Genomic DNA, 62,195 nt, shown 5'->3' on the forward strand with positions numbered 1-62,195 from the left:
CATTCAATAAAGACTTTAAAAAGAGTTCACAGCAAAATATTAAAAAAAAAAAAAAGATTTTCAAGAGGAATATGTCTCTATTCCTTTCCAGCCCCCAGTCCCCTTGTACGTACAATAGTAGCCAGTCATCCACACAGCAAGGATTCCATTACATACACACTGGCCACCAAGTCTGAAATGCATCATTGAGCATCATTCCTTCGGGCCAGGAACCTCAGGTACCTCTTAAAATGCCAACCCCCTGTGACAGAGGCAAAGATGATTTCATCTGTCCCACCTTAGTGTTGGTTTTAGTTCACGTAGCCATCGTTTTCCCCCTTGGAATTCCTGGGCTGCTCGGGAGCACCGACTCCCGTGAGGGAGAAGGAGGAGGCCAGGGCAGCACAGAGGGCCGGCCTGTCTGTCCCAGAGAGAATGGGGTCCCCAGCCGCCTGGGGAAGCTGCATGCGAAGCTGCAGGTGCAGCTGGGACATTGACTGGAGGTATGAATAAACACTGCTGGGAAGTTTGGGTCCAGCAGATGGCAACCCCGTGACCTCTGAGCTGACTTTACCTCCCTCTCTCTCCCCACCCACGCTTCTCAGCCCAAAGACCAAAATTCTGGCTTTCCTGTAATTTGTCTTGACACTATCTCAGGGAAGAACGCCGCAAGTAAGAGGCCAACACTGAGGCCAACAGGAACCCTCCGTCAAAATGACAGATAATGATGTGCCCATTTCTTGCTGCATAGGACATTCACCTCGCTGGGCGTTCCGCGGAGACATGGTTAACCCAGATCAGAGAGACACTCTGGCAGGCCTCTGCAGGGCCACCCTCAGACCCGGGCAAAAGAGGTCCCTGCTCTGGACTCCCCACATTATGGGAATTCCCCTCCGCCTGCTATATCCCTTCTCACGGGGCCAAGTCCTGAGGACAGAAGGGACATGCCTACCCAGAGCCCTCTGTCCCTTTAGACCATGCTCCATATTCCCAGCACGTTGGAATCCCCTGTCAGTGCCCCTAGCTGTCTTCCAGCAGCTGAAACCTTCTTCCCCGGATAACTCTTCACCAGAGTAGGTCAGACCCTGGTAGGTGCACCCCTGGACCTGAAGGAGTGGCCCGGGGATGGCTTCTGTGGAGGAGGGGTGTGGGTGGACCGGTCTTGTAGGCTGGTTATATCCACCGACATCCACATGAGGCCTCTGTGGAGGAGCCGGAGGAGAGACGAGAAGAGATCAGGTTGCAGTCGCAGGGCTGTTTCTCCCTGTGCTGCCTTGTGCTAATACAAGTTTCTGAAGCATCGAAGGACTTTATATTCAAACCCCACCTCCCAGGTTGTGAGAAAGGTCTATTTATCAAGGCAAGAGAAAAGAGCATATTTCGTCTAACACGGTTAACATATTTTATGTTTGATACGGGTATTTAGCCATAGGGTGCGTGGCCTCTGCGTGTATGCTTGCTGCAAGCCCTGCAGATATGAGAGGCAAACCTCCTCCACACACACATTTTGTTTGGTCTGCAGAGGGTTTTAAAAACTGGGGGAATTCATGTAGAAATTCTGGTTTGGGGCTTTTCTTGGAAAATTGGAGGCCCTGGCCACACTGGTCCTGAATTCCAGGGCAGCGTGGAATAGAACCTAGGGGCAGCGGTTTGCTTTCAGCAGGTAAGTGCTCATTGTTCAATTTGCCACATTCCCAGCCACTCCCAACTGTCCAGTGTCCAGTGAGGTTCATGTATTTACAGTGCCTCCCTGGGCCCTGGAGGGATTTATGTGTGACTGGTCCACCCACCTGAGGGACTATCTCTGTCATGGGTAGGAGGCTGAGACAGAGCCTGGATGGTGGGACATCTGAAGTGAAGGCACTGGAAGTTAAGACCTCTCTGTAGCTGCCCCTCCAATTTCCCTGTGTGGCAATGAAGTCAGCTTTGACACTCAGCCTAGCCTTTTGCGATCTCTGTCAGACTGATCAGAAAGGAGAAGTGGAACTTCCCAGGTTCATTAGAAAGTAGCGAATGAAAGGGGAAGAGAAGTCCTTGCTGAGAGACAGGAGGGGCACACGTGAGCCCTGCATTTCTGGTTATGGCTCTGAGTATCATTCGGAAGGTGCCCGGCACTGGTCATGTGCCTTCTGCAGGGGGTTTCTGGGGGGAAATCACAGAGCTAGAGCAGGGGTGGGGACAACATCTCTGATTGGAGGGAAGCCCAAGAGAGGTCTGGTCCAGGAAGGGCTAACTGGAAAGTTCTGCTTCCTGAGACTGAGAGAGAAAAATTGAATTCTAGTCAACGCAGGCCATATCTCAAGTGGCCATCAGCGACTTTGCTTTGCCTGTTAACACAGGTGTGGGAAGGAGCTACCCAGAGCATCAGCTACCAGAAACCAGGCCCTGAAGGAAATGGAGGGAGAGCTCCTTCTTGCCATAGACCCTCATCCCAGGCTACACCGAGTTCGTGCACTGGAAGGGAAGTCTCATTTACCAAGTTCTGTTGGGACACCAAAGGTTAAAACACAGGATTCTGCAAGCAATGCTGATCCTTGGGAGAGGTCTTCTGGCCTGTCTCCAACAAGCTCCAAGCCCCCTTCCCACATGCTGGGCTTCCGTGTGGAATCGACTTCGGGGGTGAGAGCTTGATGGTGGCAATGCGCCTTCAGAGGCCCTTGGGCTGCACATCTCCCATAGTTAGGCCACAAGGAGGTCAGGTGGCCACGTGCTAGGAGGCAGCACTTGCAGGCCTCTGCAGAGTTTAGTAGTCACACTAGTCCAGCACTGGCATAATCCCAGGGGGTAGGAGAGACTTGGGCAGGGGAGGTCCTTGAAACCTTGCCTTAAGTCAACCAGAGCCATCAGCGGGCAGGCCCAAGAGATGCTGGCACAGGGGAGCAAGCTTGTTCCTCCCTTTCCCCCTTGCTCGCCGCATCCCAAGACGGCCACCAGCAGGGGGGCCACAGGTAATGGCTCTGAAGGACCCCAGGGTGAGCTTCAGAGGCTGCCAAGGGGCTGCATCTGACACCTTCCACGCCAGTCCCTGGCACTTTAGGCCCCAGCTGGCTCATCAGGGCCCATGTGTGTGTCTGTGGAGACAAGGGGACAGGCCCTGCCGTGGCTCTTGGGCAGTGGTGTGGGTAAGGCCAGAGGGGCGCTTGGCATGGGGATTTCTGAGGAGCAGGTGGACATACGAGCAGGGAAACCAGAGCATGCTGGTTTCAGCTCTGCCCAGACTTGTGGGTTGGAAGCCCTGAAGCTAATCCTATGTTATCTGAGCCACATAACAGGACTGATGCTGAAGCTAATAGTTTGGCCACCTGATGCAAAGAACCAACTCATTAGAAAAGACCCTGATGCTGGGAAAGATTGAAGGCAGGAGGAGAAGGGGATGACAGAGGATGAGATGGTTGGATGGCATCACCGACTCAATGGACATGAGTTTGAGCGAGCTCCGGGAGTTGGTGATGGACAGGGAAGCCTGGCGTGCTGCAGTCCATGGGGCCGCAAACAGTTGGACACGACTGAGCGACTGAACTGATCTGAGCCACTGCAGCCCTCGGACTGTGGAGCCTTGCGGAGATGACAAAGCTGTGTGTGCTTTATCCCAGCTTCCCAGGGGAGGCGGAGTCCTCAGCAGGATACTAGTGCCTGTGTCTCTGAACCACAGGTTGCCCCCCCCCCCCAGAGAGGAAAGGCTTGCCTTCACGTGAGGGGCTCCTTGAGTTACTAGTGCTCCTGGCGTGGGGCCAGGCATGCAGCAGCCCCCAGGGCTGGCCATCTGGATGGGGCTGAGTCAGCGCAGTCCTGTGAGAGGTGAGTCCCAGCCTGAATGACCACCCCACTCCACCGCACCTGGCACCAATCCTTCTCTCATGCAGAGAATGACCCTAGAACCGTCTAGAGCTGACAACCTAGAAAGCATCATGCAATGAGGCATGGAAAGTGTGAGGTCACAGCAAGGTGATTTGGGGAGGGAAACGATGGAGATGCCTAGAGGGAAAATTGAAGATACTTTGAGAAAACCCAGCTTCCCAAGTAGATGAAGAAGCGGTCGGAAACAGCCCTATGAGCAGAGTCTCCAGACCTTTAAGGGCTCCTAAGCCCAAGGACCAAAAAAATGACCCCAACCCCACAAAACTTTAGGTTTCAAGCCCTTGCCAGATTGGTTTCTCTCAAGACATTTATTTAGAAAAATAGCCCTGCCTTACCCTCCTTCCTCTGAGTCACCGGACTTGGGCGTCATGCTTAACCTAGCTCTGGGTCGGGTATCCCACCCAGTTGAAGGTCCAGGCCACCCAGCCCCCGGCGGCGGGCGGCCACGCTGCGGGTGGCCGCACACACTTCCAGCTGCCTCGAGTTCCCGTCCCCGGGTTCTCGATCCTGGGGTCCGGCCTCAGCCTCCGGCTTTCTGGGTGGAGAGAGGGCGCTGAGGGAGGAGGGCTACCTGGTTACAGTCTGTGCGCCCCTCCCGAGGCCCCGGGAGCAGCTGGAGATCGAGGCTCTATTCTCTGTTCGCCCTCCTTCGGGCGAGCTCAGGGCTGGAAGCGCGGGGAGCTGACGTGAGGCTGGTGGAAGGGGTGGGGGCTGTACACCACCTCGGGGGGCGAGGGGGTGCTGGGCACCAGCACGGAGCACAGGGGCTCGTGGCTGCTCAGCACCGACGTGAAGTACTTCATCTCTTCTGTGAGTTGCTTGATCTCCTTCCGCAGAGCCGCGTTCTGCTTCTCCAAGTCTTCACTCTCCTGTGAGCGGAAAGGATGGACATTCAGGTTACTCTCAGGGCGCAGGGGAAGACTGGGGGGCGTGGAGGAGGCAGTGGGAGTTCCGCATTAGTTTCCGACTAGCATGGCCAGGCAGGGCATCGGTGACTTTTTCTGCACATTCGAGTGTGTGCACGCGTGCGTGTGTATTTGTACGTGTCATGTGTGTGGATGGGTGCGGTGCTGTGTGCTGTGCTCAGTCGCGCCCGACTCTTGGCGACCCTTGGACTGCAGCCCGCCAAGCTCCTCTGTCCATGGAGATTCTCCAGGTGAGAATACTGGAGTGGGTTACCATGCCCTGCTCCAGGGGATCTTCCCAACCCAGGCATCGAACCCAGGTCTCCCGCGTTGCAGGCAGATTCTTTACCATCTGGGCCACCAGGGGAGCCCGTGCATCTGCATAAACAAATGTATATTTGTACATGTATATGCATAGCTTCTTAGATCAAACCATATGAAATTGCTGATATTTATCTTGACCTAGAAAAATGGCAGTTGCATCCGGTCCCAACTAACAGATATGCGTGTGTGTGAAGGCATGTGTGAATTGCATGAGTGTGCTCTTTTGCATGCAGGTACATGCATAGGTCTCCATAAGTGTATATGAGAGTTGAGAGTGGCAAGTGCATGTCCAGGCCAGTGCATGACCAGCTAGAGCCGGAAAAATAGAAAAGAGTTTGTGAGACTGATTTATACTAATTTCACTCTTTTCTGCTCTGTTACACTGGTGTGTTCGCCTAACGTTCCCAGCATTTGCATTTAGTCTTATGAATGGAGTCCTTGGTTAACTGTCTACTTCACCCAAATTCTAGAACGTTTAGGGTCTTCTAAATGATAAATGGTCAAATTCCAGCAGAATGCTGTCTCCCAGCAGCTTGTCCTGTAGAACTCTGGGTGTGGCCCAGCACCTGTGCTTTCTTTCAGAAACACCTTTACCCCTTGCTTCAGGGAACCATCAGATACATGCTAATCAGAAAAACTCAGGACATCCCTGGTGGTCCAGTGGTTAAGAATCCGCCTTCCAATACAGGGGATGTAAATTCAATCCCTGGTTGGAAAACTAAGATGCTGCAGAATCCCTAAGTCTGCATGCCACAACCAGAGAAGCCTGTGCACTGCAACTAGAGAGAAGCCCACATGTGCTGAAATAAAGACTCAGTGCAGACAAAGAAATTTTAAAAAGAAAGAAAGACTCAGGGTAAAGAGGGATGATTACCAATCACATCATTATTAATCAACAATTACACCCTGGTAATTAGCATTTGGCTCCCCAGGTGGCTCAGAGGTTAAAGCGTCTGCCTCCAATGTGGGAGACCCGGGTTCGATCCCTGGGTCGGGAAGATCCCCTGGAGAAGGAAATGGCAATCCACTCCAGTATTCTTGCCTGGAGAATCCCATGGATGGAGGAGCCTAGTAGGCTACAGTCCATGGGGGCGCAAAGAGTTGGACACGACTGATTGACTTCACTTTCAGCTAGCATATACTGGAAAACAATCCCACCTTCAGAAAACCAAGGGAAATGCATTTCCAATGTGATTTTAATGTTCACATTCCTTGACTCAGATAGATCATCTTTGCTAATCATTGGTACCCACAGAGGAAGGAAAAATGGCACTGGAGATGCAAATAAATTACATTTCTGTTCAAAAAGTGACCTAATATTTGGACTCCAGGTCTTATTTTTCCTGTTCTGTTTCGCTTAGGTTAGTGTTTTCCAAGCTTGCCGTGACATTAGAACTAATCTGAGGGCCTGGTAAAAACATAGTTCCAGGCACTTCCTGAAATCTAGAGGTTTGAACTCAGTGAGTTTGGGATTTGGGATTTGAATTCTGGGAATCTGAATTTTTAACAAGTGCCCCAGATTATTCTAATCACCAGACAAGTTTGAAAACAATAGCTAGTAATGTTAAATGTGATAATAAATGTGTTCTAACTATACAAGCACTTAAGTTCCTGGCATGGAGTATGAACTCAAGTGCTTGTTGATTGGCCACCTGATGACATCGACTGATGGATCAGAAGTTGACTCAGAATTACAGTAGGCAGTGAGCAGATGTGTGATAACTTGACATTTAAAATTTGCTTTAGAAAACCAGCTTCAGGTTAATGAGAGAGTTAGTTACACTGCCGACTGCCCTAACCCCTGCAAATGGGAGTTCTTTTGAAGTGGTAAGGAGAACGTGGCCTTATCCATCAAGGCAGCTTCCGTCGGTTTGTACAGGACAGACGCTCGCGTGCTCAACCTCAGCCCGGCATTTCCTGTGTGTGGCCGGGGGCTAGAAAATATGTCCAGGTCGATACAAAGGAAAACCCTATCTCTGAAACAGGGTGGGGAGTTGGGATACCAAGAGCCACGATGGTAGAGACAGGGGCACTGGCTGCTGCTTCTGCAAGGTGTGACCAGCTCATTCATCTCACCATTCGGTTGTTTCCGGGCACATCCCAGAGAGAGGGCATCCCCTCTCTTTACCAAAAGGTAAGATAAAGCAACACATGAGACTGGGGGGTGTTGGCAAGACGGGAACTGGGGGCCGGGAGTCCTGGCCCCTTCCTCTAGCCCTTTTCCTCGCCCCCTCTGAGAGTTTCCACTGGTGACAACATTTACTGTAAGTTCTGTGCTCCGAAGAGCCTGGGCAAACCCCGAGGCAGAAGGGAGGGGCGGGGTAGGCGGGCCGCAGGGACCAACCGCTCTGACCTTCTCTCCGCCCGGAGACCGGCGGCTTTCGGGAAGTGACAGCGGGCTCTTCCTCCCTAAGCCAGCCCTGCTGAGCTCCGGCTTTGTCCTCTCCCTCTGCCTGCCCGCTGGGAGATCCCAGAGCTCTAGGACAGCGTTCAAAACCACCATGGCCTCTAACTAGAAAACAACCAGCTGCGACAAGAAACTTGTCTTTACCTTGGGAAGCAAGACTGCTTCCTGCCAGGGCCCCAGAGAAACCAGCACCGCCAGCCCAGGGGCCCTGCAGCCAGCCAGACGTTTTGCAGAGGAAGAGCCTGACTTCCCTCGCAGAAGGAAGCAGCCGATCTAGGGCTGTCATCCCCACCTGCCCCTGCCCGGCCCAGGTCCATTCTGACCCTCCCTGGGGTCCGGCATGCCCTGCAAAGGGTTCACACAGGGACACCTGGCTTAGGGCCACCTGGGAGCAGCTCTCTACCCAGAGGTGCCATGATCACAGCCCCCCTAACTTCCCCCTGAATTCCCAATAGGGCCTGGAAACTGAGAACTCAGGAGGGGAAAGGGAAAGTAACATTTAGAAAGTAAATTTTGGCTTCTAACGTGTGTGTCTTCTCTTAAGGTCGGGGTGGGGTAGCCTGCCCTTGGGCTTCCATGTAACCTGCTTTTTACTTTTTGGAATTCCTTTAGATCCTTCAAGCTCCTTGCAATAACCCTCTGAGGTGGCTATGTAAGGCCAGCCCTTATCATTGTCTCCATTTTACAGATGAGGCCAACTGAGACCCTGGGACAAACCTATTGTGCAAACCCCTCACTCCCATCCCTAAAGGATTACAGGCTGGCGGCAGCAGCTGCTGAAACAAAGGGCTATAGACTCACCTAGAGACACTTATTTTCTAACTATCCCTTCCCCCACCCCATCCCCGACCCCTCCACATTCATAAATTCGTTCTCTGTGAATCTGTTTCTGTTTTGTAAATAAGTTCATTCATATCATCAACATGTACACACTGCTGTATTTAAAATGGATAACCAACAAGGCCCTACCATATAGCACAAGGAACTCTCAGTGTGATGAGGCAGTCTGGATGGGAGGAGAGTCTGGGGGAGAATGGATCCATGTATACCTATGTCTGAGTCCCTCTGCTGTCCACCTGAAGCTATCAACTAGACAATATTTATCAGCTCTAATCCAGTGCAAAATAAAAAGTGAAAAAAAAAAAAAAGACACATTTTCTCGGGGGCCCAGAAATTCGGAGTGGGTGACTGATCCAAAGCCCCAGAACCAGTTAGATACAGAGCAGGGCTGGGCTCTCGGCTTCTCCATCTTCAGTCCTGAGCTCCTTTTAGCCCACCCACTGCTTCTCTTGAGAGACTTGACGACTCAGGGTCTCTGGAGTCACTAAGATCACTAGCCTTCTAAGAGAAAACTGAGTCTTGGTTTGGTGATCCTTTAAGACAATACAAGAACCCTGAGTCGGTCACACTCTTCCAAACACAGAGCTAATCATCACCTCCTGCCCTGAGTTGGGAGGGAGTCTAATGTGCAGCTACTCTGTGAGAGGGCTGACTTGGGGCCAGACCATCCCCAGACCACAGCATGGTCTGGAATCCATGGCACCAGGGGTGGGGGATGGGGGGGCTCCCTCAGGTAACAGTGGACAGGGGTCTTGGTCCTGGCTCTGGCTGGGTGACCCTCGGTGACATCCTTTTCCTCTCTGAGCCGCCGTTGCCTCACTTTAAACCAGGAAGACTGGGCCAACACAGTGATTCTCAACCTTGATCACACACTAGGATCAGTGGGATCCCTGGAAAGTTTTACTGATGCCTGATTCTGATTTAATCAGGCTGGGGTGCACCTGGGCATTGAGTTGTTAAGGGCTCCCCAGGGGGAGTCTAATGTGCAGTGAATGTTGAAAACCACAGGATTAGAAGTCCAAGCCCTCTCTAACTCTCAAATATTTTCGATTTTAAATTGACTACCTGTGTGTATTAGCCAACTAGAACCTCTAACTGTTTGGAAAGGGTAGTTGTGTGTTGGAAGCAGAGGTATGTAGACTCAATGTATATGAGATAGATAGTAGAAACCAAAAATTTAAAAGAGTAATCTCATTTGAATTAATAATGACTAACATTTCTTGGGTGATACAATGTGTCAAGTACATTGCAATTACCATTACATTTAATCTTTGCAACAACCCTATGTGGTAGATAATATTACTAGCCACCTTGTACGGAAGAGGAAAATCTAAGGTAGAGAGAAGTTAAGTAACTTGCTCAAGGTCACATAGCTTGTCAGTTGTAGCACCAGTCCTTGAACTGAGACTGTCTGCCTTCAGAGCCCGTGCCCACCATCCTTTCTTGCCTTTGAAGTCTGTTTAAATCTTATAATATCTGGTAATTATCTCCTGTGAGGTCTCAACCTGGCTGACTTTCCTATTTCATCTTCCCTCTCTTCCCGCCTCATGCAAATTGAGATGCTAATGTTCACAATTCACCCTTACCTGTGAGGTTACTTGATGCCAGCCTTACCATGAACCACAAGCAGCTTGGGGGTGGCTAAGGAGGAGGCTTCTCGGGGGTGTGGGAACATTCTGGGAAATTCCCTAGTGGAGGGGCCAAGCAGGGGGTCACTGTAGAGCGCTTGAATGATGGGGAATCCCCAGGCAGGTCCCTTCCCCACAGGGAAGCCAGTTGGGACCAAGGCTGAGGACAAACTCTAACCCAAGGCTCTAGCAGGGACTCTCCAGGCCTCCTGAGTAGGGCTTGGAGCATCTTCCTGCCAGTTCTAGTTTAGTGCCTTGACCTTCTCCTTGAGTTTTCTAATCACACTTTCCAGAAGGGTGAAAATAGTCCCTGTGTTTTTCTCCTCAACAGAACCTGCAGTTATTGGTAGGGTGACCTTTCAGCTCCCACCCACACTTCAATACGAGAGTACTGTGTGAAGCTCACACCCAGCTCTTGGTTCAATCCCCAGCAGTCTGCAACCCACTCCCTCCCCGGCCCTCCCCAGGCAGGACTAGGGTGGAGCCCACCATTCCCCGAGAAGTCTGTGAACCGAGAGTAGGGCACGTCCCAAGCCATCGTGGGATCTGTGCTATGTCTCCCACCAATCCTGGGAAAATCGCCCCCACTCCTGTTCCTCACCTGAGGAGGAGAGAAGAACCACCAAACCACAGGTCTTTGCACTGAATTCTGGAGAAATCTACACTTTTGAGCCTTAAAGCTGAAGGTCCAGGACTATCAGCAGCTGGTCATCCACTGATATTTAACCACATCAGCCACGCCCCTCAGGGCCCTACCTGGGGCCCTTTCTTCTGTTCCTTGGCTTTCAGGACCATGACTTCATTGGCCTCATATATGAGAAACACTATAAGATGGCTCACTCAACGTCTATCCCAAACTCCTTACGCCTGCTTTCCTCTAGAGAAGCTACGAAAAGAATTCCTCAATTACCCAGCTTCCCCTGCAGCTAGATAAGGACCATGTAACAGATTCTGACCAATGAGACATAAGCAGAAATACACGGAGGGAGAGAATGAAGCTTAGCTTCTCTGGGGGAAAAAGGGAAAGCCTCACCAGACAAAGGCTACCCTCTCTGGACACAGATTGATGCCTGGAGATTCAGCAGCCATCTTGCAGCCTTGAGGATTAAAACCCCATCCTGAGAATGGCTGCCCAAGAGAGAGAAGGAGCTTGGTTCTTTGTTGACATTCTTGTACTATCTCTGGTCTGTCTACTTCTGAACTTCTTATTTGAGAAAAATCTAAAATACAAATGGTGACTTGTTGATGCCTCTGTTGGATAGTTTTTCTATAACTCCTGACTGATACCTCAAGTTATAAAGGATATCACCCAGTTTTGAAAAACAAACTAATAATTTCCATCAACATCAAGGTCTGAACTGTTTTCTTTGGTTTTGTTTTAAGCTGCAGGTCTTTGGGACAGAGTGTCTTGGTATATACCCGAAAAATTGCCCCAGATTCACTCCACACATTCTACCACATGCATCGGACAGGCTTCTAAATGTCATCACTCCCCGCTTCTCAGTCCTAGCTACACACTGCAGTTTCCTGGAGAGTTTTTTTGTTTTTTTTTTTAATTTTGATTCCTGGATTTTACCACTGAGAGGTTCCAATTTAATTGTTCCAGACTGGGTTCAGGCATGAAGATTAAAAAAGTACTTCCTAGGTGAGCTTAATGAACAATGAGCTTGAGAAGTATGTTCATAGTAGATTCCTCTTGAAAATAATAAAACAATATAAATATATACAGTTTGATTTTGTTAAATTTATGGTATCATATTTATATATTTATTTATATTTTGCTTTATTAAATGTATTTATTGTGTAACATAGCATAAATAATACAAATATAAAGAACTTTAAAGAAGGAAGAGGACATTTCTAAATCAAAACTTTTTTCTGAAAGCAAATGGCTATTTAAGGCAAAGAGTCTTACAATTGGTGAAAATTTCAAGTGGCCCAGAATAGTTCACTCTCATAGAAAGGCAAGAGGTAGAGGACTTATCAGAATCTCATTAATGATAACTTCATCAAATTATTTGTCCTATGGATTGTTAAGCTCTATGAGGACAGGAGCTATCCTTGTCTTCACTGTTTTCGTCCTCAGTGAAGGACAAAACACTGTCTGGAGTGAAAGACAAAAAAGAGTTTTGTCCTGGGACTGTGCCTGGCACACAGTGAAGTGACCAGTAAAATCATGTTTCTTGACTGCCAACTTGGAGTCTGTAATAATTTACCAAAATCTGAGACCTGCATTTGAAGAGTCTGCTAAATTTGTGATATCCATGAAATTTCCCAGGGAGTGTTTAACCAAGCATTTAAGTACTTTTATTGCTTCTACTTTTAACTCTAGAAGAGTTACAAATGAGTGTTTGGTGGTGGTTTAGTCGCTAAGTTACTTCTGACTCTTGTGACCCCATGGACTATAGCCCACCTGACTCCTCTGTCCATTGGATTTCCCAGGCAAGAATGCTGGAGTGGGTTGCCATTTCCTTCTCCAGGGAATCTTTCCGACCCAGGGATCGAACTTGGGCATCCTGCATTACAAGCAGATTCTTTACCAACTGAGCCATCAGGGAAGCCCACAAATGAGTATAAGAGATTCTTTTTTTTTTTTTTTAAAGACCTGCTTAGCAACACTTTTGTTTCCCAGACTGAAGCTGTGGAGTGGAAGAGCTGAATTACAGCACTGTCAGAACCCTGCATGCAATTTCCCTGGCCTCAACTTGACCTGTCCCAACCAAACAAAGCAAAGGAGACCTGACCAGCTGTAGTGAAAAACCCAGCCAGGGAAACAGTGTTCTTAAAGTTTGTATGAACAACTGGAAAGAAGGGCATACATTTTCATATATGATAATACTTCTGATATCGTCATGTGATTGACTTATAGGAAAATGCTGGCCTCTCTGCATTAAACAAATAAAATCTCTCCAATGCAAAACTGACAAATGCCCTATTGTTTCTTTTGACATTTGCTCTCGCATTATTTCACAAACAGCCCAGTGAGGTGTAATTGCTTTACATTTTGTAGATCAGAATTTAGGTTCAGATATATCTGCCCTCTCCCTGTCCCCACTGGATTTGAATTCATTTTACTGAGGCCGCCACCCCCACCCCATCTGGTTCCTGCTCCCTGGGGCACAATGGCCTTTTTTCCTGAGTTCCTCTTCTTGAGCTCACAGTCCTGGGCCCCACAAGGCATCTTTCTGACCCTTGACAGAGTTTGGCCTGAAGGCTCTGCAGACAGCACCCTCTCCTGGGATCTTCCCAGGCTCCTTCCCATGACTCATTTTGATTTCAGATGTCAGGGCCTCAGAAGGGCCTTCCTTGATCACCATTCCCAGCCCTGTCCTCAAGTCACTGTTAACATTGCACCATTTGGTTTCCTTTGAAGCCCTCCTCACTTTGTGTAATTAGTGAAATAGTAAATAACAATTGGTCAGTTGATTTTCCAGTGTGACTTCTGATTGAATGTAAGGTCCCTGAAATCAGAGACTTAGCCTGTCTTGTCCCTGCTGAACTCTCAGCACCTAAAAAAAGAAAAAAAAAAAGCCCATAGGAGGCATTTCATATATACTTGTACGGCAGAAAGAATCATTTCTGTTGACATGAGCTCTAGTACTAGGAATATGGCCTTTGCTTTTGTCATTTTCTGGACTACCACACCCTCTTAGCAAAAGGCATACTTTTGCGCCAGCTGAGTAACTGGAAAATATTTTAGTAACAGGGTCATCTCGTGCAGGAAATTGCCTTCTAGCACCAGGAATCTAGCCCCCTCTAGTTGGCTCTGAACTTAATATTTACTCGTGAATTTCCTAAGAGCCTTATGTCATCCTCCTTGGTTCCCCTCAATCTAGTGTGACCAGATGTTTACTGGGACACTCCCAGTTCATAGTATTGTCCTCGTGTAATTTTTTACCATTGCCTCTTTTCACTCTCAAAAATGTCCCTGTTTGGAGGATAAATGATAAGATCTTCTACCAAAGCCTTTCTCCTAAATTCTAACTCAGGGATGCCCTCAACTGTTCTCATCCTCAGTTTCTACCAGAATTCACTCAGGGTCAATTTGATCATTTTCTTATGTTTTTTAATAAAAAACATACAATATAAATACATTAAAGATATTTTTTAAAAAGTATACCCACCCATGATTCTAGTCCTCTAAACACAACCCTTTTCATTTATACGTGTTGCCATCTTGTCCTTTTTAACAAATAATAGCAGCCAAAATGTCCAGCATTAGAAAGCCATGTAAGGCAAACAGTTGATCATCTGTTTGTTGTTACAACCATTAAAATAATAATTATGGTGATTTTTGTAAGTGTGACAAAATTATGACAGAAAAGAAAACACAAATTTGTATATATACTTAGAGTACACCTACAAAATCACCATAATTATTATTTTAACGGCTACATCAACAAACAGATGATCCACAGTTTACCTTATGTGGCTTTCTAATGCTAGACATTTTGGTTGCTGTTATAAGCAACGGTGTAGTGAACATCTTCCAGTCCTTGGTTAGTATTTTTATAAAAGGTTGTGTAAGATATACAGAGTCATCAGCCATGAATGTATACATTAATTATCACAACAACCTTGTTGGGATTTAGGTGTTGTAATTTTAGGTGATTTTTCTTTTTTTTTGGCCTTGCTGCGTGGCACTGGGGATCTTAGTTCCCCAATCAGCGATCAAACCCATGCCCCCTGCAGTGAAAGCTCAGACTCTTAACCACTGGACTACCAAGAAAGTCCCAGGTGTTGTCATTTTAAATAATTTATTTTGCTAACAAACGTTTGGGATGTTTCTTCATTTCATTTTAATGTTACAAGTTATTGATTACTAAGAAGAAATACATTTCTATATATGTATTTCCTAGTACAGCATTCTCAACCAGGGACAATTTTGACCTCCCAGGGAACATTTGGGAAGATTCAGAAATATTTCTGATTTTCATAACCAGAGGGATGAGGTGGTGCTACTGGCATCTAAGTGGGTAGATTTTAGATTTTACAATGCTGGAGACCAACCCCCTCCCACACACACAACAAAGAATTGTCCAACTCAAAATGTCAATATTGCCGAGGCTGGGAAACCCATGGTGTGTATTGTTTTCACAATCAGAATAGAAAATTGGGTTATGTTCATTTCAGTAGGAAAAAATGTTACGTAAGCTTTTTGTTCATAGCCTTTGCCCACTTACCTATTGGCATCTTGAGGTTTTTCTTAAAAAGGCTGTTCTTACTATAAGTATTAAACATGAATTTATTTAATTTGACAGAAATATTTCCCCTAATATGTCATTGTCCTTTTGATTTCGGATTACACCTTTAAGATCTTTTTTAAAATAAAGGAACTTTGACTTCCCTTGTGGTCGAGTGGCTAAGACTCTGAGCTCCCAATGCAGGAGACCCGGGTCCATTCCCTGGTCTGGGAACTAGATCCCTAAGACCTAGCACAGCCAAATAGATAAATAAAATAAAGGAACTTCTAAATTTAGCCCCTTTCAACCTGGGACTCTCTGCCTTTCTGGTCTCTTACTATATGCTTGGGCTCTGTTTCTGAACAGTGTCTGGACGGTTCACATGTCCTGGTTAATGGCCTACTTCTTAACTCACCCTTTGCAAAGGGCGTGTGAGGGCAACACCATCTGCAGGGCAAAGTCCTGCTCAGCAAAATGGCACAGAAACAAAAGCAAGTGGTGGGAAGGCAAGAGGTTTCGTTTCTTGGGTGTCCTGGAGGAAGACAGCAGTGTCCTCACCAGTAATACATACAGCAGGGTGGCCTGGAGCATCTCTGAGTTTCTTCTTAATTCTGCGATTCCATCAAGAAGGGGGCATGACCAGTTATGGTTATTCCCTCTGCGAACTCCCGTATGGACCCATGGCAGGGTCCCCTACAGGTGCTCCGCAGTCTGGAGGGGACTTGGTCCTGTGGAACCAATCTATGGAATCTCCCTAGGACTCGGGGGGCCTGACCAAGTCCTACAGAGGAAACTGAGAAAACCCCAGAGCAGCTTGGGGTTTGGTGAGACTCCCTCATCCTTTCCAAGAGAAAGTAGGCTGGTAGCCGCTGAAAACAGCTTCATGAAGACTTCAGCTGAGTAGGTGCCGCCAATTTCTGGCCTCGACAAGTAATCACATTCAGACAGAAATTCCTTACAGTGCTGAATACGCCTGCTGACCATAAACCACACTGACCCCTCATTAGTAAGACAAGCAGTTAGGGGTGGTGAATTCCTCAGTGTATTTTTCCTTTCCAAATGAGAATTGTCAAATTTTTATTCTGATTTTTAAAATGGTACATGTTTATTATAATAAAAAAGAATTACAGAAAAGTACTCGGAGTAAGGTGACTTATTCAAATCTCAACCACATAGAAGTAGCCACGGTTAGCATTTTGAAGACTATTCTTCCAGACACCTCTTTATGCATGCAAACATGCCCCCAAACCACAAATTTTACATCAAGAGGATTATACTCTGCATATTCTTTGTCACTTTCTTTGTCACTCAATGCCATGTCATTAACATCTTTCTGTGTTGATAAATACGGATCCACTTAGTCATTTTTAGTGCTAGCATAGAATTCTAGTGTATGAATGTGTCATAATATACTTATCCCCATAGCTGGGCATATGTCCAATTTTAGAGTATTGATAAAGTGTATACTATTCACAAATAATGACAAATTGGTCATCTTTGTGCATCATTGTTTCTTCAAACTCCTGTAGGTGGAATTGCTCCACCAAAGAGCAGGATGTTAATATTTATTGCTACTCAGCTTTCTTTAAAAATGGTTTCAATGGCTTTGATCTAATGCTTACTTTCTCAGCTAAGCCTAATGGTGGAGGAGGAAAAGTGTCAACTTTGGAGGATGCTGCTTAAAGAACAAAAGGAAAAAATTCAGGAAGGGGTTCAAAGAGGATCAGTTTTCACAAGAGTCCAAAGGAAGAGGCTGTGTTGCCTAGTGGTTAAAAAGATGGGTTCTGAAGTCAGACAGACCTAGTTACAAAATGTGTGACCTTGGACAACTTACTTAACCTAATACAGCAATGACAAAATAAGGTTTTTGTGCAGATTAAATGAGATAACTGCAGGTAGAGAACATAATGCACAGTGCCTGGTATATAGTTGTGTGTTCAATTAATATGTTTTCAATAAAAAGAAGTTCAGAGCAGTAGAGGCACAAGAGAAATGTCTTTTCCATGGGCAGTTCACTGATTTTACAGTGAACTTCTTTAGGCTGGAACTAGCAAGAACATTCTTTCTGTGGTTTTCATTTTACTTTATTTTTTTTTACCTATGACTTCTCCATACCAATAAAACTTATGGTATAATCTCCTAGAGGGAGAAAAAAAATTATAGAATGAAAAAGTACCATATACAGCCTTCTTGCCCAGGCCTTACCAGAAGACCAAGAACACTCTCCTAAGGAGGCCTGGGAAGCGAGCACCTTTGCTGAGCTCTGATTCTTCCATTACTCAATTTTCCTCCAGTTATAAAAACTTTATTTCTCACAGCATCAGCTTAATTTCAGACATAATTTACCCTCCTGATATTTGCTATATATGACATTAAAGATCTACCCTGAACCTGTAAATCTTTCTCTCTTTTTTTTAAACTAGTATGAGATCTTTCACACTAGAGGCAGTCCCAGGGAAACACACATCCCTCCTCCAGTCTAAGTATCTGAAGTTCCAGCTTCCAGATCTGACCCTGTAACTCTGCTTTGCTTCCAGTTCCATCCTCAAGGCCAGATCTGACTTGTCAACATCATAGCTCTGGGCTACTATTACTGCCTCTCCATCACCTCCTCTACTTTTAGCTTTTCATGAACACAGCTTCTCAATTGATCTCAATTCTCTTTCCCACTGACCTGGGACACAGACTCAAAATCCTTCCTGCTACAGGGCACCAGAGTATCCTACAATTACCAAGATAATCACACAAATGAAACTGATTCTCTGTCCCTTACAGTGGCTTGTTTAGTGCTAGAGACCATAAGATTACTCATTAGAAATCCCAATTGACTGTTGTCCCAAAGGACTGAGATATTTATGCACGATGTTCAAGGGATAAAACATCACAGTGGAAGACTATTCAATGTTTGAGATCAAATTAGAAAAGAAATCATTCTAATGCACATGTAATAATGATCTATGTTTGGAATTTAATATCTATATTATATAAATAAAAGCACATAATAAAAACATCCAAACTATATCAAAAGGTACAAAAAGTATCTCTCTTCTGCTTTAGACCTTTTGTCCTACTTTCAGAAATATATATCGTTAGCAATTTTGGGGGAAAACCTACTTGAAAATTTTTAAGCTTATATGCATATGCACATATATGTTTTTATTTTTGTTAAAAATATGCATGGAAGAAAACTATACTCCAGACTCATACTTATTCACTTAAGAGTATAGAAGCTTGATAATCTTTTCAGAGTAGCACATTCAGATTTAACTTGTTATTTTAATACATTTGTGGTATTCCACTGAATAAACCAACTCTAGTTTATTGAATGATTCTCTTACTGATGACAATTTAGCTTGTTTCCAGTCTTTGCTATGACAAGCAATGCAGCAAGGATTATATCTACATGTACATAATTGTGTAATCTGTGAATACGTTTGTAAACAGATTCCTAGGTGTAAAATCGCCAAGTTACCGTGTATGCACACTAGTAACTTTGGACATGGTCAAATTTCTCCCTAATGGAGTTGCACCGACTTACACTTCCAGTAGCAGTACGTGGTGGTACCTGCTTGACCATCATCTTGGCAACATGGTCTTTTAGCAACATTTTCTGTCTTTGTCAGTCTGGCAGAGAATGTAACTGTTGCTTTAACTGTCATTTTCCTAACTGAGGTCTAGCAGCTTTTCTGTATTTATTTGCCATTTATTTTTCTCTTTCTATAAATTGCCTATTCTTATTATCACTCATTTTTTCTTTTGTTTGTAGATCATTTTCTTATTCATAAGGGCTCTCATATATTAAGCAAATATGCCCTTTTTTGGTCATATGCGTTGCAGGTATTTTTCCCAGTCTTCACTTGCTTTTGATTTTACTTATTAGGTTCTTTGAACTGTATAGACATTTTCACTTATGTATAAAATACACTTTTTATTGATAAATGTGTATCAATCTTTCCCTCATGGCTTCAGGGTTTTTCATTTTATCTGGAAGACTTCATTTCAAGATAAATATTTTTAATGCTAATTTTTCAAATTTCTTTAATTTTTTCCGTATTTCATCTATATGCATTGTAAAAGAAGTGAAGACTCTAGCTTTTTTTTTTTTCAAATGACTAACCAGTTTCCCCAACACAATTTATTGAGTACTTCATCTTTCTCTTGTTTGAAATGCCATCTTAGACATTTTGCATTTTTACTTGTGTCTTAGGAACTAACACACATTTGAGTCTATTTATATTTGAGTCTATTTGTATTTGGGTCTATTTGTATTTGGGTCTCAAATTTGAGTTTGTTTGGAGGTCTACTTCTATGTTCTATTCTGTCCAATATTCTATCTTTTCCACATTGTTTTGATTTTTATATTTATAACTCACTTTAATATCTTATTAAGCTAACTTCCTATAATTACCCTCCTTTTTTAGAATTTTCTTAGAAATTCTCATATGGTTATTTTTCACAAGGTATTTAGAATATCTAATTTAATTTCCTCCAATACCCAGAAAATCCTATTTTATTGAGATCACATTAAATTAGATAAATTTCTAAATTAACTTAAGGAGAATTGCTATCTTTACATAAGACATAATTTTTTCAATTATTTGAAATTTTAAAAATCACCTAGAATAATTTTGAAGCTTAAAACAACTAAACCCTGTACTTTTTGGTTAAATTTATTCCTTTCCATTTGCTGTTCTTGGTATTATAAACAGACTCTTTCTTCCTATTAAATTTTTGTAATCTAGTTTGCATAAGAAAAGTTATTACTTTTTGTGTTAACTTTGAAAGCTGACTGGGTTCTTATTATTTTTAATAGTTTTTAGCTGATTATCTTGGATTCACTTATTAGTGATTAATACCTTTTGAAAATGAATGGCTCAAGATCTGACTTTCTCCTTTTTAATCAATTCCTTCACTCTGCCTAACGGACTCTACACTTGACCGCGGGAGAAAAGTAACAGCATGCTGAGTGCTGGGTGAGACACCAACCAAGTGAGAATTAAAACAGAATGTGGGGGAATTCCTTGGTGGTCCAGGGGTTAGAACTCTGAGCTTCCACTGCAGGGGGCACAGGTTCAACCCTTGGTCAGGGAACTGGAATCCCTCATGCCACGAGGTGCGACAAAAATAAACAAAAGACAGCATGTGGACAGTGTTGCTATTACGTTTATGAAAAGGAGCCCCTCCTGATTTGGTTTATGTGAGTGGTAGTCAAGGCCAGAGATGTTATCACATTGGCATGAGGTTAAACCGCTTGTTGAAAGCACCAGCTTCCCTACTCTGCTATTTTAAAAGCAATCTACACACGGTGTTGATGCAAACCAGGTATAGGATAGATACTGAAAATGCTACATAATAGGTATTCCATGCTCTCACTAGAGAAACAGAATAATTTTTTTGCTATTTTAAGAGAAATAATAGTGACAAAGTTGAAGCCAAGAAATCAATCGTTATCCCAGCATATAAGAGGCTAGCATACTAATACAAATATAGTCCTTATTTAGGACCACAGTACTTTCTAAACCCTGGTCTTTTACATCTTGTTAGGTGAGTCCTATGGCTGTGTCTTCGGGCCAGAGAATGGTTCCAGAGCCTCAATGCTTGTGGAGACAAGCATGGAAAGGAATCAAGGGCAAACCAAGCACCCAACCCTAAGAATGCTGGTGGTAAATAGGTTTTCTACCTGAATCACAAACATTATTAACAGGATAATGGATGTAGAAGATGGGTGATTATTGTCTGAGAGGAAATGAACATTTCAGATCACAGTCAAGCTCTCTGTTTGATGGTGGCAGATTTGTTTGTTGCTGTCAAATTTCAGATCACAGCCAAACCCTCTGCTTGAGATGGTGGCAGATTTATATGTTGCTACCAAAAGCTTCTACCCAAAGTCAAGAAATATAAGTCACATTGGTTGCAACACTCAGACTTACTGTATAAACTCTGAGGAGTCCTACTCACTGGTCAAAAAGTGAAGGTGAGTGCCACGGTGCTCAGAGAAAGGAGTGGGGAGGAGTCTGTGTCCAGGTATGGCAAAGATGAGAACATTCTAGAGACTGAGGCCAAGGGTTTGAGTGTGGACGTGGTGACTACATGACTTGGGTCTCCATGGACCCCCAAACCCCAGAGATTATCCTAGTATAGTCTTGACTAGTATAATGAGATGGACTACATCTTCTGGCTCAAACTCTCTTCTTGCAGAGAGAGACAGCAGAGTCAGTGTTGAAAATCTTGCCATAGCAAGGAAGCATGCGTGTCACCCTCACTGATATGTCCCCAACAAGTTTAAGAAAGACCAGGGGGTTGAGTTCCCAGGGAGACAGTGGCACAGCTCGAGTTAGGGAAGGCTCCTCTGCTCTTGTTGGGAGGCAGGGGGCTCTCCATTGCTAGGAGTGACAGGCATACTTTAGGGACCATGTCCAGAGGGTGTTGGAGAGAGTCTTGAGCATCAAAAGTGTGTCTGAACTTTCCAGCCTTTAAGAAATCTTTTGGCCCTGACTGAGATCCTGTGATTTATATATAAATATAAATTCAGATGCATAAAACCTTAGTTGTAATCATCTTATTTCTTATAATGATAACTTTACTCTTATTATACTTAAAATTTTTGAATATGTATGATATGCCTAGGAGGACTGAGCTTGAGCTGTTTATATGCACTCTATCTATGAGGTAGTCATTGTCCCATTTTCCTGATAAGGGAACTGCAACTAAGCAGATTTCCAGTTTCAGAACATTGTCTACTTATACCAAAAAGTAGACTTTATCCTTACTAATTTTATTTATTTGTTCATTTGCTTGTTCTAAAGAACATTGAATAAGAATCAGATGCTGATGGAGGCAAAGTTAGCAATCATAGATTTTTCAAGCCTAAAATAGTAAATTTGAGGGTCATGAGCCCCTAAGCCATGGTGAAATCACGGAGAACATATAAGCAGCAGGTCCACCACCAGCTTAACATTTAGACTACTGATCACAATTACCAAAGAGAACAGACTTAATGTTCATTCATTCTTTCTTTTGAGTCAACAGATATTCATGAGTATAAAATTACGTTAGTATGCATTGGAAAACATGTTGAATACATTTCAAATAAAACAAGCAAACAGTCAGAGGTCTTCACATTGCCTGCTCTCTGCTTCCTTACAAAGTTAAAAATGATATCTTTTTACCTAAAACTGCATCTTGCTTTTCCTTGATGGGATTAATACAGCTTTTCTCTAACTGGCCAGTTACCAGGCTAATCTTTCAAATAAACATAAGCATATTCACTTTTGGTGCCAATTCCCCTTTTTATCACTGGAGTGAATTTCTGGGATGCTAGGGGTCTGGGAATGGTTCGGGGTCAGGGGGAGGGCGGGATAGGATGAGAAAGGACAGTGTTGCTAGAGGAAGGGCTGAAGGGATAGAAGAGAAAGGAGCTAGTGAAATAAGAGTTGATTGAAAAGGGAGCAAATTAAAGGGCAGGGTGAAGAGAGGCGAGGTGGTAAGGTGAGGGAGGTGAGGAGAAGACTTTTCTGTAAGAAGCACACAGCCACGATTTGTAAGCACTAACCAGGATCTTGCGCTACTGGAGGAAATGCAGTTCTGATCACCCAAAGCCCCTGCTCAAGCCAGGGGTCAGGGCTTCCCTAGAAAGTGCAAGGCTGGAGACAGCTCAACCAGGATGATGACTGCCAGATACATGCACTTGCAACTGTATCATTCACAGACCTCTTGGCATATCACCAAAATAGAAATTTTGAAATCAAACCTTAATAATGTCCAGAAAAGAAGTTGTGGGGTGCAGCACCCTGTGGACCTCATTGTCCCAAATGCAGGGCCCAGAGTGGCCACTCTGCTGGCCTCCCAGGGGATGGGACTATATGTGTTCCTAGCACTGTGAGATGACAGGCTTCCCCAAAGCATATAACGCCTTCTGAATTGCTCCCAAAGGCAGTCGTGACTTCTGCTCTCTGGGTTCACGTGGGATGGAGCTCTCTGAGGTTCTCCCATCTCTTAGCAGGTGGATCTGCGTTCCACCAGCCTCTGGGCTGCCCACACTCAGCTTTCCTGCACATGCCATCCTGGGGCTCATTTCTCTTTCAGCCTCCTAGCCCATTTCCTGCGACAGAATCTTCTCCACGCACCCACCCCACCTGTATCCCTCACCCCTCCACTGACATCCCCACATACACATCTCCACACAGGCAGACTCAAAACTCTGTCTGGGTGTCCACAGGTTGGTGGGGAGCAAAGCCTACAGTCCGAGAGGATGAAGAGAGGACTCAACACTCACCAGGTGGAGGGTGTCGGCTTTCTGTGTCTGCCTCTGCCGGCTCTTCTGGGCGGCGATGCGGTTTTTCTCCCTTCTCTGAACCTTTCTCACATCATCAGATGAGTCCTGGGGAGCAGAGATGAGGAGAATTAAGGGAGTCTACTCCTCTCTGCTGAGCTAAAGCCTCCTCTCATGGCGTTTGTCATGAGAAATGTCCACTCTTCCATTTCTTCATCGTTATTTGCCCGTCCACGCCCTAGTGACCAAAAGGCTGAACCCCAAAGGGAACTCTTCCCCACACTCTGTTACACTTGCTTGTGTCTCTGCAGCTTTGGCCAGAAGATACAGGAAGAGGGCAAAAGAGCTTGAGGCCTCAGGAGAGCTGTATTTGGAAAAAGATGGTTAAGGCGATGAAGTGTGTTTCATCACCTCTCTTGCTCAGGGCTGTTCCACCCTAACCCTGCCACTTCTGGCCTAGAACCTTCTTGCCATTTTTTTTTTTTTTCTAAAATGTCGTTGAGCACTCACTATGTGCTTGCTTCTGTGCAAGTGTTTTTCCCTGAGGTGCTCTTGTTGAACCCCCCGATTTGAAGAAGTGATATGAGTATTTGCATCTTACATGGGGGAACGAAGGCTCAAAGAGCTTGCCCAGGAGCTCACAGTACTCTGGAAAGTTGCATCCTCCAGTGCTGAGTCTGATGCCTCTCCAAGCCACTCCCTCACCCACTACCAACTACTTCTTCCCTAGCGTGACCCCTTGGGGCTTCTGTTGCCCCCGCCCCGGACTGAGGTCCCCATTCCAGATCTGCCTCTTTGTCCCCTGCATTCCCTTCTTTATGCTCAGTGACCCTGACATCCCCCAGGGTGCCCTGAGCACAAGGCCTAGTTCAAAGTGGAGACCAGGAACAGTTTTAATGATGGAGGTAACCTGGCTCTGGCAGGTCGGAGCCAGGTCCTTAGGAGGACCCATGGACCTTGGGTGTCATCTGAGTGCCTCCCACAGATGGGCGTGTGCTCCACTTGAGCAGAGAGGTTAGCTCTGGCTTTGCCCAGACGCTACAGGGTAAGTGTAGAAGTTTGACCGAAACCCTCCTGCACCCCCAGCTCTGCCCCATCTCATATCCCTGCAGGCTAGAGGGACACGGTTCCCAGGACAAGAGTCTGCCTGCCCAAGCATACGTCTCACCAATGGCCTGGTACTTCCAGGCCATTGCAGTCAGAGGGCAGTGGGTTAGATAGGAAGGAAGTGCTCTTCCTCTCAGGGGGTTGGGGGGCTGGGTTACCATGAAAGCCATGAGTAATTTCCTTCCTAAGAAGAGCACAGGCTTCCAGGTGGTCTGAACGGCTCTGATACGGTCTCGAGCGGAGGACTGGGTTGTTTGTCCTCTAGAGGTCTCCACTAGGACTCCTTCCTACCTGCCTCTCTTCTGTCAGGTGTTGATGACAGAAGCTGTAGTATATGTTTGTATACTCTTATTCGGGCTGCAGCATTTTGAAGGCCCTCTCAGACATCCGTACCAAGGAAAGAAGGCAGTTTTTAAACCCTAGATTTGGAGAAGACATTGTCCTGCACCGTTGTACTGGATGAGCAGGGAGAGACTTTCTGTGGAGAGGGCTGTCAAGGAATGTGATGAGGAGAAAGCCCTGGGAGATGGGAAGCAGCCAGGATGCTCGTGATGTTTTGGTTTTTTTTTTTTTTTTTTTTCTTTCTTTCTTTTCTTTTGGCAATCCTCAAGCTGAGAACTTTTGAGTTGGAAGTCACAATCTTAGACACCCAGAATCTCCACCCTCCTCTCTCTAGTTTCCCCAGAGCTGAGCTACAAGGGAATAATTTCAAGTGCCCAGAACCATCTCCTGATTCATTTCCTTCCTCCTTCAGCTCTCCTAACCCCATCCTGTGCCAGCAACAGGTTCCGTGCTGGGAGGTAAGATAGATCCTTCCGAGCTGGCCTGGGGTCCTCCTCCTTCTAACTTGCCTCCCCCGACCCCATCCCTTTCCTCGCCTCTTCTGCCGGCTGTCTCCTGGGCAACCATCTAGCTTTCCGGGTGTGCGTGCCCTCAGCCGGCACCAACGCTCCTCCCCACTCACTCTGCTACCGCCTTGGAGAGAGGTAGACGCTCTCTTCTGAGAGACCAGAGTTCTTTGGTGCCCATTGCCCTCTCGGCTTCCTAGAAAGCTTCCTGGGATGGGACCCCAGGTGAGGTGAAGGCGATGGGTACCATCAGGGGACGCGGAGAGCATCCTCTGGCAGGAGGGGCAGAAGGATGAGGGTCTCCGCCCGAGATGCACAGCTTCCCCGCAGCCCTTGAGTCTAACAGGATGCCCCGGCCACCAGCCATCTCCTGGCCCCTCAGCGTCCCTGGGCAGAGGCCCAGGAAGCCTGGCCCTCTCCCCTCTGCCCCGGAGAATCGGGAGGGAAGAGGAGGGAAAGGCAGGACCCTACCTGTTTGCTGGGGGGTGGAGAGCGGCTGAAGCTGGAGTCGCTGCTGTCGGAGCTGTGAGGCATGGCCGCGGTCTTCCGGGCTCTCCACGCAGCCCCAGGCGCCTCGGGGCTCTCCTGTCACCAGCCGGCCTCCCTTCCTGACTGCTCCCCCCGGGCCAGCAGCCCACCCCCCTCCGCAGGGCCCTCCTCTGCCCGCCTTGCCGCTGCCTCTGACCCCGGCGTCCTCCTCGCTCTGGGGTGCAGAGGCTCTGCTCCCCACAGGGACATGTCGCTTGCCTTGGGGCTCGCGCCCTCTCTCACTCTTGTGGTTTCTGGTAACTCGCGCTGGAAGTCACATGGGCGGAAACTTAAGTTAGAAGTTAAATTGAGAGAAAATACATATCTGGGAAAAGACCCACTGAATTATGTGAAAGAAAGAAAAGATAGAAAAAAAAAAAAAGATACACAAAACCCCAGATACCTTCCGACAGTTTGAAAGGCAGAACAGCTCACTTCAATTGATGAAGATAAAAAGAGAAAAACAGCCCAGGGAGGGAAAAACCCCAGCCAGAATTAGCAAGTCCGTCTTCTGTCAACATGGGCAGAAAGGAGAGGACAGCAAGGGAAGAGTTTCCACTGTCACCCGACTTGAATTTTAAACCGAAAGGAAAGCAACGGGCTGGGATTTCTTTCTGGTTTTTCTCCAAAGTGGCTGCCTGTCCTGTGTTGTGGCGTCGGGGGGTGGGGGTGGGGGGCTCTCTCTCTCTCTCTGTCCTGCCTTGGGGTGGGCCGGGGGTGAAGGGACCCAAGGGCTCAGACCTTTCCAGACAGACTGAAGGGGCGATGGTAGGTCTGAAAGCCACAGGGGCTAGCCTGGAATCGATGTTCTAAGCATTTATTCATTGCCTATGCCTCTTGGCAGATGCTCTCTCTAGAGAAAAGATGCCTCCTGTGTTGAAGGTCTTTCAGGGGATCAGGGTCAGCCTGGAATCTTAATGATTCATGAAGGTCCCAAGGTCAGAGCCCAGAGTGGAGGAACAGTTGAACTCACACACGGACACAGAAATGAGCGCTGTACTTGGGAGTCGAAATAATCAGGATTTGAAATCTCCCTCTATCCCTTAGTATGTCTGTGGCCTTGGATAGCTCACTCATTTATCTGTAAATGAAGGATGATAAAATCTTCTCTGCCTACCTCTCAGGGCTGTTTCGAGAAGCAAATAAAAGTGGATTACAAAGCCCCAGCAGACTGTAAACTATGCCATAAAGACAATTGTTAGATGTAGTGCCACTTGTCCTGTTACATGCATGTTTGATAAGTTCTCAGTAAGCAATCCCCCACACACCTAGGCATTCGGGCTTTCAAAAAATGCCTTGTCTTATTCCCCGTATGGCTCCAAGCTAAATATTTGCCTTGCTTAGCCCTCACTGAAAGAAGTATGGCCCTGAGGGATGTTGTGTCCACTGGCTGAATTTCTGCCCCAAGACAATACTGTCCTGGAGGTAAACTGAGCAAAACAAAATCCCTTCCCCCGTGGAAGTTGTATTTGAGTGGGGGACGCAGACAGTAAACAAAGGAGTTAATATTTAACACAGCAGAAGGTGACAAGGGGCATGGAAGAAAATAAAGCGGGTAAGAGGTAGGGAATTCTGGGGGCCAGTGGGTTACTGTTTCTGCAGGGTCGTTGGGAAAGGCCTTCCTGAAAGGAAGACAAATGAGCAGAGATCTGAAGGGAAGGAGGGAGTGAATGGTGTGGGTGGCTAGGGGAAGAACATTCCAGCAAGGACCTGAGGTGAGAGTATGTCTGGTTGTCAGAGGAACAGCAAGGAGGCCAGTGGAGCTGGAGTGAAAAGCTGTGAGTGGTAGGAGATGAAGTCAGCAAGCTACCAGGCATTTATGTCGGCCTTGGAGGCCACTGTAAGGATTTTGGCTTTTGTTCTGAAGGAGATGGGGAGCTCCCAGAGGACCTGCCCTCCCACTTGGATGCTGTGATTCTCTACCTCAGCCACTGTCTGTCCCCAGCACTCATAGAACTTAGTAATTACACTCTGTTTTCTCCGGGTGTTCCCTCTTTGGAAGGTGAGCGCCATTTGTGAGTTTTACTCAACAAGTGTTTATTGAGCACCTACGTTGCTCCCAGTTCTAAGTACCAAGGATACAGTTAGTATTTTGACTGTTTCTCTGAATGAGATGATGAATCCATTTGTTTTGCTGCATGACAAACCACAAAAAAAAAAAAAAAAGAAGAAGAAGAAGAAAGAGAGAAATCTCAGTGGTTTAAAACAACAGCCATTTAGTCAGCTTTCGAGTGAGAGGATCATCTGGAATATTCCCCCTGGGGAGCTGGGGGTGGTTCTCAGCAGACCTCATTATGTGTCCTCATATACCTGTAGGATGGCTGATCATCGACTGTTTTAGGACAATCTTGCCCAGAACAGTTACACGTCCTGTGCCCTCATATACCCAGTAGGTTGGCTGGTCATCAGCTGGTCTAGGACAACCTTGTCGAGGATAGTTCTGCTCCACGTGGCTTCTCATCCCTCAACAGGCTTTCCCAGGCTTGTTAACACAGCCGTTCGGATTCCAAGAGGAAGGCTGGAAGCATTCAAAGCCTCCTGGGGCCCAGATTTTCCATCATGGTCCTTCTGCCACATTCTATTGGACAAAGACAGTTACAAGGCCAGGTCAGATGCTCTGGGTTGAGAAAGAGACTTCATCTCTTGATGGGAGGAATTTAAAGAATTGTGGCCATGTCTGTGGTCTCCCACAGATGAGGTTTTAGAGCAGGAGTGATGAGCTCTAATTTAGGGTTTTTAGTTTTTTTAATTTATTTATTTAGTTTTGGCTGCGTTGGGTCTTCGTTGCTGTGCACAGGCTTCCTCTAGTTGTAGCTCATGGGCTGTAGAATGCAGGCTCAGTATTTGTGGCACATGGGATTAGTTGCCCCGAGGCATGTGGGATCTTCCCAGACCAGGGATTGAACCCTTGACCCCTGCATTAGCAGGTGGATTCTTAACCACTGAACCACCAGGGAAGTCCCTAATTTGGGTTTTAACAGGATTTCTCTGGAAGCAGTTGAGATTTAGTGTAGAGGAACAAATGGGAAGTAGGGAGGCCAGGTAGGATTCCAGCATTGGATTATTACAAGAATCCAAATAAAAAATATTGGTGACAGTGCCAGTGAAGTAGTGATGAAGGTGGTGAGAAGTGGGCCATGTAATAATCGAGGATTGTGTCTCTCTTATTTACAATTATATACCCAGGGTGTCGCTCAGCCTTGTCCAACTCTTTCGTGACCCCATGGGCTGTAGCCCACCAGGCTCCTCTGTCCATGGGATTTCCCAGCAAGAATACAGGAGTGGGTTGCCATTTCCTTCTCCAGGGGATCTTCCCGACTCAGGGACTGAACCCGCGTCTCCTGCATTGGCCAATGGATTCTTCACCACTGTGCCAACTGGGAAGCCCATACTCAGGGCGTAGTAGATGCCTAAGAAATAGCTGTCAATGAAATTAATGTCTGAATAAATTCCCAGAGAACTTTGCCTATAACTTATGGCTCTTATCATGGCCACCTTGTCCTGTATCTTTTCTCACCCTTAGTGTACTGAAAGCTCTGTAAGGATAAAAGCTGTCATGTTTGTGTTTCATTCAGTTTAATTTAACACTGATTAATGCCAATTATGGGGCTTCCCTGGTGACTCAGATGGTAAAGAATCCACCTGCAATGCAGGAGACAGGGTTCTATCCCTGGGTTTAGAAGATCCCCTGGAGGAAGGTACAGCAACCCACTCCAGTATTCTTGCATGGAGAATCCCCATGGATAGAACAGCCTGGTGGACTACAGTCCATGGGGTCACAAAGAGTCAGACAGGCCTGAGTGACTAAGCATACACACAATGCCTATTATAGGACAGAAATTGTAAGTCTGAGTAAGGCAGACACCCCCACCCCCATAGTAAGAAGGGAAAGAAGTCCAATAACCAAAAAGTCTATCAGAAGTGTAATAATAATGTAATAACTGTAATAATGTTCAGGTGAAGCTCTTAACTCTATGAACTTTCTACCATTCAACAGTAAACACTTCTTGTATGAATGACTGCTTATTCTGTGGTTCCAAATCAATACACTGCTTTAATATTCAACAGAGGCTAATGAGGGCAGAAATGAAAAATTAGCTCTCATGTAGAAAGATGGTCTCCATCAATAGTAATGATTATAAATTATTTTTAAATATTTAAGATGAAAGAATAATAAACACTTGCATATCCACCATTAAGCTTAGTAATAAATAAGATGAATAGAACTGAAGGCCCCTATAAATCCTTCCCTAGTCCTGTTCCCTCTCCACCCAGGTAACGGTTATCCAGAATGTCGTTCTTATCATTCTTACATGTTTCTCTTTATTTGAACCATATCTGTTTGTATACCTAAGTAATACATAGTGCTGCCAAGCATTATTTTTAACTTCTTACATTGTCAATATTTCTACATTTAATTTCTAGTTTTTAATTACACAGTATCTGAATGGTCACAGCAAGACTTGGAATACTGGCATTCCCACTGAGGTTTTTCTGGAGAACGCTACAAAGCCACCAAGTGACTGATGTAAAACAGTTCAGTCAGCATCAGCCCAGAACCTAAGGGTAATGCTAAAAGGTAGCTTTCCTGCTGGCTCAGTGGTAAAGAATCTGCCTGCAATGCAGGAGACGCAGGTTCAATCCCTGGGTCGGGATGATCCGCTGAAGAAGGAAATGGCAACCCACTCCAGTATTTTGCCTGGGAAATCCTGTGGACAGAGAGGCCTGGCAGGCTACAGTCCATGGGGTCACAGAAGACTTGAACATGATTTAGTGACTGAACAACAAAGCATTTGCTAGACACTTAAATCCCGTATGCTGACAACTAACAGCTGTCAGAACAGTTGTTGGCTCTTGCGAGGTCCTGGAACAAATTAGAGAACAGTGCCATCTCTTGGTAGGCAATCCCAGGCCAAAAGGCACGGACTGGTGAACCCCTGTTTGACTCTTACGGTCAGGACTCTAGAGCAGTGAACAGTCCAGTACCCTTGCTATGTCTCACTTCCTATGTGTCAGGCACATAAAATGACTCATTTAACCTTCACAACAGACATAGAAGCTAAGTCGAGTTGACCTTTGAACAACTCAGGGGTCAGGGGTGCTGACCCCTGCATAGTCAAAAATCCACATATAACTTTTGACTCTCCCGAATCTTTGACTTAATAGCCTACTGTTGACTGGAAAACTTACTGATAACCTAAACAGATGATTAACACATTTTTTGAATGCAATATGTGTTATATACTGTATTCTTCTAATAAAGTAAGCTAGAAGAAAGAAAATGTTATTAAGAAAATCATAAGGAAGAGAAAATTCATTTACAGGACTGTATTTCATTTATCAATACTGTCAGTTTACATCATCTGTTTATAAGATGAATCGTCTGTCAGTACCTACCTCAGTATCGCTTTATGTGATACAAAGATGTTATACATGTAACTAACACTAGACATCAAAAATGGAAAGACCACGTGAAAAAGAAATTCTTATTTATCACAGGTATAATGATTCATGCACAGATAATGAACAATCAAGCAATATGACTGTTTTATGATAGCCTAGATTATATGCTAATGAGTGAGTGAATGGTTACAAAATTTTTAAGGCATACTGTATTACAGTTATATTTATAACACAGTATGAGAAACATTGTTACTTTTTTAAACCTATGTTGATAGGCTGATTGGCCACTTCTCCAGTTACTTCTGAGAGAGAGGCATACTATAAAGTAGTGTACTTTTTGAAAGCAAATAACTTTTGAGTAGTGGGATCACAGAGGCAGGAGAGGGGGTGGTGCTGAGGGAGGGGATGGAAGAAGTGGGAAGAGAGGCAACTCTGAGAATTTAGGGCAGCAGCCATTTGCCAATATGTATTTATTTCAGTGTTTAAATTATTAGAATCATAACACATGTGCCTATCAGATCAGCCTTGTTTAAAATTAGCAGGATATGTTGTAAGCAAATGGGCTTCTTACGGTAATTGAAAATAGATATTTTTTAAGTGCCGTAAGCTTGCTATATTCACACCAGTCTAGTTCTCCTATTCCCTTGCTGTTTCCAGTGCCAGCACAAATATAGACTTCAGTCCAACTCCTACTGAATCAGTTCATTTCCAGAACCCCTGTTTTTCGAAAGCTGAGATGCTCTGACCCAGTTGTTGAGAAAATGGGTTGAAACTGTGGAACCTAGCAAAGCAGAAGCTTCCTGCCTGTCGGTGGGGTGCCCCCAGGGGTTGGGGGTGGGAGTCGGGGGCTGACGAAAGAACTAGGTACTTTTCCTTCAGGATAGTCATTTCAGAAATCAAGCTTCCCTACCTGGGAGGAGGTACAAAATCTCCCAAAGTCAAAAAAAAGGAAGGAAATACTTGTTTGGGACCCCCCTCGGTTATTCCGATATAAGTGGTCTGAGCTCGGGTATTTTTTAAAAAGCTCCCCAGGTGGTTCTAGCATGAAGCCATTGAATGGAGAGGAAATTGTGGAGCCCATTTCTCCAGGAGGGGTTCCATCATGGCCTCAGAGTCCAGTTAAGCTTCTCCCAGTTCTTTCATCTCTATTCATCCTCTCTCACCTGCCCTGGACACAAAGGCCTCCATGCCCTGGGGTTAACCAGCTCCAAATCCACATTCCTCACCTGATTTGAGCTGACACGGGGCCTGTATGTGTGAACCCCAGGGTCCAGTCCACCGAAGCAGGCTAGGCTGAGGAGTTTCGGGGTGGAGGGGGTCGTTGGCCCTGAAGTGGGATGAGAGTCAGGGATGGTTAGGAGAGCTCCCCTCCCTTCATGGCTCAGAGGGTAAAGCATCTACCCATAATGCAGGAGACCCGGGTTCAATCCCTGGGTCAGGAAGATCCCTTGGAGAAGGAAATGGCAACCCACTCCAATACTCTTGCCTGGAAAATCCCATGGATGGAGGAGCCTGGTAGGCTACAGTCCGTGGGGTCGCAGAGAGTTGGACATGACTGAGCGACTTCACTTTCTTTCCTCCCCTTGCAGGTGCTCAAGGGCCATCAGTGAGCACCTGGCTGCACTTTCAGGCCCCTGTGCCTTTTCCTCTAGAGGAGTTTCATGTTCCTAGAGCTCTCTGCCTCACATTCCCTGATAGCCCCCTGTCTATTTAGTAAAGACGAAACCCAGGAAGAGGAGAGAAGAATCTTCTGTGGGTGCAGGCAAATGTGCCCCAGGTTCCCAAGGGCTCCTCACTGGTGAATGGAGGCTGGGGGTTAGGCGGGAGGCCTTCTCATCAGCTGCTGCCCACCCTTGCAGGCCACCCGCACCCAGGTCAGCATTCCTGGGTTATCACCCCTCCCATCTAGACCATGAATACGTTGACACCGGGCTTCCCTGGTGGCTCAGACGGTAAAGCGTCTTTCTGCAATGCTGGCACCCGGGGTCGATCCCTGGGTAGGGAAGATCCCCTGGAGAAGGAAATGGCAACCCACTCCAGTACTCTTGCCTGGAAAATCCCGTGGACAGAGGAGCCTGGTAGGCTACAGTCCATGGGGTCGCAAAGAGTCGGACACGACTGAGTAACTGGACTTTGACGTTGACGCCAAAACCCCACTCTTTATTCCGAGCTGTCTCTGAGCACCTTGCTGGATGTACCACCTTTGAAATCTTAAGAGCTGACTGTTGCTTGTTAGCTATTTGAGTAAAAATAATAAAAATCCCCTAGTTGCCTTATTAAAAAAAAAATTTTTTTTTTGGTGGCAAAGCACAAAGCACTGTATGGGCACATCTTCAGTGCTTACAAGATGGCTAAAGGGGATTTTTCTCAAAGTTTCCCAAACAAGCAGGGAAAATATTTACCTGAAGGCAGGGCCCTCCAGCAAAGGGACCAGAGTGGGTGGCCAGGTGATGGTAGGGAAATTCCCCCTGAAGGCATGGGCAGGGCCTGTAGTCCAACCCTCTTCTTATCTGGGCTTTAAGCTTTAAGCCGAGATAGGCTTTGTAGGAAGCTTCTTAGGAGGCAGTGGCCACCCTGAATGTGTCGGCCCCAAAGGGTTAAATCGGATTTCTTAACTCTCACATTTTGACATTTGGACAGATTAATCTTTTCTGTGGGGGGGCTATTGTAGGCTGTTTAGCTGTATCTCTGATCCCTATGCATTAGATGCCAGTAAAATTCCCCAGTTATGAAACCTGAAAATGTTTTCAGATCTTGCTAAGCAGATGTAAACTATTATATGTTCAGTCGCCCAGTCGTGTCTGACTCTTTGTGACCCCATGGACTGCAGCATGCTAGGTCTCCCTGTCCCTCACCATCTCCCAAAGTTTGCTCAAGTTCATGTCCATTGCATTGGTGATTCCATCCAGCCATCTCATCCTCTCACGCGCTCTTCTCCTTCTGCCCTCCATCTTTCCCAGCATCAGGGACTTTTCCAATGAGTCAGCTGTTTGCATCAAGTGACCAAAATACTGGAGCTTCAGCATCAGTCATTCCAATGAGTATTCAGGGTTGATTTCCCTTAAGATTGACTTGTTTTGATCTCCTTGCTATCCAAGGGACTCTCAGGAATCTTCTCCAGCACAGTTCGAAGGCATCAATTTTTTTGTGCTCTGCCTTCCTTACGGTCCAGCTCTCACATCCGTATGTGACCACTGGGAATACCATAGCCTTGACTATACAGACCTTTGTTGGCAGAGTAATGTCTTTGCTCCCCAACACGCTGTCTAGGTTTGTTACAGTTTTCCTGCCAAGAAACAATCATCTTCTGATTTTACTGCAGTCACCATCTGCAGTGATTTCAGAGCCCAAGAAGAGGATATCTGTCACTACTTCCACCTTTTCTCCTTTTATTTGTCATGAAGTAATGGGACTGGATGCCATGATCTTAGTTTTTTTATTATTTAGTTTTAAGCAGGCTCTCTCACTCTCCTCCTTCACCCTCAAGAGACTCTTTAGTTGCTCTTCACTTTCTGCCATTAGAGTGGTATCATTCGCATATCTGGGGCTTCCTTTGTGGCTCAGCTGGTAAAGAATTTGCCTGCAATACAAGAGACCTGGGCTCGATCCCTGGGTTGCGAGGATCCCCTGGAGAAGGGAAAGGCTACCAACTCCAGTATTCTGGCCTGGAGAATTCCATGGACTATACAGTTCATGGGATCGAACAGTTCATGGGATCGAAGAGTTGGGCACGACTGAGCGACTCTCACTTCACTTCACTTCACATCTGCATATCTGAGATTATTGATGTTTCTCCCACCTATCTTGATTCCAGCTTGTAACTCATCCAGTCCGGCATTTCTCATGATGTGCTCAGTGTATAGGTTAAATAAACAGGGTGACAGCAGACAGCTCTGTCATACTCCTTTCTCAGTCCTGAACCAATCAGTCGTTCCCTACAGGATTCTAACTGTTGCTTGTTGACCCGCCTACAGGTTTCTCAGGGGACAGGTAAGAAGGTCTGGTATTCTCATCTCTTTAAGAGCTTTCCACAGTCTGTTATGATCCACACAGTCAAAGGCTTTAGCGTAGTCAATGAAACAGAAATAGATGTTTTTCTGGAATTCCCTTGCCTTCTCTGTGATCCAATAGATGTTGGCAATTTGATCTCTGGTTCCTCTGCCCTTTCTAAACCCAGCTTGGATGTCTGGAAGTTCTTGGTTTGCATAATGCTGAAACCTATCGTACAAGATTTTAAGCATGATCTTACTAGCATGGGAGACGAGTGCAATTGCCCAATGGTTAGAACATTCTTTAGTACTACCCTTCTTGGGAATTGGGATGAGGATTGACCTTTTCCAGTCCTGTGGCCACTGCTGGGGTCTTCCAGATTTGCTGACCTATTGAGTGCAACACTTTGATAGCATCATCCTTTAGGGTTTTGAATAGCTCTACTGGAATTCTATTGCATCCACTAGCTTTATTAACAGCATATACAGAATGGATATATAACAAGATCCTACTAAATAGCACAGGGAACTATATTCAATTTTCTGTGGAAATCCACAACAGAAAAGAATATGAAAAAGTATGTATATAAATGTATAACTGAATCACTTTGCTATACAGCAGAAATTAACACATTGTAAATCAACTATACTTCAATAAAATAAAATTAAAAAAAAATGTTTTTTGGCCTTGCCAATTAACTTATGGAATTTTAGTTCCCTGACAGGGATTAAACCTAGGCATGAGAGTTCATAATCCTAATCTCTGGACTGCCAGGGAATTCCCTCAATAAAATAAAATTTTTAAAAAAGTTTCCATTCCTTGCCAGATGTCCCCTGGGAGGAGGATCAAAATTGCCCCAGATAAGAACCACTGGCTTAAAGACCATGCATCTTAAAGCAGCAACTATTCCCCCCATTAGCCTGGACCTGAAGACCTCCTTACAAACCCTTCAACATTCAGGAAACTCTAGACAGATCTGCTCTGTTCCATGAAGCTTCTCAGTCCCCAGGTTTTGGACTTCCTTCAGCCGGTGGGTGTGGCCGTACTGACCTCAGAGCCTCGGGCAGCTGAGCATCAGAGCAGCTCCGGGCAGGCTCCCCTCTTTCCTGCCCCTTGCAGACCAGTGAAAAAGGAGCATGGCCTCTCTAAGTTCAAGAGCCCACTCCATTTTTTTAGTTGGTGACTAGATTTAAAAATGCAGCTATATCAGGATAAGGTAACAAAAATGGTGCTGCTTTTTTTTTTTAACATTTGTTTGGCTGCAAAATCTTTCAGTGTGACCCACGGACTCTCCAGCTGTGGAGGGTGCACAAGCTTAGTTGCCCTGTGGCATATGGGATCTTAGTTCCCTAAAAGAAAGAAAGAAAATGAAGTTGCTCAGTTGTGTCCAACTCTTTGTGACCCCATGGACTACAGCCTGCCAGGCTCCTCCATCCATGGGATTTGCCAGACAAGAGTACTGGAATGGGTTGCCATTTCCTTCTCCAGGGGATCTTCCCAACCCAGAGATCGAACCCAGGTCTCCCGCATTGCAGGCAGACCCCTTACCATCTGAGCCAGCAGGGAAGCCCATAATTCCCTGAGCAGCGATCAAACCTGCACCCAATGCACTGCAAGGCAGACTCTTAACCACCAGGGAAGTCCCAATAGTGCTGTATTTTTGAAGCAATGTGTTTGCACTAAAATCAGATAATTATGGAGTTTATACACTATTAGTTCATGGCTCACTGGAGGTGGCACCGACAGACAGTGGGAAGTAACTTCAACGATGAGTGGATCCCTTGTTCTCTCTGGCCTGGCTGAATCTTTCTGTCTGGATATATGACTTCACTTGGACATAAGGTGCTTTGAGAATGTGAGACCTATCAAATCACTTTTCAGCACCCCTACCTCATCTACCCAATCCTGAAAGGATGTGGAGAGAGCTCCATGGAAGAAGGTGAGAAAAGGGAGACCCTACTTAGCTTTGAATTTGAATATACAATCAAATGTTCTGACTGTTGCTTAGTAACCATGTGATCTTGGGCAGAGCACTTAAAACTCTGTGCCTCAGTTTCCTCATCTACGTAATGGGAATTAGAGTACCCACCTCTTAATGGGCTTCCCTGGTGGCTCAGATGGTAAAGAATCTGCCTGCAGTGCAGGAGACCAGGGCTCAATTCCTGGATTGGGAAGATCCCCTGGAGAAAGGAATACCCCTGGAGAAGGAAACAGCTACCCCCTCCAGTATTCTGGCCCAGAGAATTCCATGGACTGTATAGTCCATGGGGTTGCAAAGAGTTGGACATGACTGAATGACTTTCACATAATAGTGAACATATTTAAATAACTTAGCACAGTGATTATGCCTAGTAAGCATTTTGTGCAATTACTGTTGTTATATTCATTTTATATAGCCAATAGATCTGGCCTTATTTTGGAACAGTGTCTCATCCAAAAGAAGCATTAAGAAGAGGGAAGCACATCACGTGTCAGCTTTCTGAAGTCTTCTTGACACAGTTTCTCCCCAAAGACACCCTCCTCAAAGCTATTGTGCCAGGCTCACCTTTCTTTTCTGAGGTTTCTACTCAAATCTCACATGCTTTCTGTGGCCTTCACTCTTTTGCTAAGCAACTCTCCTCTCTACCTCCCAACCAAGTGTTCTTTGATCCTGGACTAGACATCTCCAGGCCAGGTCAGTATCACTTACCTTTTTGCCCCATTGTCTTCCTCTCCACTCTCTCCTGGATCCATTAGGGCAAAGGTTCAGTAGCCACTGGCCACTGAACAAAGATATCTCCTCCATGGGCAGTTTGTTATTTATTCACGTGCTGTTGGACATTTGAGCTGTTTTCAAGTTTTGACTGTTATGAGTAAAATGTCTCTGCATATTAATATACATATGAATGGTGGGTGTATACTTTCATTTTTCTTGGGTGACTACATAGATGAGGATATCTGAAACCTTGCTATAGTCATTTATTCATTCAAGTAGATTTTATGTAGATTTTATGTAGATTTCTTAGATTTTTTCTTAGATGATTTTGATTTTTGTGAATACAGTTTTACATTTTCCTTTCCAACCCATTTGCTTTTTTTTTTTTTGTTTTGCCTTATTGCATGTGTCTTTGTGTAAAATAAATGTATTGAGAGTTGACATCCTTGCCTTGTTTCTAATCTGAAGAGATAAACATTCAATCTATTATCATCAAGTAGTAAGTAAGTTATGGGGTTTTATATTTTATAGATTTTCTTTTATCAGATTGAGGAAATTCTCTTCCATCTCTAGTCTGTTGAGAGCCTTCATCTTGAATTTCTGTTTCTTGAATTTTGCTTTTTCTTAATCTATTGATATAATTCCATGATCTATCCCCATTATTTCATTTTATAATATTTACATTAATTGATTTTTTGAATGTTAAGCCAGCCTTGCATTCCTGGGATATACTTTATTTGCTCATACTTCTTAGCATATCTATTTGTTTATTTTAACTTTTTGACCACACCCTGTGCACGTGGGGTCTTAGTTTCCTGACCAGGGATTGAACTTGTACCCCCTACATTGGAGGGTAGAGTCTTAACCACTGGACTGCCAGGGAATTTCTTTAGCATATTTTAAAATTGAGATATAATTCACACAGCATGAAATTTACCCTTTTAAAATGCAAAATTCATTGTATTCATAGAGTCATGCTACTATTCAGTTCAGTTCAGTTCAATTCAGTCGCTCAGTCATGTCCGACTCTGCAACCCCATGAACCGCAGCACGCCAGGCCTCCCTGACCATCACCAGCTCCCGGAGTTTACTCAAACTCATGTCCATCGAGTCAGTGATGCCATCCAGCCATCTCATCCTCTGTCGTCCCCTTCTCCTCCTGCCCCCAATCCCTCCCAGCATCAGGGTCTTTTCTAATGAGTCAACTGTTCGCATGAGGTAGCCAAAGTACTGGAGTTTCAGCTTCAGCATCAGTCCTTCCAATGAACACCCAGGATTGATTTCCTTTAGGATGGACTAGTTGGATCTCCTTGCGGTCCGAGGGACTCTCAAGAGTCTTCTCCAACACCACAGTTCAAAAGCATCGATTTTTCTGTGCTCAGCTTACCACTATCTAATTTCAGAACATTTTCCTCACCTCAAAAAGAAACTCTGTACCTATTAGCAGTCACTGTCCATTCCCTCCTCTCCCCCATTTCTGGCAATCACTAATATACTTTCTATCTCTGTGGATTTGCCTGTACTGGACATTTTAAATAAATAGAGTTGTACAATATGCAGTCTTTATGACTGGCTTCTTTCATTTGGCATAATCTCTTCAAGGTTCATCCATGTTGCAGCATATATTGTTATTTCATTCCTTTCTATGACCCAATAAAATCCCATTGTGTAGAAAAGCTACATGTTATTTGTCCATTCATCAGTTGATGGACATGTGGGTTGTTTCTATATTTTGGCTTTTATAAACAATGTGGCTAGAAACATCTGTGTACAAGTTTTTGTATGGACATGTATACTCAAGTCTCTTGGAATGGGATTGCTGAGCCATATGCTACTCTACTTTTAACTTTTGAGAAACTACTATGCTGTTTTCCACAGCAGCTCCCCATTGTATATTCTCTAGACACATATGAAGGTTTCAGTTTCTCTACATTTTCATCAACACTTGTTTAATCATCTTCTTTATTATAGTTATCCTAGTGAGTATGAAGTGGTGTCTCAATGTGGTTTTGATTTGTATTTGCCTGTGACTAATGATATCAACCTTCTTTTCATATATTTATTGAATATTTACATATTTTCTTTGGAGAAGTGCCCATTCTAATCCTTTACTCATTTAAGAAATGGATTAAAAAAAATATTTACAGGTGAAAGCTCTTTATATTCCAGGTACTAGATCTTTCTTAGGTATGTGATTTGCAGTTATTTTTGTGAGTTGTCTTTCATTTTCTTTTTTTAATTTATGTTATATGTTATATTCTTACAAATTTGGATATAGAAGACCTTCCCAGTTAACGTTCTATACTCTAGACTGGATTTTTAGTGAGGTTTTAGGAGTTCTTGAATAGGACATAATCTTTTTATGTTAGCTGGGACAAGATTACGGAATAATTTGGAATGAATGGTTTTGTTCACATATCTGTAGAAAGATAGGTTGAACTTGTCTTCCAAATTTAACTATAACTACTACTGTGTTTTTGTTGAAATTAAAGTTGAACCTGGATGATGACTTGCTTTTCTATTGAATTAATATCTTTTACTTTCTTGATAAGGTCTTTTTAAGCACAAAAATTTTAATGAAGCCCAAGTTCTGCCTTTTTTTTCCTTTTAGTTGCTTGTGCTTTTGGTGTCGTATCTAAGAAACTATTGCCTAAACCAAGGTCAAAAAGATTTACACGTACATTTTCTTGTAAGAGTTTTATAGTTGTAGATCTAACATTCAAGTCTTTGATCCATTTTGAGTTAATTTTTATGTCTCTTTGATGCAAGTAAAGGTAGAATTTTCTTAATTTTATTTTTGTATCATTCATTGCTGGTGTGTAGCAACAAAACTGATTTTTGTAAATTGATTTTGTATCTGCAGCCTTGCTGAACTCACTTATTAGCTCTAACAATTTTGTATCTGTGAATTCCTTAGAATTTTCTATATTCATGATCATGTCTTTTGTAGACATAGTTTTTTTTTTCTTTCCAATCTGGATGTCTTTTATTTCTCTTTTGAGCCTAATTTCACTGCTAGAAATTCCAGTGTTGACTAGTAACAGTGAGAGTAGATGTCTTTTTCTTGTTCCTGATCTTAGTGGGAAAGCCTTCTGTCAGTCTTTCACTATTAAGCATAATATTAGCTATGGGTTTTTAATAGATATCTTTTATCATGTTGGGAAAGTTCTACTCTTAGCTCATTGAGCTTATCATAGAAAGCTGTTGGATTTTGTCAAATGCTTTCTCTGCATCTATTGAGATCATCTTGTGGGTTTTGTTCTTTATTCTAATAACCATGCTGGTGCTCATTCGCTTAGTCGCGTCAGCGACCCCATAGACTGTAGCCCACCAAGTTCGTTTGTCTATGGGATTTCCCAGGCAAGAATACTGGAGTGGGGTGTCATTTCCTTCTCTGGGGATCTTTCCAAGCTGGGGATTGAACCCCCCATCTCCTGTACTGGTAGGCATTCTTTACCATTGAGTCACTAGGGAAGCCCACGTTCTAATAAGATGTGTTATACTGATTAATTTTTATAAGCTGAGCAAATCTTGCATCCCTGAACTAAAGTCCACTTGGTCATGGTGTATAATCCTTTTCATATGTTGTTCTAATTTTTTGAAGGTTTTGAAAAGGATTGGTATTAATTCCCTTTAAACATTTGATTGTATTGTATTTACCAGTGAAACCTAAGTCCTAGTCTTTTCTCGGCAGCAAGTTCTTGACTACTAATTCAATCTCTTTATTAGCTTTCATTCTATTCAGATTTTTAAATTTTTTCTTGATTAAGTTTCGGTAGTTTGTATCTTTCTAGGAATTTTCTATTTTATCTAGATTATCCAATTTGTTTTTATAAAAATTATTTTAGTATTCTCTTTAAATCTTTTTATTTTTGTAAGATCAATAGTTGGGTAGTTGGATGGCATCACCGACTCGATGAACATGAGTTTGAGCAAGCTCTGGGAGTTGGTGATGAACAGGGAAGCCTGGCGTGCTATAGTCCATGGGGTTGCAAACAGCTGGACCTGATTGAGCAGCTGAGCTGAACGGAACTGAACTGAAGACCAATAGTAATGCCCCTTTCATTTCTGATTTTAGTAATTGGAGTCTTCTCTCTTTTTTTTTGGTCAGACCAGTTAAAAGTTATACAACTATGCTGATTTTTTCAAAGGACCAACGTTTGCTTTCTTGAATTTTTCTATCCCTTTCTATTCTCTGTATAGTTTATTTCTGCTCTGTTGTTGTTCAGTCAGTCAGTCATTCCGACTCTTCGCAACCCCATGGACTGCAGCACCCCAGGCTTCCCTGTCCTTCACCGTCTCCCAGAGTCCACTCAAACTCATGTCCATTGAGTCGGTGATGCCATCCAACCATCTCATCCTCTGTCACCCCCTTCTCCTTCTGCCTTCAATCTTTCCCAGCATCAGGGTCTTTTCCAATGAGTTGGCTCTTCACATCAGGTGGATAAAGTATTGGAACTTCGGCTACAGCATCAGTCCTTCCAATGAATATTTAGGACTGATTTCCTTTACAATTGACTGTTTTGATATCTTTGCTGTCCAGGGGGTTCTCAAGAGTCTTCTCCAATACCACAGTTTGAAGGCATCAATTCTTCGGCACTCAGCCTTTTTTAGTGTCCAGCTCTCACATCCGTACATGACTACTGGAAATACCATAGCTTTGACCAGACAGACCTTTGTGAGCAAAGCAATGTTCTTGCTTTTTAATATGCTGTCTAGGTTAGTCATAGCTTTTCTTCCAAAGAGCAAGGGTCTTTTAATTTCACGGCTGCAGTCACCATCTGCAGTGATTTTGGAGCCCCTCCAAAAATAAAGTCTCTCACTGTTTCCATTGTTTCCCCATCTATTTGCCATGAAGTGATGGAACCGGATGCTATGATCTTAGTTTTCTGAATGTTGAGTTTTAAGCCAACTTTTTCCACTCTCCTCTTTCACTTTCATCAAGAGGTTCTTTAGTTCTTTGCTTTCTGTCATGAGGATGGTGTCATCTGTATATCTGAGGTTACTGATATTTCTCCCAGCAATCTTGATTCCAGCTTGTGCTTCATCCAGCCTGGCATTTCTCATGATGTACTCTGCATATGTTAAATAAGCAGGGTGACAATATACAATCTTGACCTATTCCTTTCCCAATTTGTAACTAGTCTGTTGTTCCATTTCCAGTTCTTACCAGCTACTGTTACTTGCCCACAGTAGTAGATATAAGGGTCATCTGAATTAAATTCGCCCATTCTTGTCCATTTTTAGGTCACTGATTCCTAAAATGTCAATGTTCACTCTTGCCATCTCCTGTTTGGCCACTCCCAATTTACCTTGATTCATGGACCTAATAGTCCAGGTTTCTATGCAATATTGTTCTTTACAGCATCGGACTTTACCTTCACCACCAGTCACGTCCACAACTGGGCATTGTTTCCACTTTGGCTCAATCTCTTCATTCCATCTGGAGCTATTTCTCTGCTCTTCTCCAGCAGCATATTGGACACCTTCTACTCTGTGCTGTGTGTGCTTAATTGCACATTTGTGTCTGACTCTTTGTGACTCCATGGACTGTAGCCCACCAGGCTTCTCTGTCCATGGGGATTCTTCAGGCAAGAATACTGAAGTGGGTTGCCATGCCCTCCTCCAGGGGCTCTTCCTAACCCAGGGATTGAACCAAGGTCTCCTGAATTGCAGGCAGATTCTTGACCAGCTGCGCTACCAGGGAAGCCCAATATAGACGATATACAGCTGGAAAATTCCCTCTAAGTAATGATTTAGCTGCATCCAGTAAGTTTTGGTATGATGTGTTTTTGTTTTCATTCATCTTAAATTAGCTTTTAATTTCCCTTGTGATTTCTTCTTTGATCTAAACACTTCTAGGAGCGTGTTATTTAGTATCAACATGAATGTGAATTTTCCCTTTTTTCTTTTACATATTTCTAATTTCATCTGTTACAGTTGGAGAATATACTTTGTATGATTTCTGTCCTTATAGCTATACTGAGACTTGTTTTATGGCCTAATAAATGATCTATTCTGGAGAACATTCCATGATGTACTTGAGAGCACATACCTCTGCTTTTGAGTGGAATTTTCTGTCAGTGTCTGGTTTACTTGGTTTAGAATGTTATTCAGATTTTCTATTTCCTTACTAATCTTATGTCCAGTTGGTCTATCTGTTAATGAAAATGGGATGTTAGAGTTGTCAACTATTATTGTTGAATCGTCTATTTTTCCCTTCAATTCTGTCAGTTTTGCTTCATGTATTTTAAGGAGTATGTTGTTAGTGCATATATGTTTGTAATTGGTTTGTCTTCTTGAGGGATTGATCCTATTATTATTGTAAAATATCCTTCTTTGTTTGCCCCTGTGCTAATATTTGTCTTAAGTTCAATTTTTAATTTTTCTTCTGATATTAGCACAATTACTCTGGCTTTCTTTTGGTATTATTTATATAGCACATGTTTGCCCATCTTTTTACATACAATCTATTTATTTCTTTGAATCTAAAGTGAATTTCTTAGAAACCACATACAGCTGGATCACATTTTTAAAAATCCATTCTGCCGATTGCTACCTTTTGATTGCAGTGTTTAATCCATTTGCATTTAATGGAATTGTCAAGTATAATTTATGTCTACTATTTTGCTACTTCTACATATCTTGCATTCTTCTGTCTTTTTTGTGCCTCTATTCCTTTATTATTTCCTGCTTTGGGGTTAGATAGATATTTTCTAACATACCATTTTAATTTCCTTTTTCTTTTAACCTATGCATTTACCATTACCAGTGTTCTTTATTTTCTTCATGTGGATTCCAGGCACTCTCTCGAATCCTTTCAGTTCAGCCTGAAGGACTCACTTTAGTATTTCTTGTAGGGTAGGTCTGCCAATAATAAATTGTGTCAGCGTTTGTTTATCTGTGACTATCTTAATTTTGCCATTATATTTTAACTGCTTTATTGAGATGTAGTTTACATTCCCGGATAGCTTAGTTGGTAAAGAATCTGCCTGCAATGCAGGAGACCCTGGTTCAATTCCTGGATTAGGAAGAGTCCATGGAGAAGGGCTAGGCTATCCACTCCAATGTTTTTGGACTCCCCTTGAGACTCAACTGGTAAAGAATCCGCCTGCAACGTGGGAGACCTGGGTTCAATCCTGGATTGGGTAGATCCCCTGAAGAATGGAAAGGCTACCCATTCCAGTATTCTGGTCTGGAGAGTTCCATGGACTGTATAGTCCGTGGGGTTGCAATGAGTCGGACATGACTGAGCCAGTTTCACTTTCACTTTCACTTTTCATACCGTATAATCCACCCATTTAAAGTGTACAGTAAATTATGTTTACCATACTCGCAGAGCTGTGCATCCACCACCATAGTGAATTTTAGAATATTTTCATTACCCCAAAAAGAAACCTTATACGCCTTAGTCATCACTCCCCAAATCTCTCATCTGTGTCCATCGCTTCAAGCCCAGGCAACCACTAGTTTACTTTCTCTATAGATGTAACTATTTGTTGATCTATTTGGTCTTTCCAAAGAATAATCTTTTAACTTTATTGATTTTCTCTATTCTTTGTCCATTTTCTCTGTTTGTCTGTTGAGTATAGTTGTAGTTTGCTCCTTCTAACAGATGTTGCTATTCCAATGAATGTATATAATTAATTTATTTATCCATTGATTCTTGATGGAATTTTGGGTTGTTATGCATATCTTCAATATTATATGTCTAGCATTCCAATCCTATTCTTCAATTACTTGTATCTCCCCCTTTATAATGGAATATCCACTGGACTGATTTACATGAACTGGGTGAAGACTTGCTGCTGTCAGCATGCTCAGTGATTTTCACTTTTTAATCTCAGTTACTGTAAGTTAGATTTACATTTCTTGTGATTAGTACCAGCACTTTTACTTTTCCAGTCTGTATTTTTTAAGGAAGAGGGCAATGTATTAGTCAAAGAAACAGAACAGAACCAATATACATATATAGGAGAGAGAGAATTATTATTAGGAAACTGACTCACACAATTATAGACACCAAGTTTCAAAATCTGTATTTAGCAAGTTGGGGATCTAGAAGAGCCCAATGATATGGTTCCAGCCAAAAGGCCAGCAGGCCTCAGACCTAGGAAAACCTGGTAAGTAAATTTCAGTTTGAGTCTGAAAGCAGGGGGGTGGGAAAAGACTTAACTTGAAGGCAGTCAAGTAAGAAGAACTCCTCAAACTCATGGATGGGTCGACATTTTGGATTTGTTCAGGCTTTCAACTGATTGGGTGAGGGCCACCAGATTAGGGAGGTGTTGTATGAGTGCATGCTCAGTGGCTCAGTCCATGTCTGGTTCTTTGAGGCCCCAGGGGCTGTAGCCCACCAGGCTTCTCTGTCCACGGGATTTCCCAGGCAAGAATACTAGAAAGGGTTGCCATTTCCTACTCCAGGGGATCTTCCCAGCCCAGGGATTGAACCCACATCTCCGTCATTGACAGGCAGATTCATTGCCACTGAGCCACCTGGGAAGCCTCTAGGGAGGTGTTAGGACTTTATGAAATTCACATTTGTTAAATGAAGCGGTGGGGGCAGGATGGTTAGCCCTGGTTCAACAAAAGACCACAAGAGAAATTGAAATAGGGAAGTTCATTACTCACAGGTCCAGGAGGAAGCAGGGGGCACACCTGGCGGGGAGGTCAAGGCAGGCGCAGCAGAGAGAGTGGAAGAACTTGGTGCCCGGGCCTATGTGAGAGTCCTTGGGTGCAGTGCTTTGGGACCCCCAGGCTAATGCTTGATTGGTCAACCTAAACTAGAAAGAGCAGGGTTTTGGTAAGCTGCATGGGGGTCTTATCTAAGGGGGGCACACAAAGGGAAGGGGCTGGGTACAGGTGGGCTGAGAGGGACTGTTAATCACAGGGCTGTCGAGTCATATCAGGAATTCACATTTACTTCTGACTCGGTGGGCTGTTCTCTAGGGTCTGCACTTGCCCGAGGGGCTAGTGTTAGTCCAAGGCCCCCACAGGCCGCTTGGCCAAGAATGTTGAGGCAGCAATATTACAGAGACCTTTACCTAAACTCTCAACAGAGGACAATCTGCTTTATTCAGTCTACTGGTTTAATTGTTAAACTCACGCAGACATACCCTCACAAAACCACCCAGAATATTGTTTGATTGAATATCAGATTCTTTCCCACCCTCCCCTCTGACCCCATGGTCCAGTCAAGTTGACACCCAAAATTAACCACCACAGGCAACATGCAATAAGATATTAAAGAAGTGCACAAAAAGGTTAAAAAAGAATATGTAACTGTCCCTCTGTGCTCCTATCACCCTCAAGGATCCGTCTATGAAGATACAAAGTATAATTTCTCTCTCATTCTACTGGTCAGTAGAGCCATGTGGTCACATGGTAGGATCAGGTTCATGGGCTGAGAAAATAGATGTACCAGTGGGCTTTCCAAGTCAGTTAATATCTAATCTAAAGATTACTTTCAATACGGCCTTACACCTCTGGTCCAAGATGGACTGAGCCCAGGTGCTTGACAGGAAAATCCCATTGAAATGAATTTTAAGTGACTTTTAAGTATCAGTGGGAGATACTGTGAAAAAGACACTATAAAAGGTAACAGACCAAGAAATACGGATTTAAGTAAATTGTTTCAGGTGTTAAAGATTACCAATAGACTAAAAACAAAAATGTAAGTAAAAATTGGGAGGGGGAAAAATGAGGTGACGTATCAAATTAAATTCTTCAGGATTCAATATCCACATTATTTAAAGTGAGGGGGTCTTTAAATAATGTTTAAAGTAGATAACATTGAGAAAGAGAAGTATAAGCATATTTTGAATTCTGAATGTAACCACTGGAAGCTCAAAACCTGGCTGTGATTTCAAATGTTCACCTCCGGAGAGTAGGCCTGGGAGTAGGCGTGGAGATGCGGAGAACTTGCACATCTTCTTTACCGTTTTTAAGTTGTTTGAAATGTTATGACTCCGTATATGAGCCGTTTTTATGGTAGTTTAAAAACAGGAGCGACCGTGCAAAAACACCATAGGAACCTCTAACCCTACCTTGCGAACTGCAAGGAAAAAGTTTCTCCGTTTACCTCCTTCCAACAGGTGATGAGATCCTGTGGCCTCTCCCACGTCCTTCCTGGTCAGAAGGTACTGCTAGGGAAGCATACAATGACCAGGCTTTACAACGTGTCTTCAGTTTAAAATCTTTTTAAAACAATTTTTAATTTTTTATTTATTTGTTTATTTCCTTAAGATGAAGATAGATTGATGGTTGCCGGGGGCAGGGGGGTGATGGGATGGAGAGTTGCTCAGTGGATATAAAGTCACAGTTAGATGAGATGAGTGAGTCCTGAAACCTGCTGAGCCACCCAGAGTCTATAGGGAAAGATACAAGATACAGCGGGTGCTGGGAACTTAAATCTTGTTGAGAGGCTGTCTCGTGTTCATCGTTCTTAACATACACACCGACACACAACGCAGATGGACACAAGGAGTCTTTTGAAGGTGATGCATATGTTTATTGTCTTGATTGTGGTTGATGGTATTATGGGTGTTGGTACATATCCAAAGTCATTCAAATGTTTATCTTAAACATGTACAATTTTGTGTGTGTATCAGTATACCACAATAAATCTATACTTTTTAAAAAATTTTACCATTTCATTTTTTAATTTATTTAACTATATTTTGTTCTACAGCTCTGAGTAAATATCACCAGGCCATCCTTTCGTGAGTTCTCTTTTCATCTGACTTGGTTTAGTCCTGGCTTGATTAACAGAACCTAGAACGACAGGAACTTGTAAAAGATGAGGACAGAAAACTAGGTTCCCAAGCCCAGCTCTTTGGACTTCCTACCAATAGGAAGAGCACCCGGAGCCTGGGAGTCAGGAACCTTGATTATCCCAGGTCCCCACATACAGAGACTCAAGGAGTCAGCCACTCCCAGGCCCATTGCTTCGTCTGTAGAGTGGGGCTCGTCAGAGTAGCCGCTTGCGGATTTATTGGGAGAGTCAGACGAAATGATGGCCATATGAAGAGGCATTCGTATCGCACACGTGGTCACCACGCCACCTGTGTCGATGCTGTTGGCGTCTCTATGCTCTCGTTCAGCGGTCACAGATGTTCCTGGAGTCCTCAGAAAGAGCTCAAAGTGAAAGTTGCTCAGTCTTGTCTGCCTCTTTGCAACTCCACGGACTGTACCGTCCATGACAGTCCATGGAATGCTCCAGGCCAGAATACTAGACAGGGTAGCCTTTCCCTTCTCCAGGGGATCTTCCCAACCCAGGGATTGAACCCAGGTCTCCCACATTGCAGGCAGATTCTTTACCAGCTGAACCACAAGGGAAGCCCAAGAATAGTGGAGTGGGTAGCCTAGCCCTCTCCAGTGGATATTCCCGACCCAGGAATCAAACCCGGGTTCCCTGCATTGCAGATGGATTCTTTACCAGCTGAGCTACCAAGGAAGCCCCAGAAGGAACTCAGGGAGACCTCACTCTGCATCTGAAGCAGCTCAACCCCAAAGAAAAAGTGAGGCCCCAGTGTCCACAGGAAGACGAATGGATAAGGAAGTTGTGGTACACATACACAATGGAATATTACTCAGCTATAAAAAGGAATGCATTTGAGTCAGTTCTAATGAGGTGGATGAACCTGGAGCCTATTATACAGAGTGAACTAAGTCAGAAAGAGAAAAACAAATACTGTATATTAACACATATATATGGAATTTAGACAGATGGTACCAACAACCCTACATACAGGGCAGCAAAGGAGACACAGGTGTAAAGAACAGACTTTTGGACTCAGTAGGAGAAGGCAAGGGTGGGATGATTTGAGAGAACAGCACTGAAACATGTATATTACCATATGTGAAATAGATGACCAGTATAAGTTCGATGCACCCAAAGACAATGCTCTAGGCCAACCCAGAGTGATAAGGTGGGAGGGGGATTCAGGATGGGGGGGACACATGTATTCCTGTGGCCGATTCTCAATGATGTATGGCAAAAACCACTACAATATTGTAAAGTAATTATTCTCCAATTAAAATAAACTGATTAGTTATAAAAATACTAAAAAAAATAAATAAAAGAGAGGTGGCAGTTGAGGTTTTGAAATAATATTTCACCAAGAAACAATATAGAAATAACAAATAAATACACAAAAAGATTTTTTAAAAAAAGTCTCTACTCTCAGAGGCAAGAAAAGCTAATGAAAGGTGGCTCAATAGGTAAAGAATCCACTTGCAATGTGGGAGACCTGAGTTCGATCCCTGAGTTGGGAAGATGCCCAGGAGGAGGGCATGGCAACCCACTCCAGTATTCTTGCCTGGGAAATCCCCATGGACAGAGGAGCCTGGTGGATAGAGTCCATGGGGTCGCAGAGAGGCAGACACGACTGAGCGGCTAAACATAGCACAGCATAGACAGGAAGACAGCAGTCTAGGTGACCGCTACACTTCTCTGCTGTCAGCCCTCAAGCTGTAGAGTTCAGCTTTCAGTTAACTTTCAAAAAAGAAAAAGAAAAACAAGGCTGTCATGGTGGTATGCACGTCCAGAAATTCAGACTGGGAAAACCAGGCACAAGGGTTTCTAGAAGTCTAGACTGCACCACAGAGCCCAGGCCCACGGCTGAGGTTTCCTTCTGAGTCACACAGAGGCGGTCAGCTGTGGCCGGGACGGCCGCAGGCACACATCTGGTTGGTCCCGAGGAGAAGCACGGTGGCCCACACCCTCCACGGGCTCCTGCTCACATCTGCAGAGCCGGTCTCCCATATGCGCGCCCAGGTGTGGAGAGGAGTTTAGAATTTCTACGTGTATTTATTTTTACCCCCCAAAAAAGGTCAGAAGGAAATTGGCTACGGTCATCTTTAACGTGTGAGTACCAGAGCAAGTACCTCTTTTGTAAATAAATATACAATACCGCTTTGCAAACCATTTAACATAGGCTAATTGTCTAAATAAAACTTTTGGGGCGCTCCAAAAAAAAATCAACAGATGAAGCACAGCAGCGAGAAGGTTCGGAGATCACAGTTCTGCAGAAGAAAGCCCCAGCTCCCCCTGAAAAGTCAGCCTCCTTCCAGCAAGCTTTCTGGCCAGAACCTGGGACTTCACCTTCCAGCTGTACTTCACTTGTACTTCTCGGCAGTTACCATTGTCTTTCTCGACCCTGCTCTTCTATTCTTGCTGCTTCCTCTGGGTTGTCCCTTACCCCGCTGACCCGGCCAACTCCTACACACCCCTAGGCATCTGCTTGGTTGTCATCCCTGCCAGGAAACCCTCTCTGATGCCCCATGTTGGATATTCTTGGAGGACCGTCCCTGCCCGGTTACATTTCTTTATCACTGCATCAACATCTCTTCCCATTGCTGTGAATTTCTATCCACATGTTCGCCTCACTCACTAACCACGAGGCCGGAAGTTCTTACTTGGTCTGTGGTCTCCAGGACCTAGCCCAGTGGCTGAAGGGACCACTGGGGGCGTCCTTCTTCTCCAATTCACACCATGGACTTTGCCCCCCTCAAAAAAACAAGTCTTCTCCAGAGTCCCATTCCTTCTGGAGCTTGAGTCAAATTGAGACCACCAGGCTAAGGGTCTCCCTCGGAGAAAGAGAAGACTGTTCCCCCACTTCAACCACATGCCCCCCTTCTGGAGTGCAGTTCCTTCTGCACGAAGCACAACCTAGGACTTCCCCTGTCAGACACTGGCTGAGTGAGCCCCTTCTGCAGAAACTTGATAACATCAGAGTACCGTGAGGGTTCCAGGCAACAGACGGCCCTTCTCCTGTGACTGGAGGAGGAGCCTTCGAAAGAGGTGAAGGCCTCCTCTGGGCAGGGGCCTCCCCCGGTGCAGGGCTGTTGGGTCTTGGGGTTTCTTGGCACTGCTGCCCGTTGGCATCTGCTTATCTCCCGCCTTTCTGCAGCAGCCTTCTCTGTGTCTGAGGACGGCTGTCCCCCAGCTCCGGAGTTAACATCGCCTCAGTGGAGATGAGTAAAGGAGCCCCTCAAAGTTGTGATTCCCAATTGAGAGAGAGGCTCGTGCGGGTCCAACTTGAGTCTGGGGTCCACCCCTATGTCTCTCAGTCACTCACAACTCACAGGGTCAGGGAATGGTCTTACAAATATGACTGCCAGGGACCATTCCTATGGGGGCCAGGAGGCTGGGTGGCTCTTAGAGACTGGAGCTAGGCACATGCTCTCCAAAGAGTCATCCATCAGCAGGAAGGAAGGAAGCAGAAAGGACATATAAGCTGAGTTTCTAATCAATGCCAAGAGCTTCAGCAATTCTCTTAAAATACGGAGTCGGATCTTGAGTGGTTGTGGAGAAGTTGGCCTCATCCATCTCTCCAACAGTTCCTTTGTGCCAGCCCCCGGCCAGGAACTCAGAAATGGAGCAGAAAGCAGAGGAGACAAATGCCTACATCTGGGAGCTAATGGTTCAGTTAGCAAAGCTACAGAGGAGTCTAAAACTGGCACTGGGAAGCCCAGCCCCTCTTCCAAGGCCACCCAGGCCCTATGCATCCCTCAAGGTCCAGGTCATGTTCCTCCTCCTCTGTGAAGCCTTCCCTACACCTCCTTTGTGTAGACCAGGATGTAGGGTGGTGGGACAGAGAGAACCCAGCACCGAACATCAGTCACCAGGCACCGTGTGACACCATCCCTTTTCTAATTGTCATTTTGTGAGCTGTTTCAAGGTGTAAAAATTCATGGGTCTTGAGGATGAGACTTGTACTGTGATCTACCGTCTCTTCTCCTTGCAGAATGATCTGGAATGGACTAACTGCTTCCTGAGGTGTTGCTGGCTTTGCCCCACTTCCAGGGTCTTCGCACACCTGGGAGCACATGGATGATCCAAGTAGCATCTGTAGTTCCTCGGTTACGTCTGGGATCTTGGCTGAAGCCTGCAGCCTCTGATGCTGGTACCAGGGTGGTTGTCAAACTTGGAATGGTAATGTTAAAGAAATCCCATCTGTGATAGTACGTGACCAGTTGGACTGTCGTGGAACTAGAAATCTGCCAACATCTACTACTTCGATGCATGAAGAGAAATGAGAACAGAAATCCTAAGTATTTTCAAATATCTTGATACTTTACAGAAGAGCAGAAGGAGGAAGGGGGAGGAGGAGATGAAGGAGGAAGCAAAGGAGCGGGGAGGAGGTAAAGAAGAAGACAATGGCATTGAAATCTGAAACAAATGAATAAAAGTCATAAGTCCTCAGGGCCGGGTGGTGACTGCTGCAACCTCAAGCAGCTGTGTCTTTTTTTGTTTGTTTGTTTGTTTTCGGCTGAGCTGCATGGCTTGTGGGATCCTAGTTTCTCGACTAGGGTTTGAACCCGGGCCCTTGACAGTGAAATCTGGAAGCCCTAACCACTGGACTGCCAGGGAATTCCCCCACTGGGTCTTTATATACTGATGATGTTGCTACTTTCTATGCCTGTAGATAAAAATCTCAAGGTGTCAAATGTCAGCAAACTGGAGAGGCCTTGAAACTCCACTGAGAGGATAAGTATGAAAGGAAACCCTTTTACATCGAGATTTGAGCTATCTCTTATGTCCATCTGTGCACACACTTCATGAGAAATTACGTTAAAAGAAATCAGGAAAGGTTGCCCACCACTCCTGTTCTACAAGGGTCAGGCCCAGCCTGAGGGGAATTCAGGATGGAGAAAAGCAGGAAGTATTCTGAGTTTTGTATGTATCAACTCCTAGGTAGTTACGATGTATAGTTAAGGAAAATTTTCGATGACTCCAGATTCTTGCATCCTCCCATACATAGAAAAGCTCTAAAATCATTGACGTGAGATGCCTCTTCTTTGTGGTTAGCAGAAATTTTGTGATGCTTGACTACAATTTTTTTTTTCCAGCAAAAAATTCATATATCAATATATCTTGGCTCCTCCCTTACCTCTTCAGAGCAGTTCCTCAGAGCTACCTGAGAGGCTGTCTCTTGGGCTATAGTCCTCAGAAAGTCCCCGAATAAAAGTTAATTCACAACTTTTACATTGAGCGTTTTTATTTCAGTTAACAACTATAACCTCCCACCCAAAAAAGAAAATTTGGGGGAGGGGTGGTGTTGATCTGGAGTCAGACAGACTGAGTTGAATCACAGCTCCACCCCTGGCTAGCCGTGTGACTTTCTGCAAATGATTCTGTAGCTCAACACCTTAGTTTTCTCAGTTGAAAGATGACGATGTTACCAATATATACATTATGGAACTTTTTGGAGGATTCCATGAGATTTTTACATTCGGTGCCCTAGGTGAATGGCACCCATTGCCATTGCTAATACAGCCACAGGCAACATCCAGCCTCTTCTCCCAAATCGACTGTGTGCCCACTAAGGGCAGGAGCCGATCACAGTCATCCTTGGCACTCACAGCAACGCCCAGTGTGGCCTAGGCGCACAGTATTCATTCAAAGAATTGAATTGATGAAGCCCTGGACCAAATTGCCCTGGCCTCTCTGAAGTCCCCAGACTTAGATTTGGAAGCAGTGTTAGTTACATCATTCGACAAGTCTTGAGAGCAGATGTCCAGTGACCTCCCAATTCCTTCCTAGAGCCAAGAATAATTTAACTCCATGGCTGGTCATTTCTGCAGACTAAATTTTGCTAATGAAAGAACTGAGTCCCCAAGAGGAAAGGGACTTTGGGTTAACTATCTTGAGTCTTAAATTTCATATCTACTTATACATGCATATCTATTTTCCCCCGTTATCCTGCCAGACACACCTGTAATCCCATTCACCCTTAGGTGGGCTGGAAGTGACAGCACAAACACCTGCAATAGGCACACATCCTGGGAGCCTCGGGCTCATCAAAGCTACACCTCAAATCAAAGTACCTCCAGCAGCCCACGGCCCAGCTCAGGTTCTCATCTACGCAGAGATGCAGCAGTGGACAGGTTCCCAACACCGCCCCTCCTCTGCAGCATGATGAAGACTCCAGCACTTCGAATTCCCCGCACTGAAAGATAACGGTCATTTCTCCCAGAACACACAGTGAGTGGACACCTGAGCGGAGATCTCCAGGGACCATGTGCTTTTCAGTCCCAGATCATCAGAGGAATGGGGAGTGGAATCCATATTTTAAAAAGGCAGCAACAGCATGGCCAGCTACCATCCACTCAGGCCAGAGAAGACCTCAGAGGTACCAGAAAAGATACTTGGTGATGCAAGTCTTTAAAGGCAATTATAATATATTTCATTGTGGCCAAACTTCCTTTAAAATAAGTACGTAGTTCCGATTTCCTTTATCACATTAACACATATAAAGAGTTCAGAATTTCTAATAGCGCAGAACTTACAATGAAAACCAGAGAGATGCTTCCAGAAATAATCACTGTGACTTCCATTTACTGAGCACCTACTGTGTACCACGCACTTTACAGCCATGATCTCGGTTAAAGCTCACGTCACTCGTGAGATGTGAGATGTGAGAACATCGCACTTTGCCAACAAAGATACTGAAACTTGCTTAGTGACACACATGTTAAGGAAGAAAGGAAAAAATGCAGTAGATCTGTGATTAAACTATGAAGATTGGGGTGGAAAGAAGCCCCCCAAAATGAAAACAGTTGATTTGATGGGGGTGATAAGATGACAGGGATTTTTCTTCCTCCTTGATAAACTTTTCTGTTGTTTTCATACGGTGACATGCTCTATTCCAGGATGGAGAAGTTGATTTCAAACACCCTAGGGGTGACGGAACCAGGAAACCTAGGGGGGAGGGTCATGGGCTGTCAGCCTGGTGACAAGTGCCCCCATTCCAGCTGCCCATTTTGCTCCCCACCTTCCTTTCACACTGACCTCCCAGCACTTTCTCAGCCTCTTTGTCAAATGCTGGGTGTATGGAGGGAGAGTTTGGGGGAAACCCCTTCTCCAGCTCAGATTGGCTTTGGTTCTTTTTAAAACTGACTGGAAACTTGCTCCTTTGGAACTTAGGGGTTTTGTTTTTTGTTTTTTTGCTTCCTTTCTTGTGAATCAGCACAGAATTAGCCTGTGTGGGCCAGAGGAGTTCTGGTATACAAATCTTCCTGGGATCCTAGTGCTCCTCGGTCTAGTGTCTCCCTCCTCTCTCAGATCCACTGGCCCAGGCTAGCTTCGGCCCAGGCTCCAGGCTGCCCCCCGCTCCTTCCTGTCTCCAGAAACCTGGGCTCAGAGGCAAAGTTCAGTCTCCCAATCCCAGAGGCAGCCTAGGGGGAGTGTCCCTGTAATCAACGCGCCTTAATGAAGGGCGAAGTCATGGGGGAACTGTGGTCCCCCTCCCCAGAACTCAGCTTCCCCTGGGGCATCATAAGACTTCTCTGACCTCCTCTCCAGGAAGAGCTCCAGCCAAGTGACCCCACAGTCCCATCCATCCCCTGTCTTCACGCTCCCCACACCCCGTCTCATGGCAGGTTCTGAGAGCATAACCTGATACACTTGCCCTTGCTAAGGGGTTCCTCACAAAACCCTCTGAAGCCATTTTGTGTCGTCCGACTCTCACACCCACCCAGGGCATCCAGGTTCAGTGATCCCATTTCACAGATGAGATAACGGCGACTCAGAAGCACAAAGTGATTTGCCAAGGCCACCAGCCAGCGGGCACCAGGCCGGCACTCTTGCCTATCCCTCTGCCCAACCATCCCCTTCTGTCTTGTTAAGTTGGGTTTTTCATTTCCTCTGAGGACTCTCTGCAGCATAGCGGGACTCTCTCCTTGCTCATCGCTTCTGCCTTCATCTTAGTCCCAGGCAGGGGAAGCGGGGCTTGTCTCGAGGGGAGAGAAGTGGGGATGAGCTCCAGGGGTTGGAGCTGAAGCGGGGCTTGGAGTCCTGAGTTGCTCACAGTCCCCTCCCGGATCCCAGCCTCAGATACAGGTCAAGACATATCATGAGCAGACACCCAGGGACAGTGAGGGGGAGAGGAGAACGATCAGAGCCCAACATTTAAAAATTCTAAATGTTATCCCAAAACAGAGACCTGGATTGTAAGGGAAAGAAAAAAACCACTTATCTTATTTTGCCTGGAGCGATCACATTTTCGATGACCTAATATCACCAGGACTAGGTTTTCCCTGCTATACAGGTTCCTTTCTCTTACTGCATTCATTTTGGAAGCTGCTGCAAGGTTCTTTGGGAAGTGGTAGGATATAAATCGCCAACAGCTAGCTAAACGCGCTGCCTCGTTTTATCGTTGTGGCCACGGTTTGTTTCCTAAACTCAAAGCCAGGCCCTGCTGGGGTACAAGTGCAAGAGGAGATGTCTGCGTGGGGTCCTCCCTGGGGGCAGGTGCAAAGGCACAGATGACCTGTGACCACACTTGGTGTCTCAGTTCCATTCTTAAAGCACAGATGCCCTGACCTCAACCTCAGAGGGCTTTCCAACACCCTGTTCCGGGACGAGCGGTCCATGATTCTGAAACTCAGTGCCACGGGGTGGGGCGGGGTGGGGGGGGAGAGGGGAGCCCAAGAGACCCCTCCCAACCACTTCCTCTGCCCTCTCAGCTATTTGTGGCAGAGGTCATCCATTCAGCAATTATTGAGCACCTATGATGTGCCAACTCTATGTAAGGGCCAGGGATTCAGCAGTGGTGGAGATAAGCCTTGCAGGATGCAGCCCACAGGATCACAGGTAGACAGGTGATTAAAGAATGTTCATCCACGCACCGGATGACACGAGAAAGGAAGTATAGAGCAGAGGCACTCAGTCCAGACTCGAGAGGCCAAGATATTTTTTTAACTGGAGCAACAGAAATTTAAACCAAGACCTCAAGGCTGTTTAGGACATAAGCCGGGTATAGCAGAGAGTGATGGGCCGGTCGTTTCTTCCCCTCCTAGACACAGAGCAAGACTATACTTCCCAGCCTCCATCGAAGTTAAGAGTGACCAGGAGACTGAACATTAAGACAGAGTTGAAAAGTGCCTCTTTCAGGCCTGGTCCATATTCTTTGGTCACTCAGCAGCTAAATGCAGAGGACTCCAAAGTCCCCAGGGAGAGTAGAACCACGAGGTGGAAAGGATCCAGGGTCCCTGATGACCACATAGAAGGCCTGCCACCAAATGGGAATACTCCCATGAGTTATTGCGTTCATGAGAAATACAGTTCTGGTACACAAACCATAAAGACGTGGGTTTATCTGTTATAGCAACTGGTATCACCCTAACTTACAATCAAGTATTCCATGACCAACTTGATGGACATGAATTTGAGCAAGATTTGGGAGCTGGTGATGGACAGGGAAGCCTGGCATGCTGCAGTCCATGGGGTCGCAAAGAGTTGGTCACGACTGAGTGACTGAACTGACTGATGACTCCAGAAAAATATGCTACCTCATGAAGCTATCTAAGGTAACTTTGGAAGCTACCTTACCTAGATGTCAATCAAACAGACAGGAAAGACCAGAGGTTCCAGAACCAAACGAATGAAATTAAACCCTGGTTCCGTATTTCCTAGCTGTGTGATCTTGAACTCTTAACCTCTGTGAATCTTAGTTTCCTCTTTTGTAAAATGAAGATAATAACACCTTCCTTGAAGGGTTGCAGTAAGTATTAAATAAAGAGTCCCTAGAATGGTTTCTAAGACATAAAAGCCTTATCAGATAATAAATCCCTTACTACTAGCTATATGCATTCATAGAATGACATTTAACTAATAATATGTTTTGGTAACTGGTAACAGTAACAATAATAAAAATTTACTGAGAACCATCTATGTCCCAGACATTGATCTAATCATTTAGAGGCATTAATTAATTCCATCCTTCCAGCTCTATGAAGTAGACTCTGTTTCCCCCCAGTTTTACAAATGAGGAAATAGAGTTACACTGATGTTAAGTAAGGCGTTCAAGGGGTAATTGGTAAAACAGGGCTTTAAATCCAGGAGGGTGTGGTCATGATTCCCTTGTTACAGATGGGGGAACAGAGAAGTGACATAATTTGCTTAAAGCCACACAATCTCAGAGCATCCCAGGTTGGGGTTCTGGAACCAGCCCTTACTTGCTGTGATTCTGTACAGGGCGTTCTCGGACTGTGAGAAGCACCATCCATTTGAGTATCAGCAGGTGTGCCCGTGGCTTTGCAGTAATGATACTGACCAAAACCATATACTGCTCTGATCAACTGTTAGAAAGCAGCAGGTGAGTGTGCACCAAAGCCTTTCCACTGAAGAAAGTCAAGCCCTCTTGTTGTGCACTCAAGGCTGAGGGGCTTTGGTTTTAACAAGAATGATATTTTCACAAGAGCTTTAAAGAAACTTACACTGGAACAAATCTCATCCAGTTTAATAAGAATGCCCAACCTCTGGGGGGAGAAAACAGTTCTAAGAAATGGGACTTAAGAAGGCAAATCTAAAGAAAAGTGACAAGTGAAAGTGAAAGTCGCTTGGTTGTGTCTGACTCTTTGCGACCCCATGGACACAGTCCATGGGATTCTCCAGGCCAGAATACTGGAGTGGGTAGCCTTTCCCTTCTCCAGGGGATCTTCCCAACCCAGGGATCAAACCCAGGTGTCCCACATTGCAGGTGGATTCTTTACCAGTTGAGCCACAAGAGAAGCCCAAGAATACTGGAGTGGGTAGCCTATCTCTTCTGCAACGGATCTTCCTGACCCAGGAATTGAACTGGGGTCTCCTGCATTGCAGGCGGATTCGTTACCAACTGAGCTGTCAGGGAAGCAAAATCTAAAGAAGTAACTCACTAAGAGGATTTGCTCATTGGACTTGCTGAGGTCTTAAATGACCACCAGAGGGCAGCAAAGACATTGGTCGGAGACAGCAGAGACCCATTTGGGGTTCTTCTAGAACCATCTTTGAAGGATGGAGATGCACAAGAAAAATGAAACAAGGGTCTCCTCTATCATCTAGGAAGCATCCCCTAAACTTGGAATCCCAGCTGTTTAAGAGAGAGTCGGCTTTGAATTTGTTCTTCAGATCATGTAACTAATGCATGGTAATGGCAGAACAGGAATGGAAGGAGACGACAGAGGATGAGGTGGTTGGATGGCATCACTGACTCAATGGACATGAATTTGAGCAAGCTCCGGGAGTTGGTGATGGACAGGGAAGCCTGGCGTGCTGCAGTCCATGGGGTCGCAAAGAGTCAGACACGACTGAGCGACTGAACTGAACTGAACTGAAAGGCAGAAAAATTGGAAAATACAGAAACATATCAATCAAACCATTACAATCCCACCATCTGGAGAAAACTGCCATCAGTTAGTATTTTAAGGATATCTTTCTGGAAAGATGTAGAAATTGATGTGGATTTACATATAGATAAAGATATGCATTTACATATATTTTGGCTTCATGAAACTGGTATCAGTCAGTATACTGGCATACCCTAGAGATAGTATGGGTTTGGTTCCAGACCACAGTGATAAAGTAAATAACTATACAAGCATTAGAGATCCACTTTAAAACTCAACAAGAAAAAAAAAATGTGTGTGTGTGTGTATATACACATATGTCAATCTTCTGGCCAAGTGTGTCTCACTCGCTCACATGTGAGCCCCTAGGAGCAGAGGGGTGAGAAATGGCTGGAGCAGGACCAGCGTCATCCGAAGCCCACTGTTCACTTGGCTTTGTCCCTTCACAGTCCGGGTGTAAGCGTGCTGAATGTTCGGGGAGAGGAATCGCTGCACTTTTGAGACTCCCCTTGATGAACACGTGCTCAGACTTCGCTAAATTTCACCAAAATGAGTCACACGGAAGGTGTGAGGGAGTGACAGGTTTGAGTTCCCACTTCCTGGTTCCATTCCAGCACCCTTTTGCCCCAGACGGAGGCACCGTGTGGTGGGGGTCCAGGCAGCAGCCATAGACATGCCCATTCCCTCCAAACACGGAGCCTCCACACCATAGCTTTGTCCTTCGGGCGTGCCTATCTCTTGCCCCCCCAAAAAATCATCAGCATCGTTACTCTGCAACCCCCTTGATTGTTATTAAGTGAGCATCACAGCTAACAAACCCACTGAAAGTGCAGTGGGGCTTGAATTGAGTCTGAAGACACAGGTGTTTAACCAGGTGAAGGGAGGGAGCATCTCAACCCCTGATTTCTAACACTTGCTTCATTCACAGGAATCGGGACACTGCTGAGCCCCCAAGGGAGTTCTCTCCGGCATGTGCTTTGGACTGAGACCAATCTGGTTCTGAATCAACTTCACTTCCTGATCGTGTGATCTCGGACATGTCATCATATAATCCTTGGCATCCTGGGGAAGGACCAAGGGAAGAATTGGTGGAATCGTTTTGGGGGGAAGCAACTGCTCTTCAGTCTGGCTGGAGCCCAGGGTGAGAGAACACAGAACCAGAGGGAGCCAGGAGGGGGCCTTGAATGCCATGCCAAACAAGGCCACCAGGAGCTATGACCAGGTTATAAGGAAAGGTCAAAGCGTGCAATAACATACAATATCACAACTGCAAAGCACTGTAGAATTTGAGGACTCTTTCATCCAATTTAGCATATATATATTTAGGGACTCCATGCTTCCATTGCAGAGGGCCTGGGTTTGATCCCTGCTTGAGGAATGAAGAGCCTGCAAGCCACGTGATGTGGTCAAAATAAATAAATAAACATATTTAATATATTAATACTTATTTATTAATATCTATATTAATTTTTAGATTTATATATAAATATATTTAATATTATCTGTTTTACTAACCTCACAAGGGTCTTCATAAAAACCCACAAAATGCATTGGAGGAAGGGCTTTGTAAGCTAGAAACATCCTGGTCACTGGCATCATTCTCTTCTATTTGAGTGACCACGACTGGCTCCCAGGTACAACCTGGAAGGTCCCCACTTTGACTTCCATCCTCGTCACGCGCGTGGAACCCTTCCAGTGTGTGTGGTTCCTGCCCGCTCGGATCCGCTACGGTCACATTCTCAGCTCAGAAGGTGTTTGGTAAACTTTTTCAGCCCTGCTTTAAGGCAAGTCGGGGTGAGTGGGGGTACAGAGCGGGGTGCCAGAGGGAGGAAAGGAAAGAGGCTTCCTGCCTGGCAGCTGTGGATGCCTGGGTGCTGAGCAGAGAAACCACTGTCAGAGGCAGCTTCCCCCGGACCTCAGTGCACCCAGGCCCTTCTCCTGCTCTGTCAGCCCCCAGCATTAAGTTAGAGCATTTTGCCGGCATCTCTGCCACAGCGGGTCCTTCATCCTGCCATCCCCGTTGTAGTTGGGAAGCAGGGCTACAGACAGGGGAGAAACCAGGCACGTGGTCACAGACCTGGCTCGGAATCCTGCCTCATCCCCGACAAGTTCATCACT

The 62,195-nt window shown here is 44.9% G+C and overlaps 1 protein-coding gene across 1 annotated transcript; it reads right to left on the minus strand.

Annotated features, from left to right (window-relative positions):
• Positions 1-4,126: 4,126 nt before the first annotated feature.
• BATF (basic leucine zipper ATF-like transcription factor) lies at positions 4,127-26,129 on the minus strand. The gene is made up of 3 exons (XM_043920859.1): positions 25,823-26,129; positions 23,400-23,504; positions 4,127-4,706 (listed from the first exon to the last, which is right to left on the minus strand). The coding sequence occupies exons 1-3, from the start codon at positions 25,883-25,885 to the stop codon at positions 4,497-4,499; spliced, it is 378 nt and encodes a 125-aa protein (XP_043776794.1). The 5' UTR covers positions 25,886-26,129; the 3' UTR covers positions 4,127-4,496.
• Between the last annotated feature and the right edge of the window lie 36,066 nt (positions 26,130-62,195).

The sequence above is a fragment of the Cervus elaphus genome, chromosome 12 (genome assembly GCF_910594005.1).
Source record: "Cervus elaphus chromosome 12, mCerEla1.1, whole genome shotgun sequence".
In the NCBI taxonomy this organism is placed as follows: domain Eukaryota; kingdom Metazoa; phylum Chordata; class Mammalia; order Artiodactyla; family Cervidae; genus Cervus; species Cervus elaphus.

Coding starts and splice junctions, on each gene's coding strand:
- BATF (XM_043920859.1), bottom strand. CDS start 25,885: ATGCCTCACAGCTCCGACAGCAGCGACTCCAGCTTCAGCCGCTCTCCA. Junction 23,505..25,822: donor CTCCACCCCCCAGCAAACAG/GTAGGGTCCTGC, acceptor TCTGCTCCCCAG/GACTCATCTGATGATGTGAG. Junction 4,707..23,399: donor AAGCCGACACCCTCCACCTG/GTGAGTGTTGAG, acceptor TTCCGCTCACAG/GAGAGTGAAGACTTGGAGAA.